The sequence below is a fragment of the Lagenorhynchus albirostris genome, chromosome 5, assembly GCF_949774975.1.
Source record: "Lagenorhynchus albirostris chromosome 5, mLagAlb1.1, whole genome shotgun sequence".
Lineage (NCBI taxonomy): Eukaryota > Metazoa > Chordata > Mammalia > Artiodactyla > Delphinidae > Lagenorhynchus > Lagenorhynchus albirostris.
In genome coordinates this window covers 48427994-48500082 of record NC_083099.1, presented here as the reverse complement: position 1 = coordinate 48500082, position 72089 = coordinate 48427994, and the positions used below count along the sequence as shown (strand labels likewise).

Sequence of the window (72089 nt, the reverse complement as noted above, 5' to 3'; positions counted from 1 at the left end):
AGTTTTGTGACAAAAGTCCGTCTTTGCCAAAGATGATGGAACCTAAAAAAAAATCAGCAACCAGACTGACATGGGAAAGAAGGAAACATTACCTTTTCCACAAACTGCCCTTATCCATCCTCCTGAACACGTGCAAACTTCTCCCACCACCACAGACACCCTGATTCTGGTTTTTGCTGCTGCCCTTACATTTTGGATCAAAGGTTCCCTCAGGGCATTCTGAAATAGATAAAATATTCACCGGGAAATACACTGTGAAAGAGATTTCCCCAAATGCAGGGAGCTGAAGGGGAAGGTGCATTAATCTAGAAAAAGACAAAACACAAGGTCTAAAATAGTCTTCCCAAATACAGGCTACAGAAGTCATTAAAATATTACTTTGAAGATGTAGCTATTGCTCTGATGTGGGTACCATGTGCTGCACTTTATTGCCACGTGTACTGGGTGGAATGGGAATTCAGAGAGCCCACCAGTGCTGTAGTGCTTCACAGTACAGCAACAGCATCTACAGCTTCAGACGTTACAACTCCCTGAGGCCTCATTGCAACTGATGGGCTGCACACAGTGTTCAGAATTTCTGATTTGCCCCACATCGTCTGGGTTTTTAACCTGCTCTCCTAGTTGAGCTACTCCATATTCAGCTAGCTTGTTTCACATAGGTTTCCAATTTTTATTCTCTTCCAGAATCTCAAGATCAAGATCATCCACTTAAATGAGGATGGATATTAAGATTCGGAAAATTACACTCTGCAAAACAATTGGTCTCATGCATACATTCAGCCATACAGAGAGCCAAGCTTGTATGAGGTGGATATTATTACCTGCACTCTGGATATAAAGAACCTGAGGCTTAAGAAAAGTAACTCATCCATGGATTACACAGTCACTAAGAGGCAGTGCTGGGATTCCTACGCAGGTTGGTTTGATAGCTGTAAAGCCTGTGTTCTTAATCATTAACAGGGGTAGAAAGACATCAGTCATTACACTTCCTACTTTCAAAACAGTTATTCCTTCTCCCCTCCTTACTCTTCCATTATGATGACTAAAGAGGAAAAAGTGATCTATTATTTGGTTCAAGCATATATTCTAGGCAGTTTATAAAAAGCAGATTCTTTCTCCATGTAAATGCTACTTATTTTTAATACTGACACATATGTTAACTTTTAAAGAATATTCCATGTAATATTTATATGCATAATATGTATTGGCAATACAATATCGGACAGTTATAATTTTATCAAAGCGCAATTAGTAGGAGCACTATATGAGCTATCCTTCTTTTTGACAATTCAATCAGGCTTCAAAATTTCAAAAGAAGTTTAACTTGCCTCATTGACTGTCTTATTTATTATTTATACCCTATTTCAAAAAAATGGACTTAAAGTAACTTGCACAAAAAGGAAGGACCCATAAAATAGAATCATTAAAGCAAGGATGAAAGAACAAGACGATGCAATAAAAGAGACAGAAACCTTAGATTAAAGAAAATTACTGTAATCAGACATACTTTATCTAGGAGTTTCTAGCTAACTAAAGCAAAAACAAATGAACAAATAAAAATACAGTTCTCTGATTAAAAAATACTATTTCTTTTAAGAAAAGACACATATCTTTGTAATATTAAACTTAAAATGTTTTGGCTTGGGTGTGTGGTGTGAGGTAGGAGTGAAGATTCTTTTTTTTTTTTAATTCCTGTATGAATACTGAAGGGACACAATGCAATTTATTGAAAAGGCCAGTATATGCCCACTGTACTATAGGGTGATTTTTGTCATAAATCAATTGATTCAGTATGAGAGGGTCATTTTTCTGAACTTTTATTGTGTTCCATTATCTATTCATCTATATCTGAAGCAGTACTACATTATCTTAATTACTATAGCTTTTCCTAGTAAGGCAAGTTCTCTAGCTCTGTTCTTATTCTTCAAGATTGTCTTGGTTCTTCTTAGATCTTTACTTTTCCAAATACATTTTAGAACCAGCTTCCCAATTTCAAAAATAACTGAAGGAATTTTGATTCTGTTTGAGTTAACACTATCAATCACTTTGGGTTGAATCTTCCAATCCATGGCCATGGTATATGCCTCCATTACTAAGCTCCTTTAAAATTTCTCTCAATAATATTTTGTAGTTTTAAGTTAGATGTATTATATAGCCTGCATATAATTTATTTTTTATATTTGATATTCTCTAATGAAATTATAAATTGAATCTTTTAAAATATTCATTTTTTACCTGTTTGTTTCTTGGATACAGAAATACAATTAGTCTGTTCATTGATATAGTATCCAGGTGACCTTGCTAAAGTTACTTATTAGTTCTAACAGTATGCAGTTTTCTATGAGGTTTCTTAGATATATAATCATGTCATCCAGGAATAATGGCAGTTTTAAGATTTTCTTTCCAGTAAGTCTTTTTCTAGACTTACTACACTGAATGAGGTCTCAAGTGCAATATTTTTAAAAAGTGGTGACAGTAGCATTCTTATCTTGTATTTCTAATCTTTAAGAGGATAGTTTTAGTATTTTACCACAAAGTATGTTTGCTGTATTTATTTTTATAGATTTAAAAAAACCTCAGACTTAGGAAGTTCTTTTTCTCATTTGCTAAGAATATGTGTGTGAATATATATCTATGTGTATGGGTATGTGTTTCATTATAATGAGTGTTGAATTTTTCACATACTTTTCTGCATCTATTAACATATATAATTGTGTCCTATTTTTTCCCTAATACTATGGTGCACTGCACAGATTGATTTTCAACTGTAAAACTACCTTTGAATACCTGTTACAAACCCCCTTGGGCAAGGTGTATTATTCTTTATATGTTGCTAGATGGATTGTAGATTTAAATTTGAAAGTTAAGACAACAAAGCTTTTAGGAAAAAACATAAGCAAATATATACATAAGCTTGAGTAGCCAAAGAATTAGTAAACAAGTCTCAAAAAGTTAAACACAAAGAAAAAAGAAAAAGTGATGAAAAATTCAACCATATTAAAATTAAGAACCTCTGCTCATTGAAGGATATTAGTATTAACAGAGTGCAACTGTATGCCACCACAATGTGGGAGAAGGTATTTGTAATACATATAGATTACGAGGGTCTATAGAGGATAGATAGAAAGATAGATAGAAAGAACTTCTACAGACCAATACTAAAATGCAGGCAACCCACTTAAAAATCAGCCATAACAGAGAATAGGATTTCACAAAAGAGAAAACCCCAATCACAATAAACATATGAAAAAGGAATACATATCATTAATTATCAGGGGAGTGCAAATTAAAATCACAATGAGATACCATTAAACACACCCCTAGAATGGCTAAAGTGAAAAATACACACAATATCAAGTGTTATCAAGGATGAAGCAACTAGAATATTGCTTATAAAAGTATAATACTTTATAAGCACTTGGGAAAACTCTTTGTTGGTATCTGTCTGACGCAGGAATTCCACTACTAGGTATATACCTAAGAGAAATGCATAATATACTGACAAAATATATGTAAAGGAATGTTCAGAGAAGTACTATTTAGCCAAAAGTGGAAAACTACTCCAATAACCACTGTGGTAGCCAGCCTCTGAGATGGTCTGTAATGTCCCTACCTCCTCCTGGTATTCACATTCTTTTGTCGTCCCCTCTCACACTGAAACAGTTAGTCTGTGTGACCAATAGAGTATGGCAGAAGTGATGGCTTGTCACTTCTGAGATTCAGTTATCAAAGATTACAGCTTCTCTTCTGGACTTTCTCCTCCCCTCCCCCACCTCTTCTCCTTTCTTTCTTTTCTCCCCACCCCCCCTCATTCTCACCACTCTCTTGGGGAAGCCAACCACCATATCAGGAGAAACTCTATGAAGAGACCTATATGATGAGAAACTGAAGCCTTTTGCCAATGGACACATAAGTGAACTTGGAAGCAGTTTGCCTTAGTCAATTCTTCAAAGACTGAACCTGGCTGCCAGCTTAAACACAATCTCCTAAGAGACTCTGAGTCAGAGTCCCCCAGCAGCATCACTCCCAGGTTCCTGATCCTCAGAAACAGTGTAAGATAATCTTTGTTCTTTTAAGGGGCAAGTTGGCTGCAAATTATGGGTAACCCGTATGCAGAAATAGATAACTAATACATCCATCATTAGAATAAAATTGAAAATCATGGAATACTCATAAAATGAAATACTAAACAGCAATAAGAATGAGTAAACTACAACTATATCCAACATTAGAGATGAATCTCACAAATATGTTTAGTAAATGAAACCAGATACTCAAGAGTACATATATCATGATTTCATTTGCATATAGATCAAAAGCCAGCTGGTAAAATGAATCTATAGTGATAGAAGTCAGAATAGTTACTCTTTCATGAGGCATAAGGGGGCTTCTAGGAATATTGACAATGTTTTATCCCCTAATCTGAGTATTGGTGACATGGATGTGTTCATTTTGAAAAATCTATCACCCTGAAAGCTTATGATTCATTCACTTTTCTATATGTATGTTATAATTACACGGTTTAGTTAGGTTAGAGGAGGGAGGATGTGTCATGTGAATTTCTGGATGAGGATCTTTGAACAACATAATGAACTACTGTTTCATGATAGTTTCTTAAAAGTACAGAATCACTTTATGTGCTGTCATTTCTTATACTGATTCTCAGTAAAAACCAAGCACAAAAGAGTGAATCATTGTACCATGAAGAAATTCTCTAGGGAATTAAATTATTAAGTCCGAGTATATAGTTTTCTAGTAATTAAATTTAATTCTGGGATAAGCTTAGCAGTGTTTCTCAAACTTTAATATGCATAAGAAATATCTAGGGCAATCACTGTCATCACTATTATTCAACATAGTTTTGGAAGTTTTAGCCACAGCAATCAGAGAAGAAAAAGAAATAAAAGGAATCCAAATCAGAGAAGAAGAAGTAAAGCTGTCACTGTTCGCAGATGACATGATACTGTACATAGAGAATCCTAAAGATGCTACCAGAAAACTACTAGAGCTAATTAATGAATTTGGTAAAGTAGCAGGATACAAAATTAATGCACAGAAATCTCTTGCATTCCTATAAACTAATGATGAAAAATCTGAAAGTGAAATTAAGAAAACACTCCCATTTACCACTGCGACAAACAGAATAAAATACCTAGGAATAAACCTACCTAAGGAGACAAAAGACCTGTATGCAGAAAAGTATAAGACACTGATGAAAGAAATTAAAGATGATACAAATAGATGGAGAGATATACCATGTTCTTCGATTGGAAGAATCAACATTGTGAAAATGGCTCTACTACCCAAAGCAATCTACAGATTCAATGCAACCCCTATCAAACTACCACTGGCATTTTCCACAGAACTAGAGCAAAAATTTCACAATTTGTATGGAAACACAGAAGACCCCGAATAGCCAAAGCAATCTTGAGAACGAAAAACAGAGCTGGAGGAATCAGGCTCGCTGACTTCAGACTATACTACAAAGCTACAGTAATCAAGACAGTATGGTACTGGCACAACAACAGAAATATAGATCAATGGAACAGGATAGAAAGCTCAGAGATAAACCCACGCACATATGGTCACCTTATCTTTGATAAAGGAGGCAAGAATATACAGTGGAGAAAAGACAGCCTCTTCAATAAGTGGTGCTGGGAAAACTGGACAGCTACATGTAAAAGAATGAAATTAGAACATTCCCTAACACCATACACAAAAATAAACTGAAAATGGATTAAAGACCTAAATGTAAGGCCAGACACCATCAAACTCTTAGAGGAAAACATAGGCAGAACACTGTATGACATAAATCACAGCAAGATCTTTTTTGACCCACCTCCTAGAGAAAGGGAAATAAAAACAAAAATAAACAAATGGGACCTCACGAAATTTAAAAGCTTTTGCACAGCAAAGGAAACCATAAACAAGATGAAAAGACAACCCTCAGAATAGGAGAAAATATTTGCAAATGAAGCAACTGACAAAGGATTAATCTCCAAAATTTACAAGCAGCTCAATATCAAAAAAACAAACAACCCAGTCCAAAAATGGGCAGAAGACCTAAATAGACATTTCTCCAAAGAAGAGATACAGATTGCCAACAAACACATGAAAGAATGCGCAACATCCTTAATCATTAGAGAAATGCAAATCAAAAGTACAATGAGATATCATCTCACACCAGTCAGAATGGCCATCATCAAAAAATCTAGAAACAATAAATGCTGGAGAGGGTGTGGAGAAAAGAGAACCCTCTTGCACTGTTGGTGAGAATGTAAATTGATACAGCCACTATGGAGAACAGCATGGAGATTCCTTAAAAAACTAAAAATAGAACTACCATATGACCCAGCAATCCCACTACTGGGCATATACCCTGAGAAAAGCATAATTCAAAAAGAGTCACGTACCAAAATGTTCATTGCAGCTCTATTTACAATAGCCAGGACATGGAAGCAACCTAAGTGTCCATCAACAGATGAATGGATAAAGAAGATGTGGCACATATATACAATGGAATATTACTCAGCCATAAAAAGGAATGAAACTGAGTTATTTGTAGTGAGGTGGATGGACCTAGAGACTGTCATACAGAGTGAAGTAAGTCAGAAAGAGAAAAACAAATACCGTATGCTAACACATATATATGGAATCCAAAAAAAAAAAAAAGAAAGAAAATGGTCAGAAGAACCTAGGGGCAAGACGGGAATAAAGATGCAGACCTACTAGAGAATGGACTTGAGGTTACGGGGAGGGGGAAGGGTAAGCTGAGACAAAGTGAGAGAGTGGCATGGACATATATACACTACCAAATGTAAAATAGATAGCTAGTGGCAAGCAGCCGCATAGCATAGGGAGATCATATGTATATGTATAACTGATTCACTTTGTTATAAAGCAGAAACTGACACACCATTGTAAAGCAATTATACTCCAATAAAGATGTTAAAAAAAAAAAAAGAAATATCTAGGGCATTGACTTAAAACTGGAGATACACCATCTCTATTCCCAGAGAGTCTGATTCAGCAGGACTGACAAAGAGCCATTAATCTGTATTTTTAACAGACATTCCAGTGAAACACTTTGTAAAATGTGAAATAAAATTGTACAGGTGTTTTTTGCACACCTTGGTACATACTCACATTTCTGAATTCTAAATTGAAACCATAGTTTTAACTGCACACGCATGGTTTTTGATACTTTTTTCTAACTTCCCTCAAAATGAGGGTAGACAAAAAATAAAGCTTGAATATAGAAGCTTGTATTTTAAATGTCTTTGGAGGATAAAAATGATATGAACTAAAAAGAATTACATATACTTTACTGATTCTGTTACACACAGAAAGGTGACATCTATAAACTATATGCACCAGATGTACAATAAAATGTCATTCTCACACAACCCCTTACACACACACACACACACTTAAATCTCAGTCCAACTTTGAATCCTCAGATAAAACCCACCACAAAAAAAGTTAGAAAAACAAAACAATTTTCAGTAAGATCACATTGTTTTCTTAGAAGTGTATCTCTTCCTGCTTGTGTCCCTCACTACAGTTCATAAATCTGCACTTGGCTGTGGATGTGACTGTAGCATGGAGAACATGTGATTCTGACTTGGAGGGAAGCATAAGCAAAAGCTCTCAGAGGACAAATATCCAAATAACCTGTTTTCATGCAAATACACTCATAACAAACAAAGCAAGGCAAAAGGAATCCTGAAGTTATAAGATAGATAGGCAGAATTATTTATAAATTGTATTATTCTGAAACTGCCCAAGAGGCATCAGCAAGTCTTTAAAGGTCCCTTATGATCACTGTTATAAGTACTGCTGGAAATAGCATATAGCAGTAATAAACCACAGGGGCTACAGAAGCAGGCATATCACTTATTTTACCAAATGGGGTTCATTTTTCCTCTGTAGTCTCCTCTTACTACTATGAGCCCCAAAGTGAGGTGTGTGTCTAGATTTATGAAATAAGTGAAAATGGGGACGTCCCAGGTCCTCATGCCCACCAGCGACTCTGTAATCAAGCAACAGCTTGCTGGGTGGGGCGATGTGCCTGCCTCTTTGCTCTGTACATTAGCCAGGCCTGTTAGTGCTCATTAAATTCTTAATGGGGATGATGACACTACAGCTGAAAGAAGGTTATAAATGCAGCTATCCCAGGTGCAAAATTATGGGCCAGATTTTAAGCCCCCTATTGCTGAGCCCTATGGAGTTTTTGATTAGAACTATCACGTGAAGGCGTGTATAAACATGCTTATTAACATCTTCATTCTCTATAGAGTAACTATTTGGCCCCAGTGAAGCAGGTAACATCCCCCCTTCTGGGCAGTGAACTTTAGGGTAATCAGAAGTCAAGGTGGTGCCTCGAAGGGCAAAAGAATAACAGGGACACTGGCATGCTGGCAGAATGTGTGTGTGTGTATGTATACGTGTGTATAAAAGCACATATATGTACATACACATATATAGACACATATACATATATATGCCCAGATATATGAAAGAAAAAAGAAGAAACACTTTCAGAATAAACAAAATCAAAACTCCATTAAATAGAGAAATTATATCTGTGTTAAAGCAAATGTTGTAGAACGGTATTAACCAGCACAAAACAATATAGAGCTATCTAGATATTTTTCTCAAATGCTAACTTCACTGAGGGCTAGAGATAATTCAAAACCTCACACCTCAATTTTGACCTATGGAGATTATCATCAGTAAAAGAGTTGGTGAGATGCAGTATATGAGGGGCTCTCAATACTGCCGCCTCATAATCCGAGAAAGCAATTGTGGTCGACTGATTGTAAAAACGTCCCCAGTTCTCCCTCCCAGCCCTGAACCCCTGCCCTTTGCAATGTGACTTTCAGCTCCTCCCTTCCAGCGGTGGAGATGACTTCCCCGTCCCTTGGATCTTGGCTGGCCTTGTGACTTGCTTTGGCCACCTGACTGCAGCAGAAGTGATGGTGCACCAGTTCTGAGATTAGACCTAAGAAGCCACCTTGGACCAGCCAGACATGGCTGACCTGCCAGCTGCCCACAGACGCATGAGAGAGTCCAGCTGAGTCTGGCCTAGACAGCATGACTGCCCAGTCTATCCATGGGCTCTTGAGAAATAATAAATATTGTTTTGTGTCATTAAATTTAAGGCGATGTGTTATAGAGCAGTAGCTATATAATCTTGCCTGACATTATAGTGAAGAAATTCCTCTCTAAAGAAGTTTTTACATTCCTTTTCTGACTCTAGATTATAGCCACTATTATCATTTTTGCTATCTCATGTGAGGTACAGTTCAAAGTACCTCACACAATTACTACAATTAATGGCTTTAAAAATCCAGATTTCTGATAAAGTGCTTTACCTAAATGGGAGGTCTGCTTCTAACCACAGAGACACTAGTCTCTTGTCATTGACCCTCTGCATTAGAAAAGGTAGTTCAAAGGATCGGCAGCCAGTACAGGAAGGCAGTGGGAAGATTAAAAGTGATCTAGGCATGGGGTGACTGGGGACCCAGATGAAAAGTGAGTTGCATCATGAATAGGCAAACTCTCTAGTAACCTTTTCATCCTCAATTGGCACTTTGAACTGAAATCAACCTCAAAAGCTCAAGATGAAATGTATTCAGAAAATGACTAGTATCTTTAAATCATCATAGACAGGTACCAACTGGGACATTGGTCCCAGGGTGCTCTCTGTAATTGAGCAAAGACAAACATCCTAATATTCTTCTTCCGAAAAACCAAACTCTAATTGCTGAGCAGACTGTTCCCAGGCAAAGACATCTGAAAATAACCCAGTATCCAATCTACTACATATTTGAATTCAAATGATAAAAGAAACCGTATAATTTTAAACATGGGCTCTCTAAAAACACTGGTGATCACAACATGTTGAAAAATCTACAACTTGGAAGGGACTGTAAAGTTTCATCAAGACAAAAAAAATAAATAAACATTTCTATTTCCTTGACTCTTGCAGATTTCCTGCTTTGGCCCAGGGGCAGCTGCCGCATGAAACCCTCTTCATGAAGACAGAAGCAACAGTGGGAGAGGTCACAGTTATTACTACTTTTAACCACTATCACATGTGTTTCATGGCCCAGTCTGCAAATACCAGCATCACTAGTTGCAAAGAAACACAACATTTAAAGGAGAGTGAATTTCACACTGGAGGCAACAGGCAGCTTTACATTTGGATATGACATTCAGAGCTGTGTAAAAATACTACTTTGCATACAGATTATTGAATGCTTTGCCTTGGAAACCAATTCGTGTTCTGCATGCCAGGACCAAGGGAAAACTGGTGGTGCTGACTGGCAGAGTCTTTCGTTTAAGTTACAGAAGTCCAAGAAGGAATATAATTTCCCCAAAGCATATTTTATAAAGAAAGGAAACCAGGAAGGTTTGAGGATGGACTTAACAAGCACCTACAATGAGAGAAATACACCCTTTGAAAGTCAGAGAAACTATCATTTTCCCCGAATTGGTAGTGAAACTGAGTATAGAAATTTGCATAATCATGCTAAATAACATAGCACAGTTCACCAGATTATTATTTTTTTTAATTTAAAGTTCTTGGAAAACAATATCTGGATACTTAAAAAATTAACTGTCGTAATAAGAGTTACTAATTATTGAGATTCTACATGTGAGGACCGTGTAGCTGATTTTTTATAATAACACCAGTCCTCACAGCATCCCTCACCAAAGGTATTATTGTTATTCCAATTTAAAAAATGGGGAAAATGAAAAGAAAATGATATATAATTCACCAGAAGTCACCTTCCAAATACATTAATGATTTAAATAAATAGTTTTGATTAGAACAAGTTTAATGCTTTTTTTTTTTTTTGCTGCCTTTCACATTTGTCATTTTTTGCTGGCTCTATGAAAACAGCAAAGTCGGAACAATTCAGACTCCTCTAAGACCTTTCTTCTCTTCCCCATCGCCCTTTTCGATTACCTTATATCTCAAAATTCCTCTATTCTCCATTTAGATATCTATTTTTCATTGGTCACTTATATTCCCAAACTTTTGCTCCACTAAATTCTACGGTTACACTCCATGAAAACAAGACGCAGATTTTAGACCGCGAGGAAGACTTCATCATAACTGTCATATCTCTGACCGGTCCTCCAGTTAGCAAACTTAGTTACAAAAGGTTCCAGAGGTAACCTGTCTTCCTTAGAGGACATTCCTCTGTACCAAATTTCTTGACTAGTATGCCTATGGCCATAATTTTCTCATTTAATTGTTGTCAAACACGCTTGAGTTAAAGTCTATGTGTATGTGTTTTAATAAATAAGAACTTTAGGTTGGTGGAGAAGGCAGAGAGTTTTATACTATGTCCTTTTCAGAGCAGATGCATTTTATTTCAGATAACTAAAAACCACTCAAACTCTTTGACCTCAAAGCTGACATGTAATTAATCTTTAATGAGTTATTAATATTCTTTGCAAAGTTTTAAAAGGCCTTGCTAGGGACTAATAAAATTATTAAAATTTGAAAAATTAGCCCTGAACAAATGAGTAGGATATTTTACTATCTTGTCAGGTGGATAATGTACTTGAATACTAAGTGTGTGGAATGTGCCACTTTACACAGGCTGGCTTTTGCAAACATTTGCACGGCACTCTTAAAACTATTTGTCATCTATCTTTTCATATATTTTCAACCAGAGTTGTCTTACCTTTCATTTTCAAAGAACTAAAATAGAAGAGAAAAAAGAATATAAGATCCAAGACAGTGCACTATTAAGACTTCATATTAGATACCATAAAGAACATATAATTCAAGATTGATAGCAATAATAATTTAAGACACTAAATATAACTGGAATTGGCATCTTTACCATTTCAACAGTACTGTAATATTAAGGTAGACACCATTGTTTCCCCTTAGGTAAATTTCCAATTTTGAACAAGATAATAGAGGTGAAAAATGCTTTGTAAAGCATAAAATTGAACAACTTTTATCATGATATGATTATTAAAGTACGTCAGACTGCTGGATCACATAGTTTAAGTTATAGACATTCTCTGCAGAAAGGCACACTTCTATGTTTACTATATATGGGTATGACTGGCACTATCGTTTTGTGTTTTCTTAAATTTAAATGAAAATTTAGCAACATACAGTTGAAATATACAATGGCAGTATTTCAGATTCTATAATATAATGAAATATAGTTCCCTAGTAATAGCTAACACACATTATCCTTGTGGGAATACATAGGCAATTTCAGTGATATTACAGAATTTCTTCCTCAAGGTTTGCAAAGTTTCAGACTGAGCTTGCAAAACAGATGAATTATGTGGAGACTCTCACAAAGGCAGGCATCCAGGAAGCTGAGCTCTTTGCTACTATGCTAAAGTGAGACACATTAAGTGGTCTGCAGGCCTCCTTCCCTTTCTTCTCTACATTCAGACAATTGATTAATGATGGCACAAGAACACAGTTAGTGAGATCGACAGTATCTTAAAATAGCAGAAGGATTTTTTTCTAGTTTCTTGGGCCTGTCATTTTTATTATAGAATAAAAGCAAACTCAGATATCTCAGCCTGAGCATTACTATTGTCTCTGAAGCCAAAAGGCGGTTATTTATTCCAACTTGGAAATAACTATTATGATCCAGCAGGCATTTAAAATTGAGGCACTTCAAACTGCTTGAAAATTAATACACATATTACATTTGATTTTTCCCTCCATATTCTATCTCCTTTTGGGCCCAGGAGATGGAAATTATTCATAATGTAGTAACAGACACTTGACTTCAACGTGTTCCTAGAAAATAGACTATGTTAGAAAGTTACAATATAATTATATATTGCTGTGCTATCAGTTTGTAAGACACTCCTTAATTTTAGAGATGTTAAAGTGTCAAAAAAATTGTGTCTCAGGATACATGATATAAATATTGTGTATGCGAGAGAGAGGGAGAAAGAGGGAGAAGAAGTTAAAACTTGACAATAGAAAAATTCAATGAGTTTAAAAAGTTACATATTTCTCCAAGTACCCATCAGCACAGATATTTAAATATATTCTTTGCGAGTTGCACATGAGAGCAAATTTCCAGGTATTTGATTTCATTTCAACATTAATAACTCTTAGGGATTCTGAATCCTTTCTATCATGACTACATTGGACCTGACCTTCAAGAGTGAGAGGGATCGAGAATGAGTAAGATTCATCAACAGGAAAATGATGTATGTTGATGACTGGGAGGGATTATGCATCTTGAAGAGGCAAGAAAATTTTAAACGTTCTGTTGACAGAGAACAAAATGGTCTTCATTGTTGAGCTTTCTGGGAAGGTAGTCCACAGGTGCTATTTTAATTTCCTCATTTACCATTCATTTTTAATCCAAATTGTATTTCACGTTTTTTTCCCCCCCAAAACTACCAAGTCCTAAATCACAAATCCTGTGCTTGCCCCCTAGTTTTTTCTTTTCTTTTTTAAACAGCATATGAGACAGTGATTATCCTTTTCTTCTTGAGAGTCATCTTTCTCTGGAATTATATCTCTGAGTTCTCCTATTTCCTTTCCACCTTTTCCCATCTTTTAAAAGCAGGAGTCACAAACGCAGGTCCCTGAGAGCCAGAAAGGCAACCCCCAGGAGAAAGCAGGTGGAGTCCCTGCGGGTGAATCCCCATGGGGTGATGGAATTAGGACCAATGGGAGAGTGCCTGCACCCCGCCCCCCATAAAGAGGTATGAGCTAATTAAACGGAGCCATTTGTTCCCACACAGGAAGATGGGTCCAGAGTTCCTACATCTGATTTTTAAAATATTGAATCACATATTTTGAAAGGAATTTGCCTGCCATTCAGAATACATCTGCAAGTCAAATTCAGCTCTAAGGCTGCCAGTTTGTAACATCTGCTCTAAGTAAATCTTGTTCACTGGTTTCTCTTTCTCTAGATCCCCCTAAATGTAAGGAATTTAGCGAGTTTCTGCTCACAGTTTTCTTGGCTTTCCCCTTTAGCATCTTCTCCTCAGTTATCTCATCCAATCCATCTCTATGTTGATGGTCCTCACCTCTGCACTACTAGCTCTGATCTTTCCTTTGAGTTCTTAGGATCTGACTTTCCAACAGAGTATTGTTCACGTACATTCTGCTCAGCATGTCTCAAACTATATACATCAATAATTTTTAAACTTCAGTCATCTTTCATTTTCCATACCTATTCACTAAAACCTGTGACTTGAGTTCCAATCCTAACATCCTCACTTACTAACCATGTGGCCTTAGGCCAATTACTTTGCTTCTCTGTGCCTCACTCTCCCTACCTGGAAGAAAGGATAATAATAGTCCCTATCCCACAAGGTTATCATGAGGATTAAAAAAATATTGACTAGATAGCAGGACACAAAATGGAATGTTTTTGTTGTTGTTGCCTCAGATTTGCAGAAGAAACCTCAAGTCACTGTGTGCTAGACAATTTATTCAGGTCTTCCTGAGGAAGTGCTAATCTAGTTTTGTGATTTGTACATGTTCGGTCACTTTGAGGGTATATAACAAGTGCTACAGACTAATTTTCCAAGATTGGTAGAGATTTTCTTTAAGGAGAGAGGGTTTTAGCTTATAATTTACCGGTGTAACTATGTGCTAAATGCCCTTCCAAAGGTATAATACGTATTAACCTATTTAATCCTCATAAGAATCTAGTAAGCTGGGTCCTTTGTTAGTCACATTTGACAGATGAGGAAACTAAGGCAAAATAAGTACATACCTATTGCAAGTGGAGGAAGATAGAAGGACAGGACTTACAAGATCTTTGCTTGTGAAGGAAACAATGATAACTGGACACAGTCATATCAAAAAACAAATTAGAACATAAAGTATTCTGTATGTCATACTGACCCTTCTATTTAAGTACTAAGGAATTACAGTACTAGAACGAATACATGTCCAACAAGTAAAACTAAATATTCAGCCATTGAAGATAGAAAATTCCAAAACACAGTGGATCATGAAACAAACTAATAATGCATGAAGGGTCTGTGTGTATCTATATGAAAGGTGTGTGTACTGGAATGCAGAACTTCTGGATGACTCACTGTGTAGAAATAAGAATTTATTTTGTGCTCTGCCAGATAGTCAATTTAGGCCTCTGGAAGAAAGCAGCAAGAGCAATCATGGATTATGGTAGGCAGCTAGCCAGCTATATTTACCAACACGCAAAGAGAATGTTAAACATGGTTGAGTTTGGGCAGCCCTATAAAAACGAAAAGCACTGAGACCACTCAGCAAGTGCATAATGTAAAGAAAAATTCTTTGGGTCATTATTTATGTTAGATGATGAACAGGACTTGTAATCAGCTTCTGATTTACAGCATCTGCCAGCAGGCTCAGTCCAGCTGGACAGGCAGGTACACTGGCTGGTATCATGGTCCCATTGAGAGCTATCATTACTAATGTGGGGCAGCAGGCAGCTTAAGCTGTGGAAATAGGTTGGACAAGCTGCCTACAGACAAACAAAAAGCATCCTCCCTCCATCATTAAACTGAGCGTAGGCTGTTATGGCTCTTTACATTTCAACAATGCTCTTGGCTATGTCAGTCACTCTTTTCGCAACCTACAAATGCGAGGCCAAAAAAAGAACAAGCTTAATGAAACTTCCTGACTACTTAGGTTTTTCTATGGAATCTAATTTTTCTCTATTTTCTTTAAATTTTTATAAGCAGGCAGCTCTACTACTTAATATTGATAACTACAGTCTCACTTTAGAGATACCTAGTGTTTGTATGAACTTCACTGATTATCTAGTCCTCAGTTGCTAATTATATGAGCCCTGACAAGTTACTTAGTTCTGCCTAGAGTCAGCTTCCTCATTCACAAAATGGGAATAGTAAGAGTACCAGACACAATTAGTTGTTCAGAGGGTTAGGTGAGTGAATTGATGAAAAACACGTAGCACAGTGAACACAGAATGGGCACTCAATTAACATGAGCTTTGAGTAATTTATTATCATTATACAGCATATACCTATAATTATCATCTTGTGTTACTACACATTGGATTATATATTATTACATAGATATTACATATTATCTAGTTAAATCCTTTCCTTTTTTTACAAAAACTAAAAGCCAGAGACATTTATTCACTATTCTAATGTGGCTCTGTTATATTCAGAAGAAAGGATTGAATATATTGGAGGTGAGGACAGAAAAAAATAAATCCAGACTCTTGAGAAGCTAAAGAACCGTAAAAAACTTCATTGGTGTTTGATGTTAGTCATCAAAACCTTTGAAAAACTTCTTCTGAAAAGTGCTTTCAGAAACTGAGCATCAACAAAGCTGTGGTGCTGGGCTCTAGCAGAAACCTCCCTTCTTCTCCTTGTACCACTGCTGTCATCTTAAAAGTCCTAGCAATTTAACCTGGTTTAGTGTAGACTACTGAATATTTTTCAGTAGCATAAACTGTTTCTCATGTCTTTTTTTGACTTGGTGGATTATTTCTATGAAACTTTAATCCCAAACTGCTCTACGAAGTTGTCAAGAATGTTCTTTAATTGAATCTAGCAAATTTTTAATGAGCATCCCTTGTAAATCAAGAGCTGGGGAATACAAAAATGAATGATAGTTTTAATCATGTGTAAACAGACAATTATAATACACTACAACGGGCAATACTACAGAAGGAAGGGATTTAGTGTTTTTGTTTGTTTGTTTACATACACTGAAAAATAAAAATCCCTGAAGAATTTTAACAGGCAACAAAAATGAAGGAAGAAAAAATGGATTTAAGGGAAGAGGAATGAACAATAGCACCATGTTTCAAAAGCACATGGCGCTTGGGAGAATGATGAAGGTATGTGGGGTACAGGTGAGAGTAGTCAAAATTATGATGAGCTTAAATTATGGAATTTTGTAAGGCATCAGTAATTTGTTGAGGGTTATAAAGTAATAACAGGATTAACTTTTTTTAAAAAGATCTAACTGGGACATTATGGAACTTGATAAGAATAGGGGAAAGAACAGCTCCTAGACCCACCACTCCTCAATGTAAAGCCGTGACTCCGTTCCATTCCTGCAGAAGATGGGGAGATGAATGAATTGGTAATGACATAACCATCAGTCCTCAACCACATCCCTATTTTAAAACTGAATTTGCACAATAGCTTTTTGAAAGGCCTTTCACTGCTTTAGTGTCGCCTCTTGTCGCACTTCTCTGTGGGAGCTGACATTTTGCTGATGCTTCATCAGGCTGGACCGCCTGCTGAGAACCAGATTGGTAAAGGATATGCATCTCACTGCTGGGAAGCATGGGAGATGTATTATTTAAATCAATTTATTTTACAGCAACTTTAAAAATCAAATTGAGGATTGCTTCAGAGAGGTTCGAAGCATATTACTGCACCTCACCTCTTTGTGCTTGGTGATGCTTAACACTCAAAATTGTTCTACTAATAGTTTTTTGTTTGCTTTATCTTATTTTACATTACAAGTGCTTTTTTTTTTCTGTCTTAGATAATTGCCTTTTTCTCTTTTTATAACAGTATGTCATAAAGGAAATTCTAACCCTGGTTTAGGGTAGGTGTGTTACAGGAAGTTGGAAAACAGCGTAGTGGTTGTTTGAGGGCTCACTGGGTCCCTTGAGATCTGAGTCAATACTCCAGCTACGTGAACTTTAGAGAAAGGGGGTATGTGTCTACACACATAGCAACGCAACTTTTTTGTGTTTATTTATTTATAAATATTTTTATTTATTTACTGATTTGCTGCATGAGGTCTTAGTTGTGGCATGTGGGATCTTTCATTGCGGCATGCAGGCTCCCCGTAGCAGTGTGTGGGCTTCTCTAGTTGTGGCATGAGGGCTCCAGAGCCCGCGGGCTCCACAGCTGGGGCACGCCGGCTCTCCCGTTGTGGTGCCAGGCTTAGCTGCCCCGTGGCATGGGGGATCCCAGCTCCACCACCAAGGGTCGAACCAGCGTCCCCTGCATTGCAAGGCTGATTCCTAACCACTGGACCACCAGGGAAGTCCCTATTTTTTGACTCCTGAATCAATTAAGCTGAAATATTGATTTTCTTTCAAAAATAAAATAGACTAGTCTGAGACCGAAATTTTTGTTTTTTGATTTGTTGGTTAATTTAATTCAACCCAAAAGGTCAAATTAGTCACCTGTTTAGAAACAGGAAAGTAAAATCAACACCTGCAAAGTTATCAACTCTTAATATCAAAAGAAAAAGTGAGTGTTAAGAAATCATTCAGATTCCTAAGAGTGTTCAGAATACAATTATTCGCCAGCCAGTGGTACACTGGAGCTGTTACTACCAGCTTGGAAAGCCGATGGTTAAACTGCAACCTGTTAAATTTTCAGGAATTTTGTGTGCCAGTCGACAGCACATTGGTTGCTTGAAATTCCCCTGTGGGAGTATTGCAGGGGAAATCGTCGAATTATACAAACCAGGGTTTTTATTTCAGAGAATAAGTTGTTAAACATTTACCAGCTTTTATCTACGGAAGGTTCACACTTGTGTTCATTAGGGTTTTCATGACGTTTGATGATGTTTGACCATCATCACCTCATGATGATTCATCATTTCATGATGTTTGATCGTATAATGTTTAAAGCAAAGTTGTATTTGGAATTGGTGTCTCCCTTCCAACGTCTTCTCCCCTATTCTCTCTAGTTTTCTCTCCTTCAGTAGTGAAGGGGGCTATTTTGTAAACACTCATAAAAACATGGCAGAATTCAGAGAAGTAATAACCATGACTGAGGGATAGAAAATAAGATTTGTGGAAAAAGGGAAAGGAAGTGTCCAGAGGAAACATTACTATGTTCTTTCATTTATCACTTTTTTTAAAGCATTTTAGTAGTGCTGCCAAGCTATGCTCAATATCCACCTCATCTGAAACAGGAGAAAACAGTCTGAAATTAAAAGAGCAACAAGATCAATTAGACTGAAGAAAAAACATCTTCACTGTATGGGAACAGTTAAGATCACCAGACAATACTTTAGGAACAGACAGCTATCTTACTTAGGTATTTAGTAACTGATTGGTCTAAAGATGATGTATTTTCTCTCTTGTAAAGGGGAAAAATAGTAAAGTAGTACATATGGGAACGACAGGAATGTAAAAAGGAAAAAAATATTCACTAATAGTCCCGCTGTCTAGATATGGCCACTGTTAACAACTGCTGTCCTTTCTACTACAATTTTCCACATACATACATGCATACAGGCTTTTACAAATTTGGAGCATTCTCTATATACAACTTTTAATGTCAGTTTAATGTCAATTCTCCTGACGTTACACATTCTTCCAAAACGTGAATCTTAATGGCCTCAGAATAGTCCACTGATGTGTTATATGATTTGTTTACTCTTTCTCCTTCTGGTGGCTATTCAGGGTATTTTTATTTTGTACTTTGACGATGATAAATAATTCTGGGATAAAGAAAAAGTTGGGATCACTTCTGAGATGATTTGGTAAAAGGCCTGATATATGAGGCTAAACTTTCTCAGAGACGATACATTCTCAGCAAGGGTATGAGTGCCCATGCAGCCACAGCTGCCCCCAGCCCCGATACTGTCTAGGAAGCAGAAAGAAAAAAATACAATCTACCATAATCCAGAGAGTTTTCACACAGTGAAATAAAACCCTTTTCCAAAAAGAATTATTTTGCCCAAGTATTTGTATTTATAACTTCCAAAAATTGGAATTTATATAAAGCCAATATCTTTAGAAATAGCTTTTTCATCTCTCCTGCTTTCTAAAACATATTACTTTGTATAGCCTATAAGTATTTTTAAGTTCATTATGCAGAATAAATAAGTTTTAAAATTCCGTAAGCACCATTTACAGGGTATTTAGAAAACTGTTGTATACTTTCCTTCAAACATAAGCCCCTTTTTAAATAGCACACACATTCCTTGTGGAGTATACATGAAGAATTTTTAATGAGTCCTATCCTTTGGTTCCATTTATTTTCCTAAATATCCTATTATGATGATTATATAATTTGTGTTTGTACCTTTGTTTGTGAAATCAGATGATAGCATATAACACTAAAGTTGGACGGTACTGGAAGATGGGGCATATTTTTGCCTATCCAATCCAATACATTATCTCATGTATCAGACTGACAATAAAATTAGAATTGTCACCCCAAATCACTCAGGATTATCATGATATATTCTCCTGGGTTTTGAAATCTTAGAATGGAAGAGTTGTAACATAACTATTAAAATTAATGTTTTAAAGAATGAGTAGTTTATCTCTCCACTTGTTTCTAAATAGTGTATTTATATCACCTGACAATTGGAACAGATATATCACTATCTGCTTAATAATTATTCCATTAAAGTTGAGTTAGACAAGAGAAAATGTCACTTAACTGTGGAAATAGCAAGTAACTACCTTTTGAATATGTAAATTCTTACCTTTAAGCTTTTTTTTTAAAGCAAACAAGTAGGTTAGGGATAGCCAATTGCTGCACCAGCAAACTTTTATACTGTTGAAAGGCCTGTCAACAGTGCCAGAATGACAGTCCTAAAGTATACACTGATCTAGTTATATCCAGAAAAATCATCAGGCAACGACCTTGTCCTATCACTCTTGCTTGAGGGTTATCCTTAGGAGCAGTAATGCATTTTCCCAAATGATCAGATGATTGGCTAAGTGCTAAATACTATCCTGGTGTTACTTTTTATATTTATGTTTAAGTTTCTGGTTTTATTTGCTTGTTGGTTTATAGAAAGTTCTAAGCACTGGAAGCTAATTCAGATCACTGTTCGCACCTCGTAACATCATAGACAATCCAAACAATAGACTTTTGCTAACCTTTATCAGACACATTTGAAATAGTAATGTAAAAATACCATCATTACCATCGAGCCCACAGCTGTCCTCAAGTTCTCAGGTTACCCTGTTTCAAGTGGATGGAGTAGAGAATGCAATACAGTCAGGGTAAGAATCACAAGCAGAAAAAGAGATAGCAAGGAAGTAGTTCTACTGGCTCTTTGAAGCAGATTGAGTTTAACTAATCACTTTTTATCAGTCTATAATCTGCTCTCTCTCTGACAAGAATGATAAATACAGTCTAGCAGATTCTTAAAGTGCCTTTCAGTATAACTTTAAATAGTAATGTTATGATAGATTAGTTCCAAAGATGGCTGCAACAATATCTCCCAGCTTGCAGGTCTTTTGCCACGAGATTTTGCTACTCCTCTCATCCATCAGGAGGTAGAATCTCTTTCTCCTCCCCTTGAATCTGTATATCCTTATGACTTAACCAATAGCATGTGGCAGAAGTAACTATGTGTGGCTTCTGAAGGTAGGCTTTTTGATGCATTGTACCTTCTGCTTTCCCACTTTTGGGATGCTCTTTCTTGGATTGCTGTCTTGAGACTGCCATGCAATGAGGAAGCCCAAGCTAACCTTGTGGAAGTGCTGTGTATAGAAAAGGCCAGATTCCCCTGATTAAGAAGCCTAGTCAAGCCCAGTTCCCAGCTAATCTACTTGCTAGAAGCAGCCACTAGTGATTCCAGGTGAGACCAGAAGGAGAACTATCTTATCAATCCACAGAATCAAAAAAATAATAAATTGTTGTTGACAGGATTTGTTACCAAGTATTGGGATGTTTGTTATACAGTAGGTAATTTAAACATATACTCTTCTATCATAGCTCATAGAGCAGTTTTTAAAAAGCATTTATAAAGCTAACAATTTTAATAACTTTGTTGGTCATCTTGTCTAGTTAATGACTTTCGTATGGTACAGGTTTTTCCCGTGTAACCGGGAAGACACTCAAAGTTTCCAGTTTTTTTGTTGCACTGACCTTCATTCTCACAGGGTCCATAGGAGAACAGACGATCTGGTCCCCAGAGGCCGTTAGGGCAGGCTTATAAAATGAGAGAGAAAGAAAGGAGCTAAGACTTGTAATAAATCTCAAGGTGGTCCCAGGTTTCTGCTGTTGCCTAAGTGAGTTGGAAAAGTGTGTGTGTGTGCGCGGGTGAGTGTGTATGAGTTGCAAAGAAAGAAACAGAGTAGCCTCTAAGGATTTATAGCACTTTCAAAACTATTCCCTGAAGAAATCAGCACGATGCCATATCTTGTCACTTTGGAAACACAGATACAGAGGTTGGCTTTTTGCTGAAAATGTGGTTTTGCAGATGTAACAATGGAAGCAATTTCGATACATATCTTTGGAGGCAGTTGCACACACAAAATCTGAAATGAGATGTAATTTGTAAAGGAAGCTTGGGAGGTGTAGTGCTTGGGAAGCTGTCCCCAAATGTTTACCTGAATCCTGTTCTCCCAGTCTTTGCTTATTTCATAAGCCAGAATAATCACCCAAGAGGTTTGTAATTTGTGTGTTTTATAAGAGCGGGCAATGTATAAGGTGGAGAAACAGGAACTGTGCTGCTTCACTGGATGCCCTTTGAACTAGAAAAGGATGGCTGATGCTACAGGGACCACTGAGGTTTCAGCCTCCATTGAAATCACTGGAATTAGAAACCTGGAGGAAAGCATGCTTTCAACACAGGGAAAACAGTGAAACTTTCCTAAACATGTGACAATTACAGAAAGTTACATCAAACCACATTGGGCTGTTAAGTATCTTCTTGTCCTAAGCAGAATCTTTGAATAACAGAATTATTAAATTTTCTGGGATGTTCGTATAATTCCTGGCTACTGTCTGTTGATCACTTCCTCTGTGACAAGCACTTTACATAAATTAGCTCACATATCCATAAAAGTCACTATACGACATAAGCAACTTTATCTCCATTTATATAAGAAACTGAGGCTTGGAGGAGCTAAGTGACTTAGTCTGGGTCACACAGCTAATAAGTAGCAAAGTCAGTATTCGAATCCAGATCTGACTTGTGAAACTGTTGCTCTCAGCCACTACACCCAGTTTATGTTGCAATACTAAGTACTCAGTGCTTTTCAAGTCAATTAACCCACTCTTAGAGACCCACTGGTGTTCAAAATTTCAAGGCCATCAGTGTGGAACTACTGTAACAAAAATCTGTCCTTTTTATGGTGACACAAAGGTTGAACAAGCCTCCTTAGATGGACTCAAGAGGCTTGCTGGGCCAGAGTCCTCTACATTCAGGTCTGCCTGCCGCTGGGGTCCAAAATACCCCAGGCAACAAATTAATCAAAACAAGGCAAAGACACCTTTTTTTTTTTTCTCTCTCTCTCTCTCTCCCTTTTTTGCTATTTCACAGATTAGTATAGAAACCAGCTCTTCTGCTCTTAAAAGTCATCCCCGATGGGCTAAACAAGGCCTGGTGCTGATTGTGGAGAGCACTGTTCATTAGTGCCATTGAAACAATTTGCAGTCTTTAATTAACTATTCATCTGCAATCTAGACACAGGTCTGGAGTCAAGATTTTTAAAGATACGTCTGGCTCTAGGAGCACTTGGGCTAGTTCACTCTTTTAAAAAAGAGAAAGAAGAACAACAGGCCTGATTTTCATCATGCAACGACACTTAGAAAGCATTTTTAGCCTTGATTTCAGCTGCCAATCATGGCGATCCCGTTCACCCACTCCAGTCTGAGTCATAATTTCATTTTGTGGTTACACAAAAATATCAGAATTGGACAAAGTTATCTGACTGAAAAATAATATGTTTTCCTGAGATGATGGTGACCTCTAGTTTGCTGATTTACATATACTTTCAACTCATTTTCCTTCACAGTGGGAATCTCAGAAGCATTTTCCAATATAGTATATTCAGCAGTTGCTTTGAGAAAATGTTATCAGAGTAAATTAAATTTACCCAGGTGTGTGTATATGGTATTGTCTCCCATGTGTTGACTTCTAGGGCACGACTTCTCTAGGGGACAAATGAATAAGGGGCTGACTCTAGGTTTAAAAACCAGTTGAAGCAGAAGGAGGCTTAGATATTGGAATGGGACCCACACTCATACCCTATTAAAGGCATTCGTGTAATGTCAGCCTTCTGTTTCCCCAACTTCTCTTCCCCATTGCCTAGAAAGTCACAATCCAGCTACATATACAGCCCTAATCTCTACAAAATCTTGATGAACATTGCTGTTCACATACTCTAGTTCCACAGCCAGTTCCACAGCCACAGGCAACCTGGAAGACCCTTACTCCCTTTCAGTCAGCTTCAACAAGCCCTGCAGACCCTTTGAAGATGACAATGCAAGGAGGAACATGTAATACACGAGAGCCAAGGACAACCTCCCACCCCAGTCCCTGCCTTTGTAAGTGGACCCAACAGTATGACAGCTTCCTTACAACCCTATTATCTCCCCCTGATTTTATTTACCTATTTATTTATTTATTGACTGTTCCACATGGCATGTGGGATCTTAGTTCCCCAACTTGGGATTGAACCTGCACCCCCTGCAGTGGAAGCGTGGAGTCCTAACCATTGTACTGCCAGGGAAGTCCCTCTCTCCTGATTTTAAACAAGATCGCTTTGGATCACTTCAAAGGCAAAAAGTTCACTTGCCATAGGTTATGATAATTGTATTTGTTATATGTTCAGTTCTGCTGTGTATTGAAGAGAAAAAAAATGCTGTGATAATTTCCCCTAAATAATACAGTAACATGTGCTCAATTCAGAATGTATGAGAAAAATGAATAAAGAATAAAAATTGATGATTCACATTTATATATTCACTTAATAAAATACTTATTGAGTAACTTCTATATGTCCTGATTGTTCTAGGAGTTTGGGGATACTTTGGTGAAAAAAATGAATAGCTATCCTCCCCTCTTTGGAGCTTAGCTTCTAGGAGGAAGGGCAGGCAATAAATATTAGGCATAATAATAATAATGAGAGTATATGGTAAGCACTTTGGAAAAATGCAAAAGTTCAGGGAGACTTGGCAAGTTGCAATTTTAAGTAGGTTTGTACTGACAAGATTCGGTGAAAAGGTAAAATACAAGTTTTTGAGAAAACGAGAGAGCCATGTAGATGCATTGGGAGAAGCATTCCGTGAGTCCATGAACCAGAGAGAGCCATTACTAACATCTTGGAATACCTTTTTCCAAATTTTATATGCACCTACACACACATATATATCTATACATGTTACTTATCATTGGAATTATGTTGCACATAAACTTTTACAGATTTATAAAGAAATTGTTTAGAAATTTGAGAAAGGACCACACTGATAGCCATATTTAAATTTTCCAAAAATTTTCTATGGTTTCTCTTGTATTTATTTGAATAGTCTATCTTTAGATATAAAGAAAATGATTCTTTAACTCTGGAAGCTAGCAGCCCTTACTTGATTAGCTAAGCTCAAAGAAGTGATTGGCCAGCTCTCATCTCCTTAGGATAAGATTCTCTGCAATGTGATCTTTCTTCCCTTGCTCAAGTCAGCAAGGGGACAGCTAACATCAGAGGCTAAGAAAACAAGGTTAAATGACTTTATTGCCCCATGTCTCAGTTTCCTCACCTGCAAATAGGGGATTAATAAAGTTTACTGCTCTCCTGAGGACTCTGGTGGATTAACAAATTAACGATCGTATGGTGCTAAACAAAAGCTGAGCATTGTTATTAGAGAAGAAAGAAAATTTATAGTCAGATAGTACCTTTCTGTCATCTGTTGCCTTGGTAACCAGATTTGCAGGTGCAACTGCCATTTTTGGCACTGCATTCCAGGGTGTTCTCCTCCACACACTGACATTCTGAAGAACAGCCAGCTCCACAGGCTCCCTTGGGACAGTCTGCAAGCAGATTGAGGCAACCCGGTCACCTGAAAACCACGCTTTGTTTCTTTCACATTGTTAGTGCACAGTCATGTAGTTCTGTGGGGCCTGATTATGGGTAAAACAAGGGGATCAATCTGACTGCCAAAAAATTAGGGAAACAAATGTCTTTCAAATCAGGCAATTCATTTGCTTTTTGGCAACTGGATGTGAACAGTGAAGCCTGAACTACTTAAAAGGCTTAGGGCTTCCGGGAGAGAAATTGCTTCTCAATGCGCTCCATTAGTGCCTGTATTTAATATTCTCCAAGGACTGCTAAGGCCTGCCAGGCCCTGTATTCATCCTGCCGCAGCAGGGCGATGATGGACAAGCATTGATGGGAAAGCTTGCCATTGTTTTCATTCCCTTTCATTATACGGTAATCCGAAATAATTTCACATCGTGTAGATGACACGAAACTTTCATCCTGACGGCAGCATTATCTTGGCCACATCTTTGGCAAACGGTGCTCGCCTTTCCTTCACTATTTTCCCCATGACTTTGTTTTAGGGATGCTAGTCAGCACAGGAATTCTAATTTGAGAAAGTCTCACCTTTGCATTCAGGAAAACATACCGTATCTTAGTTCTCTCTTTGAGGAGTTATAGTAATTCAATTCCCTTTCCAAAATATAACTGACAATTTTTGCTCCCCTATTACAAGTGTCTACAGGACTCAAATAAAAGATCCTTCAAGTGCCCTCCAGGATCAAAATAATTATATTATATACCTATATAGGCTTTGGTGTGGACAGCTGCTTGGAGAGAACAAAAATAAACCACTTGACTCTCTGATGGATGGAAATTATTAGCATCTGCTAATATTTGCTATTATTAGCAGAGCTAATTTGAAGTGGTGGTTACAATGCCGCCATGGAGGGTGGTCTTTGTCTCAGTTGCCAGGGACAGAGTTACCCCTTAAAGCAGAACAGAATTATTAACAGGGCTCCTTTTCACTGTTAATAGTATCCTATTTGGATGATAAATTATATGATACCTCCATCATCCTTCCTGCATCTTCTTAGTGTTGAGACCTTTCCCAGACCCACCAAGCCCCCAGGGTCTCTCAGAGCTATTGTCTTCCTTGATGTGGACCTCGTGCTCATTCTAGAGCACTCACCTCCTTAGACTGGCTTCCATGCCCTACTTACTCTTTCTGGTTCAGCTTGTAGAACAGTGGTTCAGGGGACAACTTGGACACCATGGAATACTTAAATGTGTCAGTTGGGTACATTAAGAACATAGAACTGGAGAAATATATTTACAAAAAAAAGAAAAAGTGGAAGAAGTAACTTTTTTTAGCAATCCAGTGTCTTCTCAGGATTTGCTATGCATTGAAATGTATCCTCCAAAATGCATATGTTGAAGTACTTACCTCCAGTACCTCAGAATGTGACCTCATTTGGAAATCGTGTCTTTGCTGATGTAATCACTTAAGATGTGGTCATACTGAAGAGGGATGGGCTTATAATCCAATATGACTGGTATCCTTATAAATAGGAGAAATTCGGACACAGAGGCACTCACACAGGGAGAATGCCATGAGAATGTTGGAGTTCTGCGGTCACAAGCCAAAGAACTATAGGAAGCTAGGGAAGAGGCTGGAACAGATCCTTCCCTAGTGCCTGCAGAGGGAGCAGGATCTGCCAACACCTTGATCCCAGACTACCAGCCTCCAGAACTGTGAGGCAATGCGTTTCTGTTGTTTAAGGCACTCAATTTGTGGTACTTCATTGCGACAGCTCTAGAAAACTAATATAGGGTTGCAAATTCAAGCTTCTCAGGGCCAGGCAAGTGGCATTAATAAATGAAGCCTCAAGTCTGAGCAATAAGAGTCCTGAAGAACTGGAATATGTATGATTTTCTAAAGAGGGTCACATTCCAAATGCTAACCACCATTGCCACCACCACCATCTGCTTTTTAAATTTTTGAGCAGATAAATTATGACTTAAATGTTTTTGCCAAAACATCTGGTATTAGCTTATAAAATATTCAAAAGTTATTACTAAAAAATGGGGAGTGTCTTGTTACCCTAGAGGAACAATAACAGAAGTCATGCTATCTTTGTTTCTAGGTGAGTTTTCTTCCCTTGGCATGTTCCAGGAAGTATCTGATGCTCTGGAACATACCATTGGCATCTCCATTTTCTCATTTACCCATGTCTTCTCCCCTTCTCTTCCCTTTGCTTGTCCAAGCCTTGCCTCATGACCCAGGCTCAGTTTTCTGTGATGCCTTCACTGGCTCTGTTATTGGAGAATTCACAATTTACTCTCTGTTTTTAAGGAGCATGCCTTTTCTTAAGTAGATAAGGTCCATGGACATTCAACTAAAAATACAATATAAGACTCTAGAAGGTCTCTGTTATTAAAAAAGGGTCATAGTATTACTGAGGTTCACTCAGGAAGGATTTTCAGAGGCAGGCATATGGAATAGGTGGGGGAGCGAGGTACAGACTGTTTGAGGCTCACTGGTACTTGCACACAGCTTCAAGATGGGATGGTCGGTAGGTGTCCAGAGCTGTCCCATTGGGAGACAACTTAAAAGTTACCAATGGGCTGAACCATTTACTAGTGATTGTGTTTTCTCACATCTTTGCAGAATGTGATTGCTGGCCAAAATGCAAAATGAATAATACGTTTTAGACATTTTAGGGAATGATATTGTTTTGCACTAGAACCCAGAAATAAAAGACACCTGTACTGGGCCTTCGATATTCAAATTTCACAAAGTGTGGAATGTCCAATATTAACAACCCTCTCTCAATAATCAAGGTAAACATAACTAGGAAATAAAAAGGAAAGACTCTAGAAATATTTTTCTTTTATTCATCAAAATATAGATTCTATAATGTAAGGAGGCTAAATAAAGATTAGAGCATAAATTGTCATATATATATATATATATATGATATGACCATATAAAATATGTTATATGTTTTACTCTTTTCTTTTGTCTAATATGAACAAAGAAGAACAGAGATGTGCTGCTTACCACCCAGTTCTACAAGGGTTAAGTCCTAACCCACTGCACGAATAGTGTACCCTGAGGGGAATCCAGGATGAAAAACAGGATGAGGCACTCTGTGCTTTGGATAAACAGGCCCTTAGATAGTTAGGTGCATATCTCAGCAAAAATTTCAATGAACCCAGATTCTTTTACCAACATGTGTGTATATATATATATATATATATGTATATATATATATATATATATATTAGTAGAAAGAGTTTTTTTTTTAATTACCTTAAAATGTCATTTACAGAGATGCAGATTTATATAACTTGGCAATAACATTTTAAAAATGTATGGGCTATTTCATATTACTGCACTTCCTCTTTAATAATATATAAGGCATTTTATTTTACGTAAGTAAAGGATAATGTATAATATCATATAACAGGTGTGGTGCCAGTTAAGTCAACCCTAAAATTAAATAAGATGTGTATGGGAGGATAGAAATATATATAAATAAACTGGCTTCTCCCCTACCTCTTTGGAGCAGTTTCCTCAGAGCAAACTGAGGTGCTGTCTCCTAGGCTCTAGTCTTCAGCAAGACCCTGAATAAAACTTAAGCTCACAGCTCTTATGTTGGGTGTCTTCCTTTAAGTTGACACTAAAGTATTTTCAGTATTCCTCTGAGCTTCCTTGCTTACACACAGAGAGAAAATTTCGTGCCTGTGACTTACTCAGGTGACAAAACCTCCCATAGCGCCCTGGCTCACACATACAGGCACCATACACCCTGTGGCAATGGCCATTGTTGGCACAGTTACATTTCCTTTTGCAACTCTTCCCAAAGAATCCTTTTGGGCATCCTAAAGGGTAGAAAGACAAAGGAAGTGAATATTAACCCACATGCAAACCTCACTAGAGCAGTTGTTACATAAGATAAGGAGCTTGCAAAAGGTAAGAGATTTCCAATCTGATTGGACCAAGGCTAGAGAGTTCTTTTAAAAACTAACCCTGTGATTTTATATCCTCTGCCAAAAAATTCTGCAATGACTTGCCATTGCTGTTGGGTTAAAAACTCCAAACATAACAAGACTGATGAGCCCCTGCACTGGCTGACCTCATGTTGCACTAATATCTCATTGACTTTTGCTCCACCAGCTGGCCTTCCTTAGGTGCCTCTAATGTACCTCACTCTTTCCCACTTCAGAGCTGGGCAACACGTGGCTCACTCTCTCTTCCCCTGTCTCATGTCTCCTCCTTTTGCAGGCTTCTGCTTAAGGGTCACTTCTCTAGAAGTTGTTCCCTGGCTCACACAGTCTGTATGGTTCTCATGGTCTGACCTCCAAGCACACATTAATATTTAATTTGAAATACCTACCAAAATTTGTAACTGATGTCTGCTTTGAACAAGACTGTAAGTTCCATGAAGAAGGACCAGGAGCTTTTTTATTTTTGTTTTGTTACCATATCATAAAACCTGGCACAGTGCCTTGCAAGCACTTAATATATTTTTTTGAATAAATGAATGAATATCGTTCGGGGGATAAACAACTAGAGGTGTCTTCCTGCACCACTTTGAGAGCAAACTAAACTTGGTTTCCATCTCTCCAGTTTCACGACCTGTGAGAACCTAATAAACTCCCCATGATTTCTGGCAATCCCTGAAGACTTATATATTCATCGACTCTCTGTCTTCAACTCCTGGGACTGTACAAGCAGTTTCTTTTTTGTGTTTTATCCACCCATGTAGAAAATGTGGTCTCTTGACTGATTTCCATGAAAAATCCACAGGCAGCACTCATTGGATTGGTATTTTGTGAGTTTTTCAACCATCATTTCTCCTCTCTTTTCTTCTTTCTCTCCTCTCCTTTTCTTCTCTGATTTTTATCTCACTTCCTCCATGATTTGCCCAAAGAGATTCATTTTCTTCATTCTTTTATTATGCAGAGCAAATCAATTCACTCAGGCCCTATGTGTAAACCTCTGCACACGAACTCCACATTTTGCTCAGCAAATGAGAAAGGCTTTCTCTGTATCCGGATTCATCCTGCTTAGATCACAGTTGGTGATTTAAGTATCAGTTATTTTTTTCTGTTACACATTCATCAGTCAAAGCAATTGTGCTCTTGTATATATAGACACAGCCCTTTACTTATTTAGAAAAACCACCTTGAAGAAGAACTACAATCCTGCAGCCTGTGGAACAAAAACTACATTCACAGAAAGATAGACAAGATGAAAAGGCAGAAGGCTATGTACCAGATGAAGGAACAAGATAAAACCCCAGAAAAACAACTAAATGAAGTGGAGATAGGCAACCTTCCAGAAAAAGAATTCAGAATAATGATAGTGAAGATGACCCAGGACCTCGGAAAAAGAATGGAGGCAAAGATTGAGAAAATGCAAGAAATGTTTACCAAAGACCTAGAAGAATTAAAGAACAAACACCTAGATGAATTAAAGAACAAACAAACAGAGATGAACAATACAATAACTGAAATGAAAAATACACTAGAAGGAATCAATAGCAGAATAACTGAGGCAGAAGAATGGATAAGTGACCTGGAAGACAGAATGGTGGAATTCACTGCTGCAGAACAGAATAAAGAAAAAAGAATGAAAAGAAATGAAGACAGCCTAAGAGACCTCTGTGACAACATTAAATGCAGCAACATTTGCATTATAGGGGTTCCAGAAGGAGAAGAGAGAGAGAAAGTACCCGAGAAAATATTTGACGAACTTATAGTCAAAAACTTCCCTAACATGGGAAAGGAAATAGCCACCCAAGTCTAGGAAGTGCAGCGGGTCTCATACAGGATAAACCCAAGGAGAAACACGCCGAGACACATAGTAATCAAACTGGCAAAAATTAAAGACAAAGAAAAATTATTGAAAGCAGCAAGGGAAAAACAACAAATAACATTCAAGGGAACTCCCATAAGGTTAACAGCTGATTTCTCAGCAGAAATGCTACAAGCCAGAAGGGAGTGGCATGATATGCTGAAAGTGATGAAAGGAAAGAACCTACAACCAAGATTACTCTATCCAGCAAGGATCTCATTCAGATTCGATGGAGAAATCAAAACTTTACAGAGAAGCAAAAGCTAAGAGAATTCAGCACCACCAAACCAGCTCTACAACAAATGATAAAGGAATTTCTCTAAGTAGGAAACACAAGAGAAGAAAAGGACCTACAAAAACAAACCCCTGAAAATTAAGAAAATGGTCATAGGCACATACATATCGATAATTACCTTCAACGTGAATGGACTAAATGCTCCAACCAAAAGACACAGGCTTGCTGAATGGATACAAAAACAAGACTCTTATATATGCTGTCTACAGGAGACCCACTTCAGACCTAGGGACACATACAGACTGAAAGTGAGGGGATGGAAAAAGATATTCCATGCAAATGGAAATCAAAAGAAAGCTGGAGTAGCAATACTCATATCCGATAAAATAGACTTTAAAATAAAGAATGTTACAAGAGACAAGGAAGGACACTACATAATGACCAAGGGATTGATCCAAGAAGATATAACAATTATAAATATATATGCACCCAACATAGGAGCACCTCAATATATAAGGCAACTGCTAACAGCTTTAAAAGAGGAAATCAACAGTGACACAATAATAGTGGGGGACTTTAACACCTCACTTACACCAATGGACAGATCATCCAAACAGAAAATTAATAAGGAAACACAAGCTTTAAATGACACAATAGACCAGGTAGATTTAATTGATATTTATAGGACATTACATCCAAAAACAGCAGATTACACTTTCTTCTCAAGTGCACACAGAACATTCTCCAGGATAGATCACATCTCGGGTCACAAATCAAGCCTCAGTAAATTTAAGAAAATTGAAATCATATCAAGTATCTTTTCCGACCACAACACTATGAGATTAAAAATCAATTACAGGGAAAAAAAACATTAAAAACACAAACACATGGAGGCTAAACAATATGTTACTAAATAACCAAGAGATCACTGAAGAAATCAAAGAGGAAATCAAAAAATACCTAGAAACAAATGACAATGAAAACAAGATGACCGAAAACGTATGGGGTGCAGCAAAAGCAGTTCTAAGAGGGAAGTTTATAGCAATACAAGCCTACCTCAAGAGACAAGAAAAATCTCAAATAAACAATCTAACCTTACACCTAAAGGAACTAGAGAAACAAGAACAAACAAAACCCAAAGTTAGCAGAAGGAAAGAAATCATAAAGATCAGAGGAGAAATAAATGAAATAGAAACAAAGAAAACAATAGCAAAGATCAATACAACTAAAAGTTGGTTCTTTGAGAGGATAAACAAAATTGATAACCCATTAGCCAGACTTATCAAGAAAAAGAGGGAGAGGACTCAAATCCATAAAATTAGAGATGAAAAAGGAGAAGTTACAACAGACACCGCAGAAATACAAAGCATCTTAAGAGATTACTACAAGCAACTCTATGCCAATAAAATGGACAACCTGGAAGAAATGGACAAATTTTTAGAAAGGTATAACCTTCCAAGACTGAAACAGGAAGAAACAGAAAATATGAACAGACCAATCAAAAGTAATGAAATTGAAACTGTGATTAAACAAAAGTCCAAGACCAGATGGCTTTACAGCTGAATTCTATCAAACATTTAGAGAAGAGCTAACACCCATCCTTCTCAAACTCTTCCAAAAAATTGCAGAGGAAGGAACACTCCCGAACTCATTCTATGAGGCCACCATCACCCTGATACCAAAACCAGACAAAGATACTCCAAAAAAGTAAATTACAGACCAATATCACTGATGAATATAGATGCAAAAATCCTCAACAAAATACTAGCAAACAGAATCCAACAACACATTAAAAGGATCATACACCATGATCAAGTGGGATTTATCCCAGGGATGCAAGGATTCTTCAATATATGCAAATCAATCAATGTGATACACCATATTAACAAATTGAAGAATAAAAACCGTATTAAAAAAAAAAGAAAAGACCACCTTGAAAAGTAGAGATGCAGCTTTCATTTTGTTTATTTCCTATTAGAAACATCAAGAACTTAAAGAGCTGTCTCATATGACCAGCCATTCCTACCGTCTTCACAGGTTTTCCCATGAACCCATGAGGGGCACTCGCACTGCCAGCTCAGAGGATCACACGTGCCTCCGTTCTGACAATCACAGATGCCGTCATACTCTTTCCCACTGGTCTCTGGGGAACGAGCTATGAAGAAAATGGAGAAGGTGGATATACAGTGTAATATACTCATTGTGATACAAATGGTTAGAGAATAAAAGCTTGTCTTTCTATTAGAATGTATTCTCAGTAATTAAAATCTCTGTAACTTGCAGTCTCAGGAAGAGTCTCTGGCCTGTTCCTAGTTTGGATGGCGTCATCATTGCTGGGGGAATTACTGATACAGCTAGTTAAAATGATGCTGACTGAAGAACTGCTAACAAGTTTTACATGCAAAATTTACCTTGTTCCTTAAACTCTAGCCTTCACATTTTCAGAACTACTTAAACATTTTTGCTCTATATATGTTACTAACCTTAGTGAGAAACAAACTGCATCTTCTATTTTGAAAAATGGGAAGAAAATGTAGGAAAAAAAGCCATGGATTTTTAACTGGAAATGAAGGCAACTAAGACTGTCTTGAGGGTTCCAAGGTATTCTGCACAAAGATTGACAAAGTCAAGAAAAGAACTGTTTTCTTTGGTTTGTTGTTTTGGGGGGAAGTGCTTAGTATTCCATTAAAAATAAATAAAGTGGGGGAAATGTCTATGACTTTAAGCTTAACTTGAGTAAATAGAGCTGTTGAGATAAGGTTAGTAACCATTTAAATTGACATTTTATCATAATTGGCTAAATATTGTAAAACTACATTTATATCACCTCTGCCATCTACCCACCCACACCTTTCCAGATGCTGCTAATATGGAAACTTGTCTTCTTTTCTTTGCTTTCAAGCTCGAGGTTACCATGAAAAGGAAAGACAAAAACAAAAGGAGTAAGAGAGAAAGAAACCGGCAACAAATACTGGTTGAGACCTGCATTGTTAATTTACACGTAGTAAGTCTTTGAATTCTTACAGCAACTATAGATGGCACATTTTAAAAAATATATAAATATATATTTTAAAATATATAAAATATATATATAAAAATATACCTGGAAAATGAAGCTAGGCAAGTTTAAATAGCTTGCACAGTATCTGGGTTATAGCAAGGCATCAACATTGGCATACCAACACTATCATCTGGTAGTCCCCCACTAAAAGAATATGATATCACGGTGCACAGGGATTTGCTAAATACTTCATTAATATCAAACAGAGCAATTATCCTGGAGAAGAAAAGTTTAAAACAAACATGCGCTAAAACATAGCTGGATGATTTGGAAGAAGTCATGAATCTTCCCTTCCATATAATATATAGTCCATTCATTTATCATATGAAAATACTCCTATCTTCTCTTTCCACTGGATAGAGTCTCACAATAACAAATGAGACAGTCAATATGAAATCTCTTCAAAAGAAATGGAGTTCTAAAATGTGCTGTTAAGATTAATATGTGGTAATTTTTTAATTGTTTCATTGTAACTACTTGGAGAAATTCCTAAAACATCCAAGTAGATGTTTTCGTTATAGACCAATAAGGACATTGGGCTAGAAGATCTACTCCGTGGGAAAACCAACTTTCCAGATCCCTGCAGATTTTTTTTTTTAAATGTCTCTTGCTGCATTTGAAGAGCTGGTACTCTTAGAAATACTAGTGATGAATGATTGGTCACTTCCATTTATTACAGTTTATAGGGATTTTTTTTTATAAATTTATTTATTTACTTATTTATTTTTGGCTGCTTTGGGTCTTTGTTGCTGTGCGCATGCTTTCTCTAGTTGCAGCCAGCTGGGGCTACTGTTCGTTGCAGTGCGCGGGCTTCTCATTGCAGTGGCTTCTCTTGCTGCGGAGCACGGGCTCTAGGTGCATGGGCTTCAGTAGTTGTGGTGCCAGGCCTGAGTAGTTGTGGCGCACGGGCTTAGTTGCTCCATGGCATGTGGGATCTTCCCGGACCAGGGCTCGAACCCATGTCCCCTGCATTGGCAGGCAGATTCTTAACCACTGCGCCACCAGGGAAGCCCCTATAGGGATTTTTAAGAAAGTGTTCTTGCTCTCCCTTTTTGTTAAAGAATTACTGAGCACTTTTTTTTTTCCAATTTGGATTGTTCTGTTTTAATTTTTGTAGAAGAAGAATGAAAGAAAGACAGGAAATGCAAAGAAGACATAAGCTTCTGTTTTCAGGGACAGACTGCCCTTTTCTGGACCATGTGAACACGTAGAGAATCTCAAGGTTTTCCAAAGCCAAAGAAGGGGTCATGTTATCTTCATTTTATCAGGAAGTTCATTTTCAACACTTCTATATTAATTTTGCGTCAGACGTTTTACTCTGATGCATTTGCAATAGATTTTTAGTTTCATCTCTCATGCTGACATGTTAGGGATCAAGGGTTTGGAAGATGCATATTTACCAAAAAATTTTATAATATAGGGAAAACATTTATTTCCTAATAGTCATGCAATAAGATTTATTTGATCCCGGTTTTATACAGTTGACTATGTCAAGCAGCAGGTCCATATAGCTGGAAGTCTCAATACAAAGTTTTATCCATTCATGTACAGGTGCCTCCAATTTGGAGAAATGTGAATAGGACCTGGCCAATAAGCTTCCAGACTAGTAAGGAAATGGAACAGAAGCATAGCTAACTCTAATTCAATGGAGAGAGGGAGAGAGAGAGAGAGAGAGAAAAGTAGAGAGAGAGGCTTTAAATCCACAGAAAATATAAATAGCTGTGATTGGACTGGGACCATCAAATAAAGCTTCAGGCAATAAATGGCAATAGACAAAGATGTCAGTTTAGCAAAAGGCACAAAGCTGAAAAGTGCAAAGCATTAAGTAGTGACTGGTGTAGCTTGCTGGAAATGATAAGCTGGTCAAAGAGTTGTGGATAAAAAGAGAAAAGGATTTATGAGGGCCTGATATTAGATGGTTGCCGGTAACTAGATTAGAAGCATAAAGCTTTATGTATCAGGAAATGGGACACTCCTGAAGCTTTCTGAGCAGCAGGGAGACATGATCAGAGGGATGCTTCAGGAAGAGCCTCCACACTCTAACTAGTAATTCTGGGGGAACCACTTCACTATGTTATAATTCAAGTTTTGCATCCATCTCATAACAGAAACAATATTTGTGCTCTTTCTTCCCCCATGCAGGGGCTTCAAAAGAAATTCTGCTCATATCATCTTCCAAGCCATTCACAAAGACCAGGAGAACTCTTTTATTAAAAAATTTATAAGGGAAATTTAAAAAGAGAAAAAGGAAATAAAAAGAGTCAATATATTCTGTTTTTATTACTTGTCAGTTTTAGTATCTGCAAATATACCTCCATTTAAAATATAAAGGAAAAAATTTATTAGAGGTATTATTTTTCAAATCATTGACATTTTCTCATGAGAGACATATAAAAAACTTACAAGTGTCATTGGCTGTACTTACATATTGTTTAAAAGAAAAAGAAAACACAAAAGAAAAGAGGCAGCGAACAGTCGAGCAGTTCCATTAACTGCACTTCGTAACGCAAATCCTTTCATTTTTCTTTCTTCCTTGGGAGTAGCTTGCCAGGGCCTAATGATTTATTTAAATGGAGGGATTTTTATAGGCCTAGAATATTAGGATCCTTTATAAACTTTTACGTTCCATGGATGAACAAGAGACAGCACATCAAGTTTCCCAGGGAACACAAAATCTCCCATTTTAATCACATGTTCAGTTTGAAACCTCAGTGCTTCACAGACATTCTTTGTGCACAACAAATAAATTGGTTTCTCACCCATATCAATTGTTAACCTTGTTAAAACATTTTGGGGAGAACATATGTAAAGAGCTCATGACCAACAGTTTACCAGCAGTAAAGGAAAATTCATCACTCTCTTACCAATGCTCCAAGGAATCACTTACTTTCATTACAAAGAATGTCTCCCCAGCCAGCTGGGAAGCAGCATCCACTCTTTCCTTCCTGGCACCAGCCTCCATTCATGCAGTCCTCACAGCTCAACGTGCAATCGTGTCCGAAGGTATGAATCTAAACAGACCGGAATGCAATGTCATCTTAGTGGACCCATACTGTCTACATCACTGAAAATAAAGATGAAACCCTTCATGTCCCAAAAAACAAATAAACATGATCCTTGAGCACATTTCCTAAAAAGTCCCAGTAAAAGACAATAGCAAAGAGATACCTTTTAAAATAGAGCTTGGAAGTAGTCCCTAAAGAATATTTAGGATATTGAAGAAAGTAAAAAATGAAAAGAAATTACCATTAATTTCTGAACACAAAAATAATCAATGGTCCTGGCACTTCAGTGTTTTTCCTTCCAGGCTGTTTTATGCAAAGTTTTTTTTTTTTTTCCCAAGTAAGCCTTTTTACTGAGATTTAATATTCATGCAGAGAAGTGCACAGAACTCAAGTGTACACTTCGTACTTTTTTCTCCCACAGTGTAAACAACCCCATGTAAATGCCTCCCAGATGAAGATATAGAATATTACCAGCACCCCAAAAACTGAAAGGTGACTTGATGATTCTTAATCATTAGCCTTACAAATTAAGCTCTATTTTGATTTATATCGCCATGGATTATTTCCCCTTATTTTTGAACTTTATATAAATGGAATTGTAAAGTATGTACTCTTTGGTATCAAGCTTCCTTCATTCTATATAATGTTTATGAGACTCACACATATTGTGTGTTCACTAGTTTATTTTTTATGGCTATATAGTATTCTATTGTATAAATGTACCATAATGTGTTTATCTGTTCCATTCTTGAGGGAAATTACCTTAATCTGAATAAGGATGGATAGACTTTATCTCAGTTGTTTTTTTAAGGCTCATTCCATTTTAAGATTTGCCCCTGTTTCTAGATGGGGTCTTTCAGATGTCCCAGTTGAAAGCCTGTCATGTTTAGCAAGGCTTCTCCACCTTGGCAGATCCTCAACTCCAACTTCTACCTCTCTGGCACCATGCATGATACTGCTGATAACTGTGCTTAGCTCCTTACTCTCTTTGCAGCTGTCGGTAGACTTCCTGGCTTCTCTGTCTGCAATAGCCCATACATTAGCAAATGGCTCAAGGAGAAAAGGAGCACAGATTGTCCATCTCACTTGTCTGAGCTTCTCTTCTCTCTAGATCTTGGCCACTCAAGTTCTGACTGTCTTGGTAGTCCTGAACTATTTCTATTCTGACTTTGAGTAGCCAGAGTATCAGGAGACTAATGCAGTAACATTAAAGCATTTCTATCATTATGCAGATGCATTTATTGATATTATTATCATTGACCATAGCGTATAAACAAATCTGCTATTTTACTGAATGTCTTCTAAAGAAATCATTAAGCTTTGATGCTCTTAAAATACAAGGAATAGAGGGAGAACAAAAAGAGCAGCTCTGTCTTACAAAGAAAAGAAAAAGAAGCAGCAGACTGGCTGCAAACTGTTACTTCTGAAAGAGGTTATGCTAATTTATTCTGATCAGAAGCGATTTGATGCTTGAGTTCCGTTGCATGGATATATAAGAAAAACTGCTCACATTTGTAAAGATATTTTTTCTTGGTCCACTTGAGCATATTGAACCATTGGTTCTCTGCATTTTAAAATTTAGAAAGGGTCTAGATTTTAAGGCTATTTAAGGTAAATTTGAACTATACCAAAATGACTTCTAGTAGAGTTTAAACTGTTAGAACTAAAAGGTCCCAATCCTTCTCTCCATTACGCTAATTCAAAGCTATTTTTCAGCTCCATTTCACTGTATCACATTTTCAATAGCGCCCACCCCCCTGCACCCCTTGGTCCACACATACCTACATAGCAACCTTTTTTTGTGCTAAAGGGAAGAAAGACAAAAGATGATGAATTTCATAGGGAGCTTTGAAGAAGTAATTTTGGTCCCATTTTTCTTGCTAGTATCATGTTAAAACGCTTGATGGCATTAAACATTGATAATGAAATTGTCTATGAAAGATTTATGTGAACTATCTAAAAATGGAGAAAAGAGGTGACTTTAATGAGATACATGCTTTTATGCACCAACTCTGTGCAAAGCAGTCAGTTCTCCTCGAATATCTTTCCCCTCTTCCAGCTCATCTTCTTCACCTTCGTGGGTGAGAGGCAGAGAGGTGGCCACATAATGAAGCAGTTGAGGTGGGCTCTTGAATAGAAGACGTGGAAACTTCACAATATCTAATTCCTCTTCTTCTTCCTTTAGCTCATCATCATCTAAAGCTCAGACCGCACAGGGAAAGACCTGGATTCCACATGCTGGTTAAAAGAAGGAAAAACTGAGCAAGGGTTGATGGGAAAAATGAGAGAGTCTGAACTAGACAGTCAAGGCAGGGGGCAGCTGAAAGGTAAAACTCTTTGAGAAAGCCATTTCAAACCGCCTATTGTAAACGAAGGTGAGAAGCAGCAAGCACAGAGTTGAAACTGCCACAGAGAGAACAAAAGGAAAAGCAAGATCTCAGTCTGTGAAGAGAGAAAGGGGAGGACAGGTTGAGTTAAAGAATATATGGTCTCCGTGCTCCCAAAGAACAAGACAAGGGTTGAAGTCGGTTAGAAGAGATTTGATAAAACTCTCCACAGCAACTTAGAGATGCACGTTTTTCCATCACTTCCAATTCTGCAGCCTTCCTCACAAGTATACTCATAGTTTTCCACAGAGTTGATAAGTAGTTGGTCACAGATGATACTGAGATCCAGACATTCACCCACATCTGGGAAAATTTAAAGTGTTTGCTCATAGACGTTGAGAGATAAAATAGACCGTATGAACTCATGGGCATATCTGTCACCTTTATTAACCAATAACAATGTATTGTTATATAGAAAGCATAGCCCCAATTCTTCCTCAAATATATCCTGCCAATTACTTTTCCTTCACTCATTTCCAAGTTTACTATAGTTTACCTGCATAAGCAAGGTCTTTCTGAGAGCTTGTTCATGAGATTTGAGGAAGAATTTAAAACTTACATGGTCTTAGGCTGTGTACCATTTTGCAGAACGTTCATTCACTCTTGAATTATTCAATATCTATGGTGAAGCCTTTATTCCACGCATAATTCTGTGCACAGTTTGTGGAGAATTTTAGAGACGGATGAAGGCTAGGCCTTAATCTCATATGACTTACTGGTGTTATGTCCACATCTGAGCCCAGACTTTGATCAATGTGTTCAATATACCAAAAGTTCATTTATGAAGCTGAGTTTCCAGGTCTGGCCTCAGATTGTGGATACCTTTTCCATTTGGATGTGTGTACCCAAGTATGTATATTCACAATCATCTCTTGGCTCACTTTGCTTAAGAACAGATGGTACATGAAATTCAATTTTTTTTGGCCCTGTTAATTGGATGGGAGGTGTAAGTGGTAATATGCTCTACTGTGTTTAGAATATATAGATATCATAGTTGTATGTTCTTTGCTGTTATCTATACTGCAAGGCTGGGGAGCTTGGCACCTATATGAAGAAACACAACTATCATCCTCAACAGAATACAAGAATTTATTTCTTTAATCCAAGAAACACTATTTTCTCTGAGGCATTAAAGTCTTCTTATATAATTTGACTATTATTGAAATAGATAACAATCTTCGAATCTTTGATTTCAAGAAGAAAAGTAAGGTCCAAAATAATGGTAATAATAATCACAAATGAAAATTTAAAGATTATATATTTAAGGTAAACTCGTTAAAGTAATTTACAGCAATGACTTACATGAGCCCTTCTTAATGGTATAAAAAAGTGAATTAACTCTACTCACTGAATTCAAACTCTCCTATCATATAAAAATACACCTATCAGCTAGAAGTCATCTAAAAGGTAAGTGAATCAATTTCAACAAATAAGTTAGAAAATTATAAAATGACTCACCTTAAAGCTTGCATTATCTAGATTGATATCAGATATATAAAGGATTCTGATACAGATTTGGACTGCGGCTCGTGAACCGGCAATCCTTTTGCTATTGCCCTTAAAGTAGAAGGACACTCAGTAATCACCTCCGACTCCAGTCAAGCTTGCCAAGAGCAATTCCTGTGGCAGTGTGCTATGGCTTGCTGGAATCTCTCACTTGCCTATATATATATTAAATTAGGTAAAAGGGATTATGGGCCGATGACTATTATTATAATAATAATAGCTACTTTTAGTTGAGTGATTTCTCGATGTCAATCACAGTAGCAGGCACTTTACATATATTACTTTTCTTAATTTCCCCAGTAATCCCATTATTGTCTTCACTTTACTGATGAGGATCTGAGGCTCAGAGCACCCAAGTTCATATAATAGAACATGGTTAAGCCACAGAGAGATCCAAGTCTCTTTAGTGTCAAAGCCTTCCCTTTCCCACCCTAACCCTCTGCCTCAGATATTCCCCCTCCATTGATGGCCCCATCACATCAGGGATTTCACGTTAGAGCTCAGGAATTCACCATCACATCCACAAGCGACAGAACTGATCCGAAAGCCTTCCTGACAACTGCATTCAGAGCCTCCTAAGTAGTTGATGCAGAGCTGGGCCCAGCAGGCTTCTCCACTCTCACATTCATCAAGGTCTAAAGGGGGAAAGGACATTTCTGTTACTTAAGGGCAGGAATTTAACTGACCTTTGAAGGTGCTGATAAGCCTCACTTCGAAATTAAAACTGATTTACTAACCATTTTCTATTTCTCAGGTTACTGAGTACAGACATTGAAGAGACTATAACACAAAACAAATGAGGCCGCATTTGGGTGTACGTTTCTGACATGCTTCTATGCCTGGTATTTATTTGAAAAGGCTGTAAGTAATCTCCAAATGCATTTATAAGCACAGGGTAAGAGATCTCTGCTATTTTTCCAGTTTAAACAGCAATCTAACTGAACAAACAGAGAACTTGAAGAACGACAACAAAAAAACAGCTTGAGAAGAAGAGCCAAAAAAGTCCACTTAATGGACATTTAATAGCTGCAAAGAGGAGGCAGTCTTAGGCCCCCATGTGTTTGTTCTTCTGGAACTTCAGATGAAAGAACGTTCCCAAGCAAAAAGAAGTCACGTGACTGGGAAGAGAAGTGGATAAAGGCAATTTAGAGAGAGGGCAGACAATCATTTTAAATATTATGTGTTAAATTACAGAATATTTCAGGGCATTTGCTTGAACTTTTCGATGATGCTTTGACTGGGATGAGTTTTTATTATAATTGGTGACACTATTACCCTGGAGTGTCCTAGCAGATAAACAGCTTTCTAAATGATGATCTTTAAGTCTCCTTCAGCACTGTTATTCTAGGATTCTACAATCTGGCATGTGTCTTCCTTTATTTGCCCTGCAGAAAATAAAAATGCACCAGAAGATGTCAAATTGAAACCTTTCAGCCAAAGGCTAATCGATTTTTCCTGAGTTTTGAGGGGATCATTTATAATATAATTGGCTAAAGGGTAGCAACAGACTCTTTACCCACTGCTTTCACCAGGCTAGACACCTGGGAATTGTGTGGTCAGGGTTTTTGACTATAGGTCCTTAGTTCAATTCTACCCCCTTTGTTGAATTGTTAAGTTGGGTGGCCTGTCAGTGCTGAGTTTACAAAATCCCATTGCTCCATAACTACATGAGCGGCCCCAGATATAAAAGGTCAGTGTCTCAATTAACCTTGGAAAGGGTACCAATGTAAGAAAATGCAGACAAGAGAAAGGAAGGAAAGAAAATGCAATCAATCAGCTAAGGTTAGGGGTCACCATAAAATATCCAAATGAAGGTCATTTGGACACAAAACATTCTTTCTCCTGCAAAATGTCACAAGCAGTGCTACTCACAAAACTCTAGATGATATTTTTTTCCTTTCTTATATTAAAACTTCATTTATCCTTTATATTATATAGCATGAATATAGAGGACAAAAAAAAACTTTAAAAAATTCAGTTTAATTTTATCTAAAACATTATGTTTTTTGGATTTTCTTATTTCAAGATTTTTTTAAAAGTCTTCTCAGATATCACCAGAGCCTCTAAACATATACGTCTCATGATTCCCTGTTCTCAACCAGTAAGGAGCACAATTGCATCACATAACTGGAAAAATGAACTCCTCGATCTATCATTTTATGACCCATTTTGGATTCTTCTTCTATTATCATTCCTCTGGGGTTATTTCTGTCTCATGTATAGAACTCATCTGAAACCCCATTCTTCCTTTCTTAAAATGCCCTGTCCCTTCAACCCTTATATCACCTGTTTTCCTAAATGTCTTGATTCCTTTCCAGATCTTATTTGGTAATATCTTTGCTTGCTTATTTTTTATTTTTAATTTTTCTTCCTCTCTGATGATCATATTTTTCCTATTTACATTGGCCAATACACCAAATATTGCAGCATCGCAGAGAAATTCACCTGTACTTAAAAATTTAGCCCTAATCAAAACTACAGCATTAACTGCAGTCAGGTGAAACAATTAAACATTTCAACTATGACTTCAGAAAAGCATCAAACGTAAACCTTGAAAAAACTTGACCTTCTGTATCTACCCCCCACACATAGTCACTGAATAAAGCTCCAAAGATTAGAATAAAATTTTTTTCTGATAACTACCAATTGTTAAATTTAGTGAACTTACTGCTGGTCAGACACTTGTATTTTGTATAGTTGTCTTTCAAATTGCGTTAAAACATCTCTAGGTTTTAGCCCTAATACATTTTTGCATTTGGGCAAGACTGACCATTTGCAGACTAGAACACATTTATTTGTAAAAGGAACGTTGTGTAAAAGGAAAGTTATGTAAAAGGAAAGTGGATCCTAAAATACACTAAAAAGAAAATTGTTTAATTTCCCTCATGCATGAATGTTTTACAAAGCATCCATGGCCTTAATCTGTTCTGAGGCAAATAAGCCGAGTATGTATATGCACACTCCAAACAAATCATTGCCTTTACTCTAGTGAATATTTGGTCTTTAGGAATGAGTGTTATTTATTGTTGGAAAATGAAATAAACTTGAGCCGTAAACAAAACAACGTTGTCATGTTGACTGCTGAAATGTCATAAATATGCAATTTTCTACATTTTGACCCTGGAAGATGCTATTTTTTCTGGCTGTAAATAAGAAATTTACTGAACTGTACTTTTCAAAGAATAAGGAAAGATATCAAACTATAAGTTGCAAACAAAAGGTTTAGCAAAATTCCAGTTTCCCTTACCCAACAGTCAATAAAAGAAGGTAGGAAGGAAAGAAGGAAGGGAGGGAGGGAGCGAGGAAGCAAAGAAGAAAGGAAGCCCTTTTTTTTTTCCAGAGATACAAATGTTAGCAAGGTAGAAAATTATAAGCATAATTTTCATTACAAAAAAGAAGCAAGGCAATCAACTGGTTTCATTAAGTTAATCACCATAGACACTGAGAAAAATGCAGAAGGTGATGTTCGATCAAGAAATAACAAGTAATGACATTGTTTTGGTTAAATAATTTATGAAACCAGAATACTTTAAAATCCCTTGAAGTTCACTCTGTCACATTAGTGCCAAACTAAAAAATCTCAATGACTTAGGCTTTTGAAATTCACCTCTTCTCTTTTGGTACTTCAGTTTGCCTCAAATCATACTGTAGCATGAAATGGTCAAAGATTTTTTTTAGTACTCACATCATAATTTTTAAGAAAGGTGATATAAAGTATCACAAAAGAAAACAAGCAAATATGGTATCATAATTCTCGAATGATGGCAAATTGTTTTAGGGGCTTGTACGTGCTCTCAGACCCAGAGCACATAGTAATTTAGTTTGATGCTCTCTCTTCCTATTTTTAGTAGATATTCCTTTTTCTCAGAAGTTCTAGATTAAACATTTCATTATGAAGCAAGGCTGGGGTGGAATTTATTCTTCTCATTGTCTCAAATGATATAAGTTCTGATAATATGTAGAAAAAGTTATCCATTAAAAATAGTTTTGAGCTGGGACTTCCAAAGAATAACATCTTTTAAAGTTTTCTTTTGGACCGTAGCTACCTGCCATGTCAAAGGTGACATCCAAATTATCACCAAGTTGAAAACCAAAGAACATGATTGCTTCTGCTTGTGGTGGAGAGAATTAACGTGCATGGTGGCATTTTTGTTTGAATTACAAATTACATTAAATGGTTAGATAGGCCTTAGAATATTTTCCAGAAATAAAACTGTTAAGTCCATATATATTGCTAATAAGTTTTAAATCTCCTTTAACTTCAAAGTAAATATCTAAACACAATGATGTCTTCTGTCAATTAGTATTTCTTTTACATTTATCCAGTAGCCAAAGACACTGTTCACTTTACTTCTTGCAGTTTGAGAGATGTGGCTACATTAGAGCACTAAGTATTAGAGAAGAAAGGGCTAAATGAATCCAGGGCAACCTCTGAAGGAAGATGGCATTTACCATACATTACCTATGCATGTTTTCTCATCTGAATCAAGCCGGTGTCCATGGTTACAGGAGCAACGGGGCTCACCAACTGCATGTTCACAGTGACAGGAACAACCACCATTATTCTTTTCACAGCTATTGACAATTTCCAATTCAATCCCTTTCCAAAACAAGCAAAAGAGAATTATTAGCATAATAACAGAGAAATCTGAATATATGGCAACAATGGGTACACTCTCTCTGTTGGGAGATGACTAACTTTATTGGAAATCTGTCAACACTCTAAGCATATAAAAGTAAAAGTCTGAGGACTATTAAGCATTGTAAATATCTAGACCATATCAAAAAGCTTATAAACCGATAAATAATGTCAAACTGACAGAGTGTGGCAGAAAGGTAATGAGTCCACCAATGGTTATTAAACGTATCTTAAAGGACACTTACGTCTGGGAATTTTCAGTATTTTCAGAATGTAAAAAATATGTGTATTGAATCAATGATCAGAAAGCAAATACAGCTGACATATCTGTTCTCAAACTAATGGTATGTTAATATCTGCCCTTTTTTTAGGCTGTGAGTACATGAAAATACTGTTAAAAATGGCTTTGGAACAAAACTATGAACAAAAAACCAATGAATTAGCTGATTATATGTAACTGGTATCATGTTCATATGCTAATCAGCTTTGATGTATACAAAAGTCACTTATTACATAAACATTCTCTTACTTTGAGCACTAATTTGCTGATAATGGTACATGCCACTACTTTGGGGCACTTTGGGGGGCATCCAGTTCAGTACATAGATGTCAATTTTCCTGAGCACACAGGTATTATAATCAATCATTTTCTAAGTGAGAAAATGAAAAATAAAAGAATGCTTTGCATCATTGTTAAAAGTATGGAATTAGATACTCTGCTATTTTAACCATTGGCCTCTACTGTTCTTCATTTGTGTTGCTTGGACACACCTCTAAATGAGAGCGACTACATTGGTTCATTTCCTTCCATTCTTAACTCCTGAATCCTTTGAAAGAAGAAAGATGGGAAAGAACAGGACAAGGGCACTTAGGATTGTGGTATTCCTTGAGAGCCTGTATCACTATTCAAACTGCCAAGGTATCTGCTATGTTGCTGTATAGTTACATGTACAGAAATCATGCTCCCTGGTCCCAGCTTCCAGTCTACGCTAGGCAGCAGCCATGTGTCCAGGGCGCCCAGTGCACATCCCTGTCATTGTGCTCATTCCTCTGTACCTTCATCATCTTGTATTACCCAGCTCGTAACAGATGTTCAAAAATTGGTTTTGAGAGTAGAGAATGGACTTGAGGACACGGCGGGGGGGGGAAGGGTAAACTGGGATGAAGTGAGAGAGTGGCATGGACATATATACACTACCAAATGTAAAATAGATAGCTAGTGGGAAGCAGCCACATAGCACAGGGAGATCAGCTCAGTGCTTTGTGACCACCTAGAGGGATGGGATAGGGAGGGTGGGAGGGAGACCCGAGAAGGAGGGGATATGTGGATATATGCATATGTATAGCCGATTCACTTTGTTATACAGCAGAAACTAACACACCATTGTAAAGCAATTATACTCCAATAAAGATGTTAAAAAAAGTGCTAAAATTAAAAAACAAATAGGTTTTGAATGATTGAATAAACAAAAAAAAGATTATGCTAATGAATTTATTGTTGAAAATAAGAATGCCTTTGGGTTTAGAAACAGCTAGTTTAGGACACAGCAAAATAAGAGAGCTAAAGGAAAGGCTGAAATAATTAAGGGAACTGATAGTTTTCACAGTATGTTAGCATATACTCTGTAGGGAGACATATTTCAAAGTTTGGCTCCTATTCTCATTTCCCTGTGATCAATGCAGCTGTAAGACTGCTGGAGGTACTTTACATATAAATGACATTACTGTAACCTCATAAAGAGCTAAACTATACGGGACTCAGACATGCGCATACTCATCTAGAACTGACCACTAGAAGTAAGCTGAGAGTCTGCGTTCTTGATACAGATAACACTGTTTAACTATCATACCTAAAAATATGCTTTAAAAAAACTTTAAAATCTGATCCCCGTGGTTTCTCATAGATAGCAAATAATCATTATTTACTCAATATATTAAATATGCATTAAATACATATGGAACTTAGGTTCACTATATACTGCTTGGTAGTTTGGGGACAGTTTTATTTAACCATGCTAGATCCAGAATTTTCTAATTTCTAATCACAAGATAGTGATAGTTCATTCATAGAACACTTTGAGGATTCGATGTTTATGCTATACAGTATTTTGAGAGCCTCTGAGAAGAAATGATATAAATACAAAATATTGTTGTCCTAGGAAAAAGTTAAAACAATATTTGCCTAAAATATACTGTTACATGAAGAACACATAATTCATTGTTTTTTTCTTTTTTTAAATTTATTTATTTATTTATTTTGGGCTGTGTTGGGTCTTCTTTGCTTTGCGCGGGCTTTCTCTAGTTGCAGAGAGCTGGGGCTGCTCTTTGTTGCAGTGCAAGGGCCTTCTCAATGTGGTGACTTCTCTTGTTGCAGAGCATGGGCTCCAGGCATGTGGGCTTCAGTAGTTGTGGCACGCGGGCTCACTAGTTCTGGTACACAGGCTCACTATTTGTGGCTCGTGGGCTCTAGAGTGCGGGCTTAGCAGTTGTGGCACACTGGCTCAGTTTCTCTGCAGCATGTGGGATCTTCCCGGACCAGGGCTCGAACCCATGTCCCCTGCGTTGGCAGGCAGATTCCTAACCACTGCGCCACCAGGGAAGTCCCTCATTGCTAAACATTACCATGTTCTGAAAACATTTACCCCACCTACAAGTTTTAAAGCACTCAAAATACCAGTTTTCACCAAGAAAGTTTTGTATGTCAGTTAGTAAATATTGAGGTCTGGTGAGAGCTACACAAAGAACTTAGCCAAATATTCACATGAGGGAAATAAATGTAAAAATACACTTCTACCAAAAGTATTCAACTCTAGGGCAAATTGCTTTCCCAAGTAACTTTCACAGAAAGCCTATACCTCATGACTCATTAGCAATAATGACCCCCTCTTTCATGATACCTGAGAACTCACCAGTCAGATTGCAAGGGATTTTATTTCAGGCATCTGTAAAATGTACTCACCTCCTAAACCTCTGGCCACATTAAAAAGCCAAGATATTAATAAGAAAGAAAAACCCATCCACATTTTTCTCTGCCTGAAAGGACTCCTCAGGGCATTGAGAGAAAGATTCACTTCAAAAGAAGTTATATCCTAATTAGTAGTTAATTCTTCTCTCCCATGTTATTTAGTTTGCTCTTTAAAAGACAAATATCACTGCAGCAAAACTGCCCTGTCTTTAAGCAGTAGAAATATACCAACAGACCTTAAAGCTACACTGGCAACCCAGGCATTAAAGAATTAGAGTTTTATGCACTGGAAGAGGATGAAAAACTTAGTGACCTTAAGAATGTCTCTTCATGAGAGAGCTTAGGTAAAAACATTACATAATTTATTCTGTTTATCATTAGCCTTATTATTCTTCCTTAATTAAAACTGATCAAGAGACATATGATGTATACAAACACATAACAAAGTTAAAAGGATAGTATATTTGGAGCCTAAAGACCCTAGTTCAAGTCCCAGTTCTGTCACTTACTCATTTGCATAATTGAATTTTTGACTTCCGCCCGGAATGGTTGGTTTACTAAGATGTGGAGAACTGGAAAGGGCATCTTTGGAACTGAGATGGAAAATGAGACATGATATTACAATCAAGAGCCGCCCCTTGTGCTGCTGGTTCCTTCACTCCTACTAGTTCCTTTTCTCTGAGTTTTACACTGGAATTATTAGTGTTCAATAAATATTGCACAGCAGAGGTGGTGAAGGAAGACAGACTCTTCACAAAGGAGAGCCATGGGTCCAAGACAGCCCCGAGTCAGAAGACCTGAGATTTAGTCCTTGTGGTCTACACTGTGGATCATGATACCGACCATTTTCTGTTGACTCTGGGCCCCTGTTTTGCCAAATTAAAATGAGGGGGGTGGTCTTCGAAGCTCCCACACCCAGCCTACCCCAGGGGAAAACATTCTCAGGAGCTTCCACTTTGGCAAGACATTCAGTGTAGTTCTTTTGTTTGTTACTCTTGTTTAATACTTGTAAAACGCCACACATTTCCTGCGCTGCGATTATTGCCACTTACTTGAACACTGTTTTCCATCAGCTCCCAGCTCAAAACCAGGGTGGCAGGCACAAGTGAAAGATTCCACTGTGTTCACACAGCGATGGTGGCAGGAAGCAAGCCCTTCAGCACACTCGTTTACATCTGCAGAAAGAGATACACAGGAGCTGTGTCTTCAGAGCTGGAATTAAGGTTTATTTGTAAACTATAAAAATGCACTAAAGCATCCCCTGCCTCTCAACCCCCAACATCAAACGTAACAGTAAAATACCACATAGGTTCCATATTTGCAAATAAACCAACTGCGAATGACATGAACTCTACTGTAGGTCTTATGTTCTCAAACACTTCTTTCTACCTATTAGAACCTACTAGTATTTATTAATTTGAAGAAAGAGAAGACAAACAAAAAATAGACCTTTTCTATCCTCTAATAATATAGGCAGAAGTCATTGTCATTTGTCTTCATGAATATATATCAAATTCTTAACCAAAAATGGTATCTCTCTGATTTAAGACAGTACAAGTGGCCATACACAAGGCAGATTTGGAGTCTTCATATGTAGCAATCCATGGTGTATATTGTACATATGATTGTTACAGGGCAATGCCATTTAAACACTGGTGCCCTCTCTCTCTCCTGACACTGATGGCCAAGTCTATTCAGTATAACATCATTTTGTGGCCCATGTAGTTTCTGCAGGCCCCCCCTTTAAATGGATAGGTCTCACCATTATTTTCCCAAATAGAACCTCCTCCTTGTACGGTCCTGCATGCCACCCCCACCAGGACTCTTAAGAGAAATACTCATTTTTCTAAGGTATTTATAAAACCCTACATAGGCAGTAACTTTGGGGACAGACTTTTTAGGAATAATGTACCAGATATTATTAAAATAAAAATTTGAAAAAGATATTATATAGATAAGTATGGATATATGTATATATCTATATATGTATACATTTGTCAATTTTCCACAAATTTTAATAACATCCTATTCTGTGTCAGAAACTCAGCAAGGTAGGTGCTATGCAAACAGAGGACCAAAGCAGAAATGTTCTCTGTCAGAAAAGTATGTTAACATAATCCACAGAAAACTTTATCTTGGTTTTGGCTTAAAGAAAAAAAAAACTAACTTCACACTAATTTTTATGTCTAATTCTTTTTCAATTTCTTAAAGTGTTTATCAGTCCCATAAGTCAGGAAGCATTTTGTATTTTCTTAATTAATGCAAATAAACTGTTTCTCATTTCATGGAAATGCTGTGATAAAAATGAAGGATTCTGTGATTTCTCAGAAGTTATTAAAACAAAGACAGTCCCACAGGAATGACTTCATTTATCAGTTCTGGTCACTAAGTAATTTATCACTTTCATCTTTGAATTGAAGTGTGTCTGTTTTGCTATTTCTAGGAAACAGAAATAAATAACCTTGTACTTATAGAGTTTCTTTCTTTTTGGTTTTAATTATTCCTAACTTCTGAGAGCACTCATTTGCACATAGTTGCTTTTCAAAGGTTATCCCCACCTTCTGTAGCCTATAATAAAAAACTCCCTGTGAGGTTATGGAAGGTTTTGAAATATTAATTCTGGAATTCACTTCAGAACAAAAAACAGAAAACAAAAAGAATTAATTCTGAAACTACACCAGATCATTTTTTGTAACTAAAAATTTCACTGAGTTTTTACAGTTTCATAAAAATACCTTTCAGAATTATCAAATAAGAATATAAATGTTCTTTTTTAAGCATAAATGAAAACACCTTTCTCCTAGCTGTTCTGACTAATCAAAACTGAATTACCACAGAATTTCAAACAATTACCCAATTAATCCATCAGTTTCAACTTCCAACCTGCACAGGCCTTTTTGTATTCAGACAGCTGGTACCCTGGGTGACAGGCACTCCTGGCCACGCCATGCTGACTCTGACAGATGTGAGCACATCCATTTCCACCCATGCAGGGGTCCATCGCTAAAAGCAATTAAGCGGTGATGGTTTTCAATTCATTAACTTCAGAAAGATGTACAAAGCAGAAGTGTGGAGAAAGGTAAAAGAGAACTGGGACAGGAGGATTTCTTACATAAAGATGGTAAGGCCTCTGGAAAGTCTTTCCCACTTTCAGATGACGCTAATCCAACAAAATGTTTCCCATTTTGTGATCTGAGCTCCAAAATCTGAACAAATTCAAACATGGATCGAGGTCAAAGAACTGGCTAATTTTACTCTTCTCAAAGGTCCATCTGCTGCCCTCTTGTACCCAAAGTTAAATAGAATCAGCAGGAACTCCTCCACACACCTTTTCATTTTTTCTCCTTCTGTCCCCACCTTTTCTACTCCTTTGAGCAGCAATTATCCTCAGATAAACTTTTCACCTCCTCTAGATCTCCTCTGCCTTTGGATAAGCAACCACGGTGCCAAGAAAAGGCCAACTGGAGCAACATGGGAGAGTCTTAGCTACTGCTGCCATGGAGATGAAATAAAGAAATTCAGGTCCCACTGGAATTAGTGAGTGACCTCCTTCTGATCTCCTTTTCCCCTCACTTGCTCTCATCTTAGTCTTAGTCATATTCTCTGGAAGTCCAAAGTAATGTGAAGCCACACGTCCTATAAGGAGTACCTCCACACAGAGCTTATTTGTTGAATTGATGAGCTAAGTGATCCTGGTCTGACTCTGTACATCAGCCTTGGCTACATTACAAGCTGCTGGGGTGGGAATTCCTACTCCTGTATGTTCCCCATTTCCTTTTTTAAAATAATGCACAGAACATAAAAAGCAGAACAATGAATAAAGCTACCTTGCTCCCACATTCACCCAGTTTCAATGTAACAACTACCACAAAATTCAAGCTGGCAGTACATTAATGCTTGCATGTTTTTGTTAATTTCTTGTAAATCCTTCCAGACTTTATGAAAATATAAGTGATACAAATATCTATCACAGATACAATATACATTGTTCTACTTCTTGCTTTTATGTAGGGAGAGATTGAATTGAATTTGTGGATCAGTTTGGGGGAGTATTGCCATTTGAACAATATTAAGTTATCTGATCCATGAACACGAGATGTCTTTCCATTTATTTTAGTATCTAACTTATTTCAACAATGTTTTGCAGTTTTCATTATATAATTTTGGCACTTCTTTTGTTAAATTTGTTCCTATGTATTTTATTCGATGTTATAATAGCTAGAATTGTTTCTTAACTTTACTTCCAGATTTTTCATTGCTAGTGTATAGAAATCCAATTGATTTTTATAGTTTGATCTTTAATCCCACAACTTAGTTGGATTTCCTTGTTAATTCTAATAGTTTTTTAGGTGGATTCCTTAAAATTTTCTGTTACAAGATCCTGTCATCTGTGAACAGAGATATCTTATTTCTTCCTTTCTAGTCTGGATGTCTTCTATTTTCTTGCCTTTTTGCTCTGGCTAGAACTTGCAGTACCACGTTGAATGGAAGTGGCATGAATAGATATCCTTGCCTCATTCCTGATTATAGGGGGGAAGCTTTTAGCACTTCACTATTTAGTGTAAAGTTACTGTGTGTTTCTCATAGGTTCCATTTATTAGGGTGAGGAAGTTCTCTTCTATTTCTAGTTTGTTGAGTTCTTTTATCATGGAAGGGAGTTGGATTTTGTCAAGATTTTTTTCTTGCATCTATTGAGATGATCAGGTGGGTTTTGATATGGTATATCACATTAATTGATTTTCAGATGTTGAACCCATCTTGATTTCCTGAGATAAATCCTACTTGATCATAGTGTATAATCAGTTTTATAAATTGTTGGATTTGGTTTACTAATATTTTGCTGAGGATTTTTACATCTACATGCATAAGAGATATTGGTCTGTAGTTTTCTTTTTTGTGAAATCCTTGTCTGATTTTAGTATCAGGGTAATACTGGCCCCATGGAATGATCTGGGAATTGTTCTCTCCTCTTCTATATTTTGGGATAATTTGTGAATAATCTGTATTAATTTTTCTTTAAATGTTTGGTATTATTTACCACTGAAACCATCTCAGTTTAAACTTTTCTTTTGGGAAGGTTTTTTTGTTTTTTTTTTTTGGCGCCGTACATGGGCCTCTCACTGTTGTGGCCTCTCTCGTAGCGGAGCACAGGCTCCGGAGGCACAGGCTCAGCGGCCATGGCTCACGGGCCAAGCCGCTCCGCGGCATGTGGGATCTTCCCAGACCGGGGCACGAACCCGTGTACCCTGAATCGGCAGGCGGACTCTCAACCACTGTGCCACCAGGGAAGCCCTGGGAAGTTTTTAAATTACTAATTCTATCCCTCTCTCTCTCTCTTTTTTTTTTTTTCCCCAGGAGGATGTGTGTAGGTCACACACAAATACTACACTATTTTATTTACTTTTATTTTTTTTTTTACCTTTTTTTACAATTTAAATATAGTTAAGGAACAGTATTATGTCAGTTTCAGGTGTGTACCATAGTGATTCAACATTTAAATACATTATGAAATGATCACCATGATAAGTCTAGCTTTACTTATTAAATGTCTAACCAGATTTTCTATTTCTTTAGAAGTCAGTTTCAGTAGTTGCTGTCATTCTAGGAATGTGTTCATTTAAGTTATCTAATCTGTTGTGACACAGTTGTTCGTAGTATATCCTATTTTCTTTTTAAATTTCCTTAGGGTCAGTAGTGATGTCCCTCTTTCATTAATGATTTTAGTTATTTGAGTCATCTTTCCTTTTTCAGTCTAGCTAAATGTTTGTCGATTTTATCGACATTTTCAAAGAACCAACTTTTGGTTTTAATTAATTTTCTCTCCTGTTTTTCTATTCTCTATTTCATCAGTTTCTATACAAATCTTTATTATTGCCTTCCTTCTTTTCTTACCTTTTCTCATCCTTTTTCTCCTTGTGTTGCTCCTGCCCAGTATCAACTCTCTAAAAACTCTTACACTCGAGTCTGTAGATTCAATCTGCCCCACAATTTCACAAAAGTAAAATTTGCTGGACCTTTTTGGTTTTGCTTGTTTTCTTCATTTTTTTCTGTATGCTTTGTCACAGGTTAAGAAAAAGATGTTGACCTACACAGCCATGTTTATACCAGAAACTTACTTTCTTTACTCCATAACCTCTACCACCAGCTTTTAAGACCAGCAGTCCCCAACCTTTTTGGCACCAGGGGCTGGTATCGTGGAAGACAATTTTTCCATGGAAGCTGGGGGAGATGGTTCAGGCGGTAAGGCGAGTGATGGGGAGCGATGGGAGGCAGCAGACGAAGCTTCACTCACTCGCCTGCCACTCACCTCCTGCTGTGTGGCCCGGTTCCTAACGGGCTGTGGACCAGTACCAGTCTGCAGCCTGGGGGTTGGGGACCCCTGCTTAAGACAATGGGAGAGGTAACTTTTCTTAACTCTGAAAAGTGAGAAGTCAATTCCACCAGATGCAAGATTATAAAGCATATTGCAATTATCTTTGATATGTTCTTCTCATTGACAACTACTTCTGGGAACTTCTCTAAATTTACTTTAATCTCTTATTGCCCTTAACGCCTTCTTTATGCCCAAGGTCTCCAACTATGAGGGTTACCGGTCCAGATAATGGCTGCATATAACCTCCCTACAGCAAGCCATTGTACTGTCAAAACTCCCTTCTGTTTTTGAGACTGATTTTAACTGTGAACTTAAGGATTGGGCTCTAGAAAAAAAACATATGGATTGGACTCTAGAAAAACCATAAAATAAATCTCCTACAGTGAAGCATTTGATTGTAAATTTGCAGCTTTTATTCTCAGCTGCAGAACATAGGAGGGCATTTGAAAGTAGAATGTGGGCCACAAGTATTATTTACAGTCAAGAAAGACTGAAAAGACATTGGAATGTTTATCTTGTGTTTAGAGATAAAGGACAGTGCCCTTTACGTAGTAGCACTTAAATGGGGCTTGTGATCCTCCAAGAGTAACTGTAACTGGGCTTACCTTCTACAATAAACAATGGATATTGGTCAACAGACAGCACAGGAGGTGCAACACTGAGCGAAGAGAAACAAAAAGCTCAATTATTGCTGAGTTCTGCTGGAGGCAACTTCTGGATTACAGCACATGAAAGAGAAACCAAAGGAGAGCTCAATGATCTTCCTCAACTGGAGAGACAGATCCCACATCATGATTGTTAAGGCAAGTAGAATTTGTGGAGTGCTGGAAAGGGGATGGGAGAGTGTTATGTGGAGAGAAAAAAACTCCAAAATCTATATAATGATCTTTTGAACCTTAGACTAAATATAATTCAATATATACATAGGGTACATCTCCATGAAGTCAGACAAAGAACAACACACCGGAAAGAAGAATAAGGGTAACTGTTAGCCAAACAATTCCCAGAGCACACACAGAGCCAGGAATCAGTTCTCAGCAGCCAAGGTGGAGAAATGTTGTTAACTACACAGGGCATTCAGTAGAGATTCCAGAAGGGCCATGGCTAAGTAGTATGGCTAATTGAACCCCAGAGTAAAGTTTACTCTAGATTCGCCCTAACAAATCTTAAAAACAGTGCTTGACAGGATTAAACTAATCTGTACATGAATTAATTTGGCATCCAGAAAAAAATGTATGATATTTTTTAAAGGAGTACAACAAAAGCTAGCACTCAACCATGTAAAATTCATAATGTCCCATACCACATGAAAAATTAATAAACATCTGTAAAGAGTAAAAAAATGTGACCCATAATCAAGAAAATACTCACTCAGTAAAAACAGACTTAGAAATATTAGTGATGATTAAATCAGCAGATAAGGACATTAAAGTAGCACTATAAATAAACCAAATATGACTAAAGAATTAAAGAAAAAAATGCATTTAATAAGGAGGAAAATAGAAGATATTAAAAAACTACAAAAGGGAACTTTTGGAGAAGAAGAATACCAGATCTGAAATAAAAATTTCACTAAATGGGACTAACAGCAGATTAGATAATTAGAAAATTATGGAACTTGAAAAAACTTAGAAATATAAATTATCCAAAATGAAGCAAGGAAAGAAAAAAAAAACAGCCTACACAATTTAAATAAGAAAGTATGGGTGACCAGTGGGGCAATATTAAGCAGACAATATCAAGTAATTTGAATTTTAGAAGGAGATTCTCTAGTCAAAGTACCAGGAAAGAGGCAGCCTAGCAAGACAGCAAATTTCTACAAAATAACTGCCCTGCTATAGCCAAACATGACACCAGAGGTTGAGTGGCAAGGCTAGACTATCCCCCTCACCAGGCTGTAATGAGGTGTTTCTCCCCCTCCCTTGGGGTGGTATCAGAGGAAGGTTTTGGAGAGTCAAAACTTTCACTACCACTCTGATAATGAGCCCACTCCACCATGGTATCCATGAAAGCCATATGGGAACAGTAAATAGGCACATCTACACTTCCTAGCCAAGTGGCATCAGTGGTGGCCCACTGCAGAGCTAGAATTCCCATCCCTGCACAGAAGTAATGAGTCATACTCTCCTCAGGAGTTCACAGAAGCCAGATAGGAAAGTTGGACTTCTACCTCGATCAGGCAATAACAGGTGGCATTCTCCCCTTATCTTTCCTAGAGTTGTGTCAAAGAAAGCCAACTAAGATAGAAGATTTAAATGAGATATAAAGTCTCATAACATAATACACAAAATGTCCAGGTTTCAATAGAAAATCACTAATAATATCAAGAATCAGGAAAATCTCAAAATGATTTAAAAAGTCAACCAATAAATGCCAATATCAAAATGTTAGAAATGTTAGAATTATCTGACAAAGATTTTAAAGCCACTATTATAAAAATGCTTCAATGAGCAATGACAAACATGCTTTAAACAAATGAAATAGAGTCTCAGCAAAGAAATAGAAGATATGAAGAACCAAATGGAAATTTTAGAACTGAAGAACACAATAACTGAAATAAAATATCAATGGATGTGCTAAAAAGCAGAATGGAGGGGACAGAGGGAAGAATCAGCAGATGGAAGATAGAACAATAGAAATTACCCAACTGAACAACAGAGAGAAAACAGACTGAAAAAGAAAAGAAAAAAAAAAAGGAGCCTCAGAGACCTATGGAACTATGATAAACTATAGCATTGTGTCAATTAAGTCTTAGGGGATAGAAGAGAGAAAGTGGGGCTGAAAATATATTCAAAGAAATGAGGCAAAAAATGTATCAAATTTGATAGGACATAAATCTACAGATCCAAAAACTTGAGTGAAGCCCAAGCAAATTAACCCCACCAAAACTGATCCTAAGGTACACCATAGTCAAACTTCCAACAATTAAAGTCAAAGGAAAAATCCTTAAAGCAACAAGAAAGAAATGATACCTTATCTATCAGAGAAAAATGTGAAATAACAAAAGATTTTTCATCAGGAATCATGGAAACCAGAAGGAAGTGACAACATTTTTCAACTGATGAAAAAAAACACAACCCAGGATTCTATATCCAGCAAAATTACCCTGCAGGAATGAAGGAGAAACCAAGACCTTCCCACATGATGGAAAGCTAAGGGAATTTATCTCCAGCAGACTACTCTGAAATAATGTCATTTTTCTAAATAGAAGGGAAATTATTTTTTTTTAAAAAAAAGGGAAGGGCTCCCTGGTGGCGCAGTGGTTGAGAGTCCGCCTGCCGATGCAGGGGACGCGGGTTCGTGCCCCGTTCCGGGAGGATCCCACATGCCGCGGAGCGGCTGGGCTCATGGGCCATGGCTGCTGGGCCTGCGCGTCCGGAGCCTGTGCTCTGCGATGGGGGAGGCCACAACGGTGAGAGGCCCGCGTACCGCAAAAAAAAAAAAAAAAGGGAATAGTGCAACATCAGGAAGAAAGAAAGAACAAGAGCATCAGAAAGAAAGAAAGAGCAAGAATAAGAAATATTCTCATTTATAATTCCTTTTCTTAATTTTATTATTCTTATTAATATTTATATATATATTACTTATATATAAATACAAAAAACTTTTCCTCCCCTCTTGAATCTTCTAAATTATACTTAATAACTGAGCAAACCCTATAACATTGTCTGATGTGGTTATAAATGTACATAGAGGAAATAGTTAAATAATTTTATATGAATGGAGAAGAGTAAAGAGAAAGTAGTTAAGGCTTCTACACTTCACTTGAATTGGTAAAATGATTCTACCAGTAGATAAGTCAGTTATACACAATATAATACCTGAAACAACCAGTAAAAAGCTAGGTAAAGAGATACACTCAAAACTGTTATGGGGCTTCCCTGGTGGCACAGTGGTTGAGAGTCCGCCTGCCGATGCAGGGGACACGGGTTCGTGCCCCGGTCCGGGAAGATCCCACATGACACAGAGCGGCTAGGCCTGTGAGCCATGGCCGCTGAGCCTGCGCTCCGCAGCGGGAGAGGCCACAGCGGTGAGAGGCTCGTGTACCGCAAAACAAACAAACAAAGAAAAAAAAACCCCAGAAAAAATAGATAATATTATTGAAGCAAAGAGCGTTTTTTTTTTTTAACATCTTTATTGGAGTATAATTGCTTTACAATGGTGTGTTAGTTTCTGCTTTATAACAAAGTGAATCAGCTATACATATACCTACATCCCCATATCTCCTCCCTCTTGCATCTCCCTCCCACCCTCCCTATCCCACCCCTCTAGGTGGTCACAAAGCACTGAGCTGATCTCCCTGTGCTATGCGGCTGCTTCCCACTAGCTATCTATTTTACATTTGGTAGTGTATATACGTCCATGCCACTCTCTCACTTCATCCCAGTTTACCCTTCCCCCTCCCCGTGTCCTCAAGTCCATTCTCTGTGTCTAAGAACTGGTTCTTAGATCAATAAAATTGGCAATAGCGACTGACAAAGAAAATAAAAGAAAAGATACAAATGACCAATATCAGGCATGAAACAGGATATCACTATAGACCCTGATGACATCAAAAGTATAATAAGGCACTACTGTAAACAACTCTGCTAAATTTGGCAACTTGGATGAAATGGGCTAATTCCTTAAAGGAAATACAAACAACCACAACTCGTTCATATGAAATAGAGAATGTGTATAGACCTATAACTCTGAAAAAATTAATTCATCATTTAAACACTCCCCAAAGAGAAATCTCCAGGCCCAGATAGTTTCACTGAATAATTATACCAAATGTTTAAAGAAGAATTAACATCAATTTTACAATTTCTTCCAGAAAATAGAAAAGGAAATACTTTACAATTTATTTATTTTATGAAGCTTGTATTATTCTAATACCAAAGCCAAGCAAAGACAGTACCTAAAAAAGAAAAAAAAAGAACGAGAATACTATAGACCAGTATCACTCATCAATAAAATTGCAAAAATCCTTCCCAAAATTTTAGCAAATAGAATCCAGCAATATATACACAAATTATGCAACATGACCAAGTAGGTTTATTGCAGCATGCAAGGCTGGTTCAATATTCAAAATCAATCAATGTACTCTTCATATGTACAGAACAAAGAAGAAAATTCACATGATAGTATCAATCAATGTCAAAAAACATTTGACATAATTCAACGTATTCATGATAAAAAGAAAATGGGAGCACTGAGAACTTCCTCAACTTGATAAAGAGCATATACAAGACACCTACAACTAACATTATACTTAAAGGTAAAAGACCAAATTATTTCCCCCTAGGATTAGGAAGAGCACAAGAGTGTTCATTCTCATGGCTCTATGCAACATAGTGCTAAAAATTCTAGCTGGTGCAATCAGGCAAGAAGAGGAAATAAAAGGATCATTGATCAGATAGGAAGAAATAAAACTATTCCTATTTGCATATGACATGATTGTCTGAAAATCCTAAGGAATCTACAAACTCCTAGAACTAAAATGTGAGTTCAGCAAGTCAGCAGGATACAAGATAAACATATAAAAATAAATTGCATTTATACATACTATTAATGAACACATGGACAGTGAAATTAAAAAGACAAAACATCTGCAATTACTCATTTACAGGACACATTTTATATATTTGAATAGATTACATACAATTCTTTGAAGGCAGGGACCTGACTCATATAACTTGATATCCCCATATGACTAGAATCTATATAGAAGGTGCTTTATAAACTGTGGTTTGTTGGAAAGAGGATGCAGCTATCAGAAATTTGGTTTCAGGTATTGGTCTGTTAGAAGCTGGAAAATTGAATGACACAATAGATACACAGTGGTAGACTCTAGATGCATATGAGGGAATAGGACCATGTCCTTGCCCTCCTGAACCATTCATTCTGCTGGGTGAGGTAGACAGTATATGAGTAAATCAATAAGAAAAATCATCACAGATTATTCTGAGTGCTGTGAAGGAAATAAACAGGATGATGTGAGAGACAGTAGCTGAAGAGGAGAGCCTGACGGGAAAAGAGAATTTGGGGTAGAGGTCTTAAGACATTGAGGTAGAAAAGGCATAGCACACTCAAGAACAAAAGGAAACCTCTGGATGCACATGTAAGGCACTGGTCCAGAGTAAAGATTTTGGAATTAATTTCAGTTCAGTAGTAAGCCATTGATGATTTTAAATGGAGAAGTGGTAAGGTCAAAAGTAAAATTCCCATGTCTCCCAAATCTTGGTTCAATAATCCTTTATTTTTATTAAAGATGGTTAAAATATGTGTATTTTTTAAGAAAATGCTTCATTACAAAATGGTAGCCCTGAAGCCACATAGGATAAAATCTTTCACTGACTTTGCAATCTTAAAAATCTCTCTGTATCTTGCATTCTTATGCACAGTTAAGGCATTTCAAATTCAAAAGAAATTGCTGTTTCTTTTTTACTTCTGTGTAACTTGAAGAACACAAATAAAAAGGTAATTTGGATGTATGAGTTTGCATGAATTTCACTAAATATGTTAGCTTAAGAGCAGTTTAAAATAATACATTGCAATTTATCTTGAACAGCTCAAACTCTCGCTGAAAATCATTTTAAGGGCTTGATTATTAGTCACAAGTATCGAAAATGCTAAGTAAAAAAAAAAATTATTTTATTTTATATATTCCCAGTATAACTTAAAACCTTATTTAGGTTTTTAACAAATATGAGATAAAAATATGATTTAAAAATTGGTTATGACTATAATATTTATTTCAAATGAGTGTTTGTCATATACTTCTACTTTCCAAAGAATGTATTGTACAAACAGCCAGAGAGATATTCTTGACTTATTTGTAAAATTAAACACATACAGCCATCTTGCAAACTGAGCCAATTTACACCTCTGAATTTTAAAGAAAAACTTCTTATAGAATCTGTACAAATGTACACTGAGGCAGCTAAATGTTATTTAATTATAATCAGTGACACAAATTTCAAGCTCAACACCAGAATTTTTTCTCCCTTAAAGATGCTCTATTACACTTCCTCAAGTTTTCCAGTCACCAGTCTTCTGACAGTTAAAGATGGAAGAATTAAAGATGCCATGGAAAAGATCTGACTACTTCTGTTCTTGGTATTAAGACCTCCCAAGACTCTCAGGTAACACTTTGTCAAAATGACTTTCTCAAAAGCACATGTTGGTAACCTCCATGTATATCCCCATAGGCCCCAGAGCATTTGCTAAAGGTATTCACTAGTCAGAGTCCCTTGATTTCCTCTCTCTAGAGTCTCACTTTTTGAGTTTCAAAGATGCCTGAAAGCCAGTGACTCTATTTGTAAAGTTAAGATATCCAAGTTTAACAAAATACCCATGTGGCTAAACAATGCACCTCTTCATATATGAGGGTTTATTGGCATTTTACCAGGGAATGTGTTCCGGTCCAAGAAATATATTCCTAATGAAAATTACTTGGCTATATGGCAATAAAATATTCCCTCTAAAATCCCAACAGCTTCCTTAATTGTTGATATTTTAAATATATGGGGTCTCTATATGTGCAGCAATTCTAGGTAGAGGACTTCTGTGAACTTGGCATTGTTCTCTGGACCAATTCTTACTCTTCTTTCAAAGCTTAACTTAGATATCATCTCTTAAAAGCTTTTTCTGAAGCCCTTTAGGCTGGTCTACATGATATGTACTGGGGTTCCTATAATATATTATGTACAACTTTGCTACTGTGTACTCTTCATGCATTTGTCTCCCCCACCAGACCATGAGCTTCTTGAGGGCAGGGACCTTTGATTTTTGTATCAAAGAACTCTTCACTTCCAACTTCAGTGCCTGGTATATAATAGGAAGTTGGAAATGTCCCTTGCAGGAAGGAAATGAATGACAAAGCAACATGTGAGAGAATGGTGAAGAAGATAAGCAGATTTTCTATCTGGTGAAATACCAAATGACTATCCCAAGCCTGAAGGAAAGAAATCCTCAAAGCAAAAATGAGATAAAACAATCATTCATTCCATGCTCTTGAAAAAGAGGCAGAAAACCCCCCAAACCTTTAGATTTTCTTTTTAAGTTTTGCTCATTACTAATATTATTCATTTCCTACACTCACTAGAACTGTTAAAGTCCCTCAGAGAGTCAAGATTTATTTCTAGCACAGCATTATGGATCCTTTTCATCTAGTCCTAGATAAAATGCAAGAAATCTATTTAGTTCATGGAGAGAAGTGCGGCTGCCGTTGGAGCTTCTACATGCTTAATGAACTGCATGTTCACTTGAAAGGCTAATCCCATCCAACTAGAGTTAGGGCCATTATGAGGCTTACAAGGGTGCTCAGACATGAAATGCTGGCTAAGACTCTAACTGAGATTCATAATAGACAGCATCCTGGTTTATAGGACAGGGAGGTTGTATTCATCAAAGTACAGTCTAAGACTTTGTATTGATTGAATGGAGAAACTAGCCACATCTTCCTATGCTGCTATAGTTTAGTCTAGCTGTCAATTTGGCAGTTCCTGGGTTGCAAATTGTGGACACTATTGCTTAACATTCATGTCTGCTTCACATCCCAGCAGTGTCAGTTCACCATCGATGATCATGTTTCCTAACTGCAGTCCAGCCCAGCTGAAGAGCCAGTTTCTAACACAATTGCAGGAGCTCCGACAAGAGGTCTGGTAGTCAAATGCCACCTTCTCTGAGGCACTCTGGAGACTGTCTGCTTTATACAGCATTGATAGATGCAATGAGAAAACCAATGGACAGAAAACAAACACTTTTTAAAGTTAAGTATTTTATATTATTAAAAATTCTATTCTTCCTCAGAATTGCTATAATAATTATTGTCTAGAATATTCACATTGATATTTAACAGGTTAACCTTTCAAAATGGCATAGAGGAAAGATAAAAAAGACATGAATTTGTAACCTGACTGCCAAGGTCACTAGCTCTGTGACCTTGGGACAGTCTTTTGACTTCTAGGAGCTTTTAGCCCCTTAACTGTAAAACAAGCATAATAACAACTACTTCATGGTATTGTTGTAAATATCAAGTGAAATAATGTATGTAAATCAACTAATACAGTATCTGGAATATTGTTCAAGTGTTAGGCATTATAAGTGTAAATATAAAAGAGAGGAATTGAAATGGACAAAAACTAATAAGCTAACATCAGAAAGAGAGTTTTGGAATTTAATACATTTAAAGTAAAACAACTGTGAGTGATATGAAATCCAGAGTGTATTCAGGTTTGTGAACAGCTAAACCTGACTGAAGTTGAGGAAATAAAAAATCCTTATGTAGGGAGTTAAAAGAATCAAGACAAATACTAAAATCAGCAAAGATGTACTGAATTCTTACTAAGTGTCAGATCCTAGGAGAGAAAGATAAATAAGAACTGACACTATGCAGGGAGATGAACAAATATGTACAAATGGGAAAAGATATAGAAAGAGAAGATCAAGTATTAGAAAAAGAACAAGACCAGGTAAGAATAGGGTCTCAAAATCTAAGGGAAGAGACTTTCAAGATGGAAGTCAAGTGCAAGCTGGGTCAAAACTGCTGAGGGCTGAGAGTCAAAAGAAAGGGCTAGCATGTTATGAGTGCTTTCCTGGGGCTAAGTACAGTTTCAGGCACTTCTCACATATTTGTTCAATACATCATTCAAGTTAAGATAAGGAAAAGTATTTATTGAATGGTAGTAGGGAACAAGGAGATGAACTGAAGAGATAATAGCTCTGAGCTACATTTGGAAATCTTTAACAAATAATAATACTTATTATAATTACAGACTAATAATTATTAAAATTATGGATAATATATGCTTAATATGTTCCAGGAACTCTTGTAAGCGCTTTAAGTGCATTCATTCATTTAATCTTCATAAGAACTCAATGAAGCAGGTACAATTTAAATATCCATTTTATAGATAAAGAAACTGAGGCAGAAACTGTATTCAAGATCCCAAAGCTAAAGAGTGACAGAACTGGGATTTGTGGAAAAAGGAGGGCTTCAAACTCAGGAGGCTGGATTCAGAAACTTGTTTAACTTTTACACTATACTAGAGGAGAAGAGGTCTGGGCTCTCTCGTGATAGCTATAGAGATGGGATGCTTACAAAGATAGGTTATAAAGGGTGGTGTACCCAGAAGATAAGTGATGAGAAGACAATTAAAGTTGGACAACAATGATAAATACAGAAGACAGAACAGCCAGTGGGGGAATGGGGCTTTTGATCCTGGGAGATGGGAGAAATGGCATTAAAGAAAAATTTGAGAGTGTGCAGAAATTGATTCCTAAAACTCAGTAATCAAGGATTGGGAACGAGCAAAGTGAGGCTCCTGGAAGGATGCACTGGATAAAGTATATGTGGTATGAGAACAAGATTTGGTGTCATCAATAGCTGAATTCCAGTCCTGACTCTATCAAGAAACAGCTATGTAACCCTGTAGCTGAAAATGTACTCCTCTCTGCTTTAGGGTTCTAACAATAATTTTTGTAAGGAAACTTACTAAGCTCTTTACATGCATTACTTATTTAACCTTCATTCACAATCTTATGACATATGTATGATTATTATGCCCAAATCACAGATGAGGAAATACTAATGAGTTTAAATTAACAGCGCATCTTCACAGTGAATGAGGGAGCTGGGATTCCATTCCAGATCCATCTGATCCCATAGTCCTTTATATCACTAGGTCATACTGCTTCTTTAATAACCAGATGTTACCAATGAGAAAAAAATAGGTTTGAGAAACTTGAATCTAATCCACAATGCATAAGTATAGGAATGCAGGAAGTTGAGAGCAATGGCAGCAGTGGCAATTGGGGATCAGTTATTTGAAACTGAGTATGTGTGTAGCACCAACCCCAAGGACCGAGTTGGAGTGCTGGCTAGGGAAAACATCCCCAGAGTTGTGAGCAAGTTTTTTAAGGGGGGCACTTGTTGGGTGGGTGATTGAGATAAGACATATGTAGGAGTGATTGAAGAGAATTCAATAACATAGGATCATTTCAAAAGTGATAAGAACAATGAAAATGGATCTTCATTGCTTAGCTTTTCCTGAAGCTGGAAATTATTTCACAAGAGTTTTCCTCTTAATGATGCAGGAGGAATGTTGGAATACTGATTTACAAATTGGGATACTACATTTTTCAAGGAAAGTCAAATGTTCAAGTATATTTACAGATACCAGACCTTTCATTTTAATTTTTGGTTCGGAAAATGTTAAAATACAAATATTTCAAATCATTTCCAAAGTGTTACTATAGCTTAATAACTGTCATCAATAATTTCCATGTATAAAGGCATTTCTAGACATACCAATATTGAAAACAGACACACTTGGAACTTCTATGAAAGCAATGGTAGATATAATTCCTTGATGTATTTGCAAAAGGTACAATAGGTCAATGAAAACCATTTAACCTCAATGCTCCAATAATCATTTATTCAGCTTCTAGATGATCTCTGTAATTCAAAGGATTCAGGCAAACATTTCCTTAGGTCAAATACCACTAAAATAGGAAACACAGGACACTTTGCAGATCTGGACTAATCAGTCATTAACCTTTACTGAAAGCCTATTATATATGCAAGGCACCTGAGTCTTAAAGATTTTGTCAAATGTGAATTTATACAAATCATCTTTTAGACTTCCAAAATATTTCATAAGGTCAGAACAGAATTATTAGGCTTGTTTCCCGCAAGATACACAGTGGTGATGTGATTTTCTACAAATCAAAACAGGATTTGAATTTAGTGTTCTGTTGCTTCCGGTTTTCAGTCTATGTGTGTAAGGCTGAGGTGCCCTAAGATTTAAGTTTGCATAAAAATTTGATGTCATGAATTGTGCAAATAACCTCTGAACCCTAACAATTTTAACCACTGGAATTTATCTTAAGGAAATTATCATATTGGAAGCAAAGATTTATCTGTAAGAATATTTACTGCAATTTTCTTTAAAATAATTAAAATGTGCAAATCTAATTATCCTACATCAGGATATTGGGCTGCAGTTATAAAAACAATGGTATGCTATGCATAGTACAGTCAGCTGGAAAAATCTTGGGTTCCAGAGTTCCAGTTCCTGGGTTCAAATCCTGCTTCTGTCACTTTCACGCTATGAAATCTTGGGCCAATTACCCAACTTCTACTGTGCTTTATTTCCTCTTTTGTACAGTGGGGATGGTAACAGTGCCTACTTCATACAGTTGCTGTGAATTTAAATGAGACAGTGAATATAAATGTACTTTTCAGTGGTGTCTGACCCAAAGGTAATTCTAAGTAAATATAAGCTATTATTATAGTGCAGTCATTAAACATCATATGGAAAAATTAAATTTTAGTTAAATTTTTGTAATTAAATTTATTACACTAAATAATGTTTTAAAATATTTTAATAAGGCAAATTGTATAATGGAAGGTACAGTATAAGCTTATGTCATTTACTTATACAAATAAAATACTTGAGAATATATACACCAATACATAAAAATTGTTACTTCTCTATCATGGAATGGGCAGTTTCTACTATTTTTCTTTTGTGTTATTTTATTATCCATTTTTTTTTAGATTTCCTTCAATGAACTTGTATTGCCTTTATAATAGAAAGTGTAAAGCAATAAAAATTAAATAAATTGCATGGCATATATTGATCCATGACAAAGTTAAGAGGACCTCAGTAGAAGTTGCTGGTTTTAGTATGTCGGTAATTCCTGAGGCAAGAGATGCTAATGACACCAAAAAGACCACAGGGAGAGGAGAGGTGTGGAGGGGGACTCAGTGTATTCAGTATAAAGTAATAGAATTTGAGGTCGATGACAGTAGGACCAAAAAGTCAATGTCTGCTGAAAACACAAAAGGTGCAATTTCAACATCAAGATCACTACCACTGAAGTAGAAAATAATTGTTTATAATGATCTGGAAATAGAGTGATTTTACCTTGACTTAAATATGTAAAGCCCTGATTAAATTCAATCCCTCTTTATGCTTTCTTTGGGATTATTTTTATTTTCAGTTCAGTTTTAGGTGTCATTTCAAGGTCTGAGCAAATCCACCCCCATGGTAAATGGCAGTGGGATACAAGGGTGGAAGGATCTTCAATCATTCCAAATGGTGGCTATACACCTTTAGTGTTGGTTTTCCTTATGTACTTTTAACTTTGATTTTTTTCAGTACTCCTTTTATGATGCCAAGTTGTTTGGTAAAAATCACTGCTGGTATCTAAGATGTCGTAACATATATATGTGTGTGCGTGTATATATATATATATATATATACACGCACACACATATATACACACATACACACATATATATATACACATATATGTACGTATATACATGTCACATTCCTGTTGCTTTCTCTTTACTGCCTTGGACAGTGACACGTTGTCAGCAAAATCACAGCCCTGTGCCTGTGAGCACTGCAAATGTCCTTCCAACTGCCACACGATTATCTGTGGGTTCTGGATAAAAATATAGGTGAACCATGAATCATCCCATAGGTCTTTACATTTTCTAAAGTCAACTCCTTTGGCACAGTTGCATGATTTCGAGCTTTTATTAAAAATGGTACAAATCAACGTGATTAAATCAATGAAATTCCAACCACGTGACTTCATAACTGGAAACATAAGTGAATATGATTTAAATAATCCCAATAGCTTTTGATAGAAAAAAATATGTGTGACAGCAAAGTCCCAAACATTAACTTGAATAAAGTAACTAAACTATGTTGAGACAGTCTAAGTCAGTGGTTGGAAAAGGGCCCCACTTCCCTGTCCTGTGTTATTCAGTATTCCATGAGCTACCTCCAGGAAAAGAGGTGTTACTACCAAACTTCAGTTTACAGCTGAACTAGCCTTTCAATCAAATTTATAATCACCTTCCTAGGGGCAGAAAAATCACTCTCATGCAAACTGCCAAACAAAAAGGAAGTGATCCATAAATGTTTGTTGAACAAATAAAGTCTTCCCATCTTTCGTTGGATTAGGATTAGATGACTGTAGGCAGAGAATCTGCTTATGTCAACAAAGAACTTAATTATGCAGAGTATTTGCTAATGTCAGTAGTTGCTGGAAGGCAGATTTTTGGGGGACGACTGGAATTTCCTCCTAAGTGTACCAGGATACTAGAAGAAAATGCCTCTGTATCCTGATTTTATCCCAAGTATAACAAAACCACGGTCTTGGGAAGTTTGTCTACACTATATATCAAGTTTTAGTTCACCCACATAATTCTAAAGGCAAGAAACCTTAATATATTCATTTTCTTCTTCCCACTTCTATCCAAAATTGCCAGTTGTTACTTATTTATTGCCGGTAAACTGTTGATTTTATAGGTGTTGGAACATTAGCCACCATAAGACTATGAACTTGCACTTGTAAATTCACACCCACCTCTGTTGATGCCCAGCAAAATGGCCTCTGTTGCTTTCCTTTGGTTACACAGAATAACTTCAGCAGAATAATTCACAACTCAAAATGTATATAGTTGCTCAGATAAAATATGCATAATTTCAATTACAAAGATCATTTTTTGTCAGTGGTGTTAAAATAGGTAGGGTATTTTTTCTTTCAGTGTATAATGGGGGTCTCTGCCTTACCCTACCCGCTGTGCAGCATTGTAAACTTGATCCCAATTGCCCTCTAGTCTTTTGCTTAGGAAAGTAAATTCTAGGGTTCATGAAAAGCTGTCATTCTTTTGCATAACTTCAAGTGATCTGAGAAAGATCTCTAATTAAGGAACCCCTAGGATATGTAGACTGAAGGGAGCTCATATCTCTGACAGTGAGAAGGCTTGGGGACAGAGGAGCAGTGATACAGCACTAAATCCCAAGGGAGGTTAGTAAGAAGAGCTTGGTGGCCAGGTTGGGGATAATGTTGACTAGGAGACTAGAAGGGGAGAAAACATTGGGATAGTTAGGAAAAGAAAAACCCGCAAAGACCTAATTTGGAAAAAAAAAAAGTTGGAACCATCTAGGGAATAAGAAATGATTCCAGAATTTCGATACCGAAAGATCTCGGGAAAAAAAACCCACCCTGTTTGGAAGAGAATGCAGTCTTGAAGCTTCATTTTCATAAAAGCAAGCACACCGTTTATATTTAGAATTTATGCTAGAGATTAATAAAAATATCAAAAAAATTAAAGGATGGTTTATTTACATTTTACATAGGACTGAGAAAAATATATTGCCCATATTAAAAAATACTTATCATTTTGGGGTACAACTGGGAAATGGATAAAAATTATGGGAGGAAGTCTAAAGCCTCCCTTTAACACCCCTACTGAATGAGTTGAAGTTAGCATGTGGAAACTTTTCAGAGAATTTTAATTAATTAAATAAAAATAAAAGAGAGAAGACTTGCTTTTTATCAAAAACATTACTGTGAATATACATAGCTTTCTCTCTTGGGTCTGCAGACCATTTCTTCTTGATGTACTAGTAACAAAATACACAGTGGAGAATAAAAACCCTCACCCATCCTTCTTAGTCTGTGCATTTCCACATTTTCCAGAAATCTTTGTTTGCGATTCTTATAAACTCAATGGGATACTTAACATCACCTTAAATTCTTGAATCGTCACATTTCATCACCGTGAATCATATTGCTATAGCTGGCTGCCCTGCCTTAAAACTCAGTGACTGTGAACCTAAGGCCACAAATGGTTCCAGAAAGAATTAAGGCAACAGCTGTTTATGGAAAGCAACGTGTGAAGTAGATTGCAGGGGAAAAAATGATTGTTTCAAACACACAGCCTTGCAAAATGGCACATAAGGCTGGAAGAAGTTTTATTGCTCTCAACACACTGTTCCTTTGCAGTAGGTAATATGCGTTCACTATGACTTCCTCTCACAGTGTCTGCCGTCTCATTTTAGCTGGTGGTGTGAAAGACTCCAAGGCCGGTAGTGTTCATCAGTGATCTGAATACACTATGGCTCATAGCCCCCACTGCTAACAGAGCAAGAGCTGACAGCTTGAATGCTGGAAGAGGCAAGAAACAAAGTAAAACAGATGTCAAAAAATCCTGTGCTTGTTTGGGCATAAATAGCATGCTGAGGAATCAATTGCTGAAGAAAATCTATTTCTGTCTATTTCCTACCTACTCCTGAGGTTCTTTGGCTAATATAGTTGGATATCACCCCCCTCCTCTGAAGAAAATCATCATATATATATTAGTGCCAAACTCAAGAGAAACCACACAATCATTATCTACAACATTCTCATTCTAATAAGATGTATTTCTTCCTTAGTGACAGAACTTCTCACATTTGGAGGACAATATCCTTTCAGGGAGTCAGAGTAATGAGAAGAAAATTTCCAGCTGCTGCTACAATTCATAGTACATATATACCCACTATAGATATGAAAAAAACCCTCTGCAAAGGGCCTTTATACTGCTTTATTGGGAGTGAAATTGTTAATGATAAAAA

The 72089-nt window shown here is 36.9% G+C and overlaps 1 protein-coding gene across 1 annotated transcript; it reads right to left on the bottom strand.

The window, feature by feature from the left end:
• Positions 1-25565: 25565 nt before the first annotated feature.
• On the bottom strand, positions 25566-52528 carry LOC132520216 (EGF-like and EMI domain-containing protein 1). The gene is made up of 10 exons (XM_060149015.1): positions 52417-52528; positions 52188-52307; positions 50357-50479; positions 46163-46300; positions 42213-42335; positions 39819-40003; positions 37690-37813; positions 33768-33896; positions 29400-29528; positions 25566-25693 (listed from the first exon to the last, which is right to left on the bottom strand). The coding sequence occupies exons 1-10, from the start codon at positions 52526-52528 to the stop codon at positions 25566-25568; spliced, it is 1311 nt and encodes a 436-aa protein (XP_060004998.1).
• Between the last annotated feature and the right edge of the window lie 19561 nt (positions 52529-72089).

Excerpts from the sequence above, each read along its gene's own strand:
- LOC132520216 (XM_060149015.1), bottom strand. The coding sequence starts at position 52,528 with ATGTTTGAATTTGTTCAGATTTTGGAGCTCAGATCACAAAATGGGAAA. Across the intron at positions 37,814-39,818 it reads AACTGACTGCTTTGCACAGA|ATTCATACCTTCGGACACGA; the intron begins GTTGGTGCATAA and ends CGGTCTGTTTAG. Across the intron at positions 25,694-29,399 it reads TGGGAGGTTTTGTCACCTGA|ACTGTCCCAAGGGAGCCTGT; the intron begins GTAAGTCACAGG and ends ATCTGCTTGCAG.